General features: G+C 49.5%; 1 protein-coding gene across 1 annotated transcript; it reads right to left on the reverse strand.

Annotated features, from left to right (window-relative positions):
* Positions 1–15757: 15757 nt before the first annotated feature.
* On the reverse strand, positions 15758–59798 carry LOC132387721 (CD209 antigen-like protein C). The gene is made up of 6 exons (XM_059960081.1): positions 59700–59798; positions 48951–49067; positions 47142–47513; positions 24349–24491; positions 22858–22922; positions 15758–19594 (listed from the first exon to the last, which is right to left on the reverse strand). Exons 3-6 carry the CDS (start codon positions 47440–47442, stop codon positions 19411–19413), a joined length of 693 nt encoding a protein of 230 aa, XP_059816064.1. The 5' UTR covers positions 47443–47513; positions 48951–49067; positions 59700–59798; the 3' UTR covers positions 15758–19410.
* Between the last annotated feature and the right edge of the window lie 2753 nt (positions 59799–62551).

Raw genomic sequence — 62551 nt, forward strand, 5'->3', positions numbered from 1 at the left:
ACCAGAATTGAACACAATACTCTCGGTGAGGTCTCACCAGAGATTTGAACTTTATGCTTGTAAGATTTGTGACATCTCGGCAAATATGTTCCTCTAAATATCTTGGGCTTTTGGGTGGGTAGTAACTTAGCCCATTAATATGGTCACACCTTTCTTATTTCTCATTTACACCCGTTTCACACTACAAGAGCTTTTCACTCTGTCCTGACGGAGCTCTGCCATGACAATATCACTGATTAGCAATGCCACACATTCCCCTTTAGTCTCTCACGCTCTGTCACATGAAAAACCACGTAACCTCCGGAAACTGACCCACCTCGCCTGCCCTCCTACTACCAATTCTCGGTCATAGCCACAACGTCACAATTCCAGCTGTTGATCGGGGATCTGAGCTCATTCGCCTTCCCTGCGATAATTCTGCAGGTCACGACACCAGTTACCTCATGCACAACCTTTTGATTCCTGTCGTTGCTTGAGGTCACCAACATCAGTCTCTACAACCGCTCCAGTAACTGTTCCGGCACTCTACTTCCTATCACTCTGCAACTCTCGTTTAGACCCCACCAAGCAGCATTAATTGATGGCATGGATTGAGAATAAGAGGTCAGTTATTTAAAACAGAGTTGAGGAAGAGCTTCTTCTCCCAGAGAGTTGTAGGGGTCTGGAATGCACTGCCTCGGAAGACGGTGGAGGCCAATTCTCTGGATGCTTTCAAGAAGGAGCTGGATAGATATCTGATGGATAGGGGAATCAAGGGATATGGGGACAAGGCAGGGACTGGGTATTGATAGTGAATGATCAGCCATGATCTCAGAATGGCGGTGCAGACTCGAGGGGCCGAATGGTCTACTTCTGCACCTATTGTCTATTGTCTATTAACAAATCATCTATCCAGGATATTAGACCGTTTCCATGTAAAGTGCGAACTGTCTCCTCTGTAAAGATTCCATCTTCACAATGATACAAAAAACATCATACCATCAGCACACACGAACTGCTCAGCCAGGTCGAAACTGAATGATCGTCCTGATCCCGCACTCATTACCTCGGGTCTCATCTACCATTCCCGAGATCACAACCCTGGAGGTCCTGCTCTTTAACATTTGACACCCTGAGGTCCGTTCACAGAACCTCGTCCTGCATCTGATCCACATCGTTAGAGTAATGAAGAACAGAATGAGGGTTTTCAGCCAATTTAATTGCTGTTCAGAACGATTGCTGTTGAAGAACACTCAAGTCAGGGGCCGGACGACGAAAGTATCAATCACTTCAAAGCAGGATCTTATGGTGCTGGAGAACAGTTACACAGGGCAGGTCAGGGGTAAATATATTTTTTAACTGAGAGATTGATGAGTGCATGGAATGGGTTGCCTGCAATGGTGCAGGAGGCAAATATGATAGGGTTTTTCAAGCGACTTCTGGATAGGTACATGGAGGCTGAATCGATAGGGTCCTGGATGGCTACCTGGAGCTTAGAAAATCATATGGCAATTGGACAATCCTAGGTAGTTCTAAGGTAGGGTCGTGTTTGGCAGAGCTTTGTGGGCCGAACTGCCTGTAGTTGGCTGTAGGTTTTCCATGTTTCTGTAACTTTAACAATGGCCTTTCTCCAAATTAGAATCTCAACCCAAGGAGCTGACCTGCTGTTTATTTGCATAAATTCGTGGAGCCGCGCAGCAGGCCCGGACAGGATCTCTGCAGATTAATAAGCAGCTGAAGTTTCGTGCAAAGAACAGTCATCACAACTGAAAAAAAACAGGTCGAAAGTTAGAGTAAGACAATCAGAGAGGGGAGGAAGGAGTACAAAGCGGTGGGTGATAGGTAAATCCAGGAGATGGGGAACGGAGTGTTAAAGAGATAGATGATAGATATGTGATAAAGTGCTGTAGAAGAGAGTATCCGAAAGGAAGGTTAAAAGAGCATGGAACAGCGGGCAGTTGGTGGAAGTCAAGGGGTATCTAATGGCAGGGACACAGATGGGATGAGAGGGAAGAATTGTAATTGTAAAGTGGGAGCAAGTATGGGGAGTTCGAGGGATCGTTGCTCTCAAGTTCTATTTGATCTTTGGTTTCTGGAGATACAGTAATTGCCTCCTTTGGCCTTCACCATGAATTTACCGCATCGGCAGGTTTCACATCGATCCTTTTGCATGAGTACTTTCAAATGAATGGCACTGTGGGCGCTGGATGAAAAGTGTTCCCCTACACCAACTTCAGTCACTTTTCCTGTCTCATTCCCTAATAGCAGATCTACATCATCATCGGGACTTCTGCATTGTCAGAGGTCTTTACCCAGTGCTGAAATGTCTAGTACGAGAGAGCACCGTTTTATTGTGCTTGGAAATAGGTACAGAGTTGTTGTCCGGGGTTTGTTTATTTTTTTTTATAAGAGAGTGATGAGTGCGTGGAATGTGCTGCCTAAGAAATTGCTGGAGGCTGAAACGATAAGGTCTCTTTAAGAGAATCTTGGATGGCTACCTGGAGCTTAGAAAATCATAGGGCAATTGGACAATCCTAGGTAGTTCTAAATTTGGGACATGTTTGGCGCAGCTTTTTGGGCCGAAAGGACTGTATTGTGCTGTAGGCTTTGGATGTTTCTGTAACATTAAAACTGGGATTTCTCAAAATTAGAATCTCAACCCACGGAACAGACCTGTTACGTTTTTGCATTTTTACGTACCCCGTAACTGGGTGTCTTACCAGCAAAAATAAAAGTATGCGTTGGAGTCTGGTACTATTATCAAAATCGTGTTTATTAGTAAAATATACAAATCAATATCAACAATGCAAATATACAGATTATATCGTTAGCAATACAAAACCTAAAAGTGTGGGTATAATAATAATCAATAATAAACAAGCTCTATCGTTGTCCAGAGGATAATGAATTGTCATGTGTGAGTATAATGTTCAGTTCAGTTCATACAGGCTGAGGTAGTTGTTAGATAGCGAGAGGGAGAGGGAGAGGGAGGGAGGGAGGGAGGGAGAGAGAGAGAGAGAGAGAGAGAGAGAGAGAGAGAGAGCAAACAGTGACAGCACGTCAGAACTTCCTTTATGATCCTGATCCGTCGATGTGTTGTTGTGGCCAATCAGGTATGACCCTTCTGTCGTTTAGCTAGACCGTTCTACTATAGTGGACTCGACACACAGGCAAAGGTTGACACACACACAAGTCCCCACCGGCCTCGCTATAAACACTGTGAGTTAAAATTGACCGATCCTTCGTTCGGTCTCCGATGCCCCATACCTTTCTCGAGGGTTTCAACACTTAAACAGTGCTCACTAGTCTGTCTCTTGGTGCGTCTGAGGGGTGTCTCTCCAGACCTAACTTTTATCCTTACTCACGGGGTCTCAGGTGTCAATCAGCTTTGAATTGTTTCGCCAATCAAACCAGCCCACTGCGGCTGTCCACTGAGGAATTTTAATGAACAGAATAGTACCAAGTAAACAGCCCTCTCCGGAGCCATAAGTCTTTCAGGAGTCAGAATATGGTCTCTCTCCCCCGGTGTTATCTCGCCCTTGTCTGAAGCAAATGTTCCAGTCCCAGTATGTTTTGTTCCATCTCTTTCACTCTTATTCACAGCCTGGCAACAGTAATGGTTTGTAATTCTCCCAGGGGAGGTGGTCATGAGCAACCTTGCACCCTTCTGCCCATCACAGCTGGTCATCCTTCGTAACAGTATAAAATGGTGGAGCCGCCCAGCAGGCCGGGACAGGATCTATGCAAATTAGTAAGCAGCTGAAGTTTCGTGCCAAGAACATTCATCATGACTGGAAAAACAGGTCGAAAGTTAGAGCAAGACAATCAGAGGGAGGAGGAAGAAGCTCAAAGCGGTGGGTGATAGGTGAAACCAGGTGATGGTGTAAGCAGAATTAAAGAGATGGAAGATGACAGATTTGGTGAAAAAGTGCTGCAGAAAGGGGTATCTGATCGGAGGGCGTTAAGAAGCATGGAACATGGGGAGTTGGTGGAGGTCCGGGGGTATCTGATGGGCAGGGACACAGAAGGGATGAGAGGGGGAAATGGTAATTGTAAATTGGGAACAATTTCCGGAAGTTCTTATGAAACCGCTGACCGCTTGCCGAATTTGTTCTTCTAAATCACTTGCACTTTTGAGTGTTCAGTAAGTTAGCCACATTAGTATGGTTACACCTGACCTTTTTTCTCAGATACACCCATTTCACCACACTGGATGAGCTCTTCTGTCTGTCCTGATGGAGCTCTCCCCTCATAATATCCATGATCCTCCTTTAATCCGGCAAGCTCTGTCACATCAAAAACAAAGGTACCTCAGAAAAAGGACCTGTCTCTTCAGAAGAAAACAAATATTTAGGCTCTTCCACCATTCATTTTGATTCCCCAAATGCATTAGCCTTCTGATCTTCAGAGGACCAACTTTGTCACTCACTCTTTTTGCTCTTAGCACATCCGCAGAATCTTGAAGGAGATTACGTCACCTAGTCTGATCAAGAAACCTTATGATTCCTTTCTTAAGTGTTATCTTGAATTCCTTATACTCAATAAGTACCTCATTTGCTGCTACCTGTCTGGTCCTGTTAATCATCACATTATATTTCTAAACCAGAGCATGAATGTGTCTTGAAAACAAAGGGTAAATGTAGCTTGCTATCCTAGCTTCTCTCAGGCAAGAACTTTTTTTTCCGATGGAAAGAATCTGACAGCTGAAAGCCTCATTGCTACCAAGAACAGCTTTGCCACGGAAATAGCCGGTCCTCGTCCACACATGCCAGATCATTTCTTATCATCATCATCAATGAGGACAGGAGAGGTTCTGGAGGATTGGAGGGTTGCCGATGTTGTTCACTTCCGCAAGAAAGCGAGTAGGGAGAGCCCAGGAAATTATACGGCAGTGGATGGTAAGTTGATGGAGAAAATCATGAGAGGCAGGATTCATGAGCACTGGGAGAGGCATCATGTGATTAGGAATAGTCAGCGTGCTTTTGTCAAAGGCAGGTTGTGCCTTAGGAACCTGATTCAATTTTTTTGAGAATGGGACAACATATTGATGAAGGTATAGCCGTAATGTAGTGCAGATGCATTTCAGCAAGGTCTTTGATAAGGTAACCCCAAGCAAGGCTTATTGAGAAAAGAAAGACGCATGAGAATCTTGGAAACATTTCTTTGTGGATCCAGAACTGGCTTGCCCACAGTAGGCCAAGTGTGGTTGCAGAAGGGTGATAACCCGAATGGAGGCCTAAGTGATCTGTTCTGGGACCGTTACGCTCTGTGATGGTCGGGCACTGAGGAGTGTTGTAGAACAGAGGGCTCCAGAAAAACAGATACATAATTCCCTAAAGGTGGCTTCACAAGTAGGTGCAGTAGTAAAGAGAGCCTTTGGTACTTCGGCCTTTATAAATCAAAGTATTGATTACAAGAGTCGGAATGTAATGTTGAGGTTGTGTAAGGCTTTGGTGAGTCCGGATTTGGAGTGTCATGTGCTCTTTTGGCACCGGATTACCGGAAGGATATTAATAAGGTTGAAAGAGTGCAGAGAACGTTTTCAAGGATGTTGCTGGGACTTGAGAAACTGAGTTACACAGAAAGGTTGAGTAGGTTAGGACTTTATTCGCTGGAGCGTAAGAGAATGCGGGGCGATTTGATAGAGGTGTATACAATTATGATGGGTCCAGATAGAATGAATGCAAGCAGACTTTTTCTATTGAGGCTCGGGGAGAAAAAGAAACACAGGACATGGGTTAATGGTGAAGGGGGGGAAAGTTTAAATGAAACATGGGTGGGGGGCTTCTTCACACAGAGAGTGTTGGGACTGTGGAATGAACTGCCAGAGGAAGTGGTGACTGCGAGCTCAATTTATCATTTAAGAGAAATTCGGACAGGTACATGGTTGAGAGGAGTATGGAGGGAAATGGGGGAGGTGCAGGTCAGTGGGACCAGGCAGAAAACTCGTTCGGCAGAGCCAAGAAGGGCCAAACGGCCTGTTTCTGTGCTGCAATTTCCTGTAAATCTATGGTTGGAAGAAAGCATCCACCTTGGCTTAGTGCGGGAAGTCAAAGAGCGGTAGCAGACGGCTGTCGCTCTGACCAGTGGTGAACTGCAGCGATCAGTGCCAGGACTGCTGATGTATAGCCAAGTCATGGCACCTCAAGTCAAATCACTTTTATTGTCATTTCGACCATAACTGCTGCTACAGTGCATAGTAAACAAATCTGCCTGCCTGCATCTCAGGTGGGAACCCAGCACCTCGTTAAAACGCTGGTGGCTGATGTTCTGGGCAGTCCGCATCAGCTTAATGATCAGCCCCTCCTCCAGCTGACTGCCCATATTCCTTATCTCGCCCCGCGCTGACACCGCAGCTCCTCGAATCGGACATCACCCACGCTTCACCAACCCTTCGAAACAACAAGCTTGATTCTCAGATACGGTTCCTCCCAAAGAGGGCCGCTCCTCCAGAGAGTGATTGGCTGCTGGCTGCCATTGGTTGTTTGACGGAACACTGGGGAGATTTAAACCCGAGAATCAGCTCTCGCGGCAACTGTTCCTCTGTCAGCTCCTGGACGGAACTCGGCGCTCTAACGAGATGAGTAAAATCATTCTGTACGAAAATCCCGACTTTACAGGGAAGCAGAAGGAATTTGTGAACGATGTTCAAGATCTTGCTGTTGAGAACTTCACGAATGCTGTCCGCTCGATCAGAGTGATTGGCCGGCACTGGGTGGTGTACGACGGCACAAACTTCAAGGGGGATTTCAAGGTGTTTGGTCCAGGAGACCACGGAAAACTGGACTACCTGGATCGTGCGATTAGCTCTTTGCGCCTGGTGAAGGAAAATTTGCTCAACCCGGAGATCGTTCTGTGCGAACACGTCGACTATGGGGGCATGACCCGCAGCATTAAGGAAACGACGGATGATCTGTCGAAATCCGGCTTCGACAACCTCGTCTCTTCCCATAAGGTGAAGGAGGGCGTGTGGATTCTGTACCAGGATCTCAACCAGAAAGGGCCGAGACTCATCACCTTCCAGGGTGACGAATGGACCGACTATCGCCAGTTCGGTTGGAATGACAAGCTGTCCTCAGTCAAGGCCTTGTTGAAAAGCGACTTCGAGGTTTGAGGAGTCTCGTACTGGTGTCCCGCTTTCAGCCGCAGCTCCAAACCCCAGAGTCTTGTTGGATGGATCTGGGCCATCGCTTTCCTGTTGCTGAAGTAAAGAAATAAAATATTCTCTAAATGCTAATAACCTTCTGTGGGTCTCATTGTCCAATTCTTTCTTCATTTAAACTGTCGACATGTCATTGGGGAACGCGGTGCGTGTGTAAGCGAGGGTGGTGTCTTGGAGAGCCGGAAAGGTTGTCAGTCCGTGGCGCTGATGATCAGAGACCATCGCTTCACAAGTGTGGCCAAACCAGGTCGACCCAGGTCGGCCGGTGACGCAGTGAGATCGGCGGCGGGCTCGAGAACGGAGGTTCCCGAGTTCGATCCAGTCTCAGACCGCTCCCGAGGGTGCTCTCCGTCCCTGCCGGGTTGATGTCGAGCTCGTATAAAATAAAACGCTGCCACCTCCAGTTCATATTCCCACGCGGAATATTGTGGAGGATCAAATACCCAAACACAAATCCGCTGCTTATTTTCAGATTTCCTGTATCCGAGCGTTTCTGCTGTTCAAAGGCACTGGTCAAGGGTGGGTGAGGTCGGTGAGTTTCTAGAATGTGGGGGAGGTGGGTGAAATGGGGAAAGCTGAAGTCAGTGGGGGGCATAATTACGATGTTTATAAAATTTCTTTAAATGAATATTAACAATTATATAAATAATGTGCTTTGAGAAGTACATCGGGGCAAAAGATCCAAATAGCCCGCGCCGTCATATGGCAGACTGATGACCAATTAACCTATTAACCCCATAGGTCTTTGCCATTAAGGAAGAAACCGGAGCGTCAGGTAGAAATCCAGATGGTCACCGGGGAAACTTAGAGACATCGGCGGGAATTGAACCGGGGGCGCTGGCCATAAAGCAGTGTTACACTGACTGCTAAGCTACCCTGCCGTCCCCATCGTTGTCGGGCAATGCTGTATCTGCTGCCCCCACGACCCATTTCATCCGAGACTGTTATCTCCCTTCACTCAGGAATCCCTTTACTGATTCACTTCCTGAGACTTAGAGTAATTGAAAAGTATTGCCCACATCTCCGTGCCCCTTGTAGGGGAAGCGAGTCATTGCTTCCACGGTGGGCCTGCTACCGAAGCTGCTGACGATTGAAATCAATGGGCGTGACCCTCTGATGATGACGTCAGGCTGGTATGCGACTTGAAGAACATTGACTGTCCGTGTTCCTGCTGCGGACAGCGCAGGTAGAACACCGATGTGTGCAGGATCGGGCCCGGGACGTTGTGCCAGACTAATACAGAATCGGAATCAGATGCATTATCACTGATATAGATGTCTTGAGATTTGTTCCAGCAGTGGAATTTGAGGTCTCAGTTTGAAAGCCCAAGCTCATTTTCTTTCATTGTGTCTTAGTGTCCTGCAGTGAGAATGGTCCCGTGGTCAGCGGTGTGTCCGTCATAAACTGGAGACCTCCAGTTCCCATAATAACTGCATCTGCGTGAGATGCATCGGACTGCATCACCACGCATGCCATATGATGAAACTGGAGTTACAAATCGATCAGCTGCGGCTCACACGGGAGAACGGGGAACGATATTGATAAGATGGGCAGGGAGGTAGACACCCCTATCTTTCAGGAAACGGGTAACTGAGTGACTGTCAGGAAAGAAATCGATTACCCCAGTCCATTCGATAACAATTGCTTAGAAAGGATTCCACATGGAGGCAAAATGGAAAAGATGGTAACCACAGGACTGAACGTGTTATACCCGAATGCGCGCAGTATACTGTATAAGGCAGAGGACCTGGACGCGCATTTCGAGTTTTACAAGTATGACATTCAAGGCAACACAGAGTTGGGGCTGGAGGAATTTCGCAGTTGGGAATTTAGCTCAAAAGCACGGGCAGGTAGACAGAGCATTCCGGGTGTCCCTAATGTTAAAGACATAACTGAAATCATTCAAGAGATGTGAGATGAGATGGGAACACGGGGAGTCCTTGTGGGTCGAGTTCAGAAACTGGAATGGTAAAAAGACTCCGATGAGCAGCAAACTTCACGTGGACGAGAAGTGACAACTGAAGGTGGAAATGACACTCAGAAAAGGCAATATTATGACTATTGTGTTTTTTTTTTCAATGTAACGCCCGGGTTAAAGGTTTACTGCTAATATTACAGGGCATTTCAGGTAATGGTCTTTCTGTAGGAACAGTGTCTGCATTACCATAAATCAAACAACATTCACACAAACCAGAGTTAGGGTGGGTGAGAGTTCCCAATCTCACCGATTTGTGGGACCACAGTCGTGTACACCGTGGACACATGAAGCCAGTGAAAGGTGGGTCAATCTCCTGGGAGACCAGTGGCTATAGTGAGGGGCAAATGAGCCGCTAACACAGACGCCCAGTAAGAGGGGTTCATCAATTTTCATGTAGATTGGAGAAATCAGGCTGGGGCAGATCGCAAGGGATGACATTTGTAAAATGACAAAGGGAGGGAGACGCCTCAGCGACGGGGTCTCTGTTATTGAGTCCGGCAGTGAGGCTCAGGAGGGAAGGGGGTACAGAGGAGGGCTGTGTTAATAAACGAGTTGTTAGCGGAGTAGACGGGAGATTATTTAGGTGAGAACGAGATTCCCGGATGGTACGTAACCTCCTGAGAGTCAGGATCTGGGACAAGGTGGATTGAGTCCTCAGTATTTATATTGCAGAGTCAACAGCAAACTTCATGCTCTATGTAGATAACAATTACATGGGTAGGGCGAGTGATGACGCATTGCAAAGGGATTTCAGGAGTTAAGCGCGAAATTAAAGGGCAGGACCTCCAGGTCTGTGAACAGCGGCCATTGTCTCCCAACTGTTATCAGCCACTCTATTGACACTGGGGATCTCAACCTTACTGATATTGGGGATCTCCCAGCCACCATGATACGCACCCCGTAACACGTCAACAAAATAGAGAACGTACAGAGGAGATTTGCTAGAATGTTACCTGTACTCAGTGTCCTGACCAGGGAAGACCACCGGGCCAAGTGTCCTGTCCACTCGGATCGGATGTTTTGAAACGGAATCGCTATTTGATTTATTATCTGAGACTCCCACAGCCTGGAGTTTTATTTTCAGCATCATTACGGCACGAAGATGTAAAATTAATGTAAGTTACAGATATTAATAAATACCGGAAAAATGCGGAGTCAGTTCTCGTGCGTTCAGAGATGCGATTGCGCAGTGGAAGAAGATAACCCATTGCATCACTTTGTTCTTGATTTTCTCCCCGTTTAGAAAATACTCCGCACTTTCGTTTCTGCAGCCAATGCGCACGACCAAGCATTTTCCAACATTGTATTCCATTTGCCAATGAACATTCTACTAATATGTCTAAGGTCCTCTGCATCTTGTCTTTTTCCTGAACGCTGCCTGCCCCACAAACAATCTTCGTCTCATCCTGCAGAATTGGACACAATGCCATCATTCTGTCATTTAAATAATTTATATTCAGCATAAAAACACCGATCCTGCGGAACGTCACCAATCGCTGTCAGCCAAACAGAAAAGGTTCCTTTTTATTCCACTCGATGCCTCCCACCAATCAGACAAAACTCTAACCATGTTGGTAACTTTCCTGTAATACCATAGGCTCTCAAATTAATAAACAGAAACATGTGTGGCACCTTGTCAAAGGCTTTCTGAAAGTCAATTTTATCCATCTGACCGGAACTCTTGTCAAATAATTCTCCGTCCCCACCATCCGTTCACACACTCCCGGGGTCAGACACCGAGCGAAACTCCCTCCGCACAGTCCCATCACACACTCCCGGGGTCAGACACAGAGTGAATCTCGCTCCACACCGTCCCATCACACACTCCCGGGGTCAGACACAGAGTGAATCTCCCTACACATCGTCCCATCACACACTCCCGGGGTCAGACACAGAGTGAATCTCCCTCCACACCGTCCCATCACACTCTCCCGGGGTCAGACACAGAGTGAATCTCCCTCCACACCGTCCCATCACACTCTCCCGGGGTCAGACACAGAGTGAATCTCCCTCCACACCGTCCCATCACACACACTCCCGGGATCAGACACAGAGTGAATCACCCTCCACATCGTCCCATCACACACTCCCGGGATCAGACACAGGGTGAATCTCCCTCCACACCGTCCCATCACACACTCCCGGGGTCAGACACAGAGTGAAGCTCCCTCAACATCTTCCCATCACACACTCCCGGGGTCAGACACCGAGCGAAACTCCCTCCACACCATCCCATCACACACTCCCGACCTCAGACACAGGGTGAATCTCCCTCCACACTGTTCCATCACACACTCCCGGGGTCAGACACAGAGTGAATCTCCCTCCACAGCGTCGCATCACACTCCCCTTGGTACGGACAAAGAGTGAAACTTCTTCCCTGTCCCATTACATACTCGCTGTTCAGACATTATTTACAGCTCCCCTCCACCCAGTCATTTCGAGAGCACTAAAATGTAAAAGCAGGGATGCAATTCAAAGAATAATAATGAGCTTTGCTCATCTACGAGTAGGGTTCAATTAGCAGAGGGGCTACAAAAGGGCTGAGACAGAATGCGGAAATGGGCAAAGCTATGGCTGACGGAATACAGTGCCGGGAAGGGTATGGAGTTGCAATTCTGTCGAATAAATGGAAGTGCAGTCTATTTTCGAAATGGAGAGAAAAATCAACTATCTAGGGCCTAAAGGGATTTGAGAGTCCGTGTACAGGTTTTCCTCTAGGTTAATTAATTGGTGGTGTCGGTGATGAGGAAGGCAAATACAACGGTCGCGTTGCTTTCCAGAGGGCTAACATATTAATTTTAAGGCGTTATTCGGAGGCCTACCCTGCGGCATTATGAGCTGTTTCTGGACCCTTATGTAGGAAAGGGTGTGTTGACATGGTAAATGGTGCAATGCAAGTTGTTTCCGGGATTGAAACGCTTACCACTTGAGGAGTGTTTGATGAACCTGGGCCGGTACTCACTGGGATTCAGATGAATGAGTGATGACGTCATTGAGAACTATCAAATGTTGAAGGTTCTCGATGGAGTGAATCGGGAGAGAGATGGCGGGGGAGACTGAGACCTGAGGGGACAGCCTCAGCATGCAAGGATGAGAATTTAGAACGCAGTTTTGTAGGAAATTCTGCCTAAGAGGGGTGAATTTGAGGAATTCCTTGCGGCAAGAAGGAATCCCATCTCTGAGAATACTTTCCTTTAATTTACCCACAACTGACGTAAAAATGTGAGGCCTATAAATATTAGATTTATTCTTAGAACCCTTTTCAAAAAAATATAACCAGATGAGCAATGCGCCAATCCTCCGGCATCATCCCCGGTTCTAGTGACATTTGAAGTGTTTTTCTGTCAGATCCCCTGCTATTTCTACACTAACTTCCCTCAACATGCTGGGAAATATCCTGTCAGGACCCCGAAACTTTTATATTCTTTAAAAGCTCTAGTACTTCCTCCTCTTTAATCATCATAGTTTCCATAACTGCCCAACTTGTTTCCCTTACACAATTCAATAACCTTCTCTTTAGTGAATTGCGATGAAAATAGTGAACACGTGAATACGCATAAGGAAAGAGGGCAAACGAATGGCTGGTGTCTGGAGGTGCGTGGCCATGCAGTTTGTTAGAAGAAATAAAAGTGTAGACTGTTTTCTACATGGAGAGAAAATACAAGGGATTTTGGCTAAAATATATATATATATATATATATATATATATATATATATATATATATATATATATATATAATTCATCCCTTCCTCTTTTGTGAAAGCGTGCCCATCAATTTTGTAATCGCAATTGCACTCACTCCTGCTCCCTGACACGCATGGATCTCTGGCACACAACTACTTTCGTCCACTGTGAAGATATATGAAGCGTTCAGCTGCCATTTTGTTTACTACCTCGACAGCATTATTTCCCAATTACCGAAAATCCATTCTCATCTTATTTACATTTGTATAACTGAAGAATAAATCTCGAGTATCCTGCTTTATATTACTGGCTGTTTTGTCATCATATTCCACTTTTTTTTTCCATTTCAGCGCCTTTTTATTTGCCTTCTGTTTGGCTTTAAAAGCTTTCAAATCATCCATTTCCCACTCACTTTTGTCACCGTTTATGACCTTCCGTTGTCTCACCTGCAGCCCCTAACTTTCCTTTGCCAGCCATGGATGACTTCACTTATCATTTTAGAACTCCTTCTGTGGGACAAATCTATCCTGCTCATTGTGCACAATCAGCAGAAATTACAGCCATCTCTGCTGTGCCTGCATCCCAGCCGTTATCATCATCCATTCTACCCGGGCAAGCTCCTCTCTGATGCCTCTGAAAATTCCATAATTCCATTGCCGAAATGATACATGTGACCTATGCTTCTCCTTCACAAATTGCAGAATGAATTGAATCATATCTCTTCAGTGAACAGACTTGCAAATTTCCACTTACGAATGCTGAGGACGTGGTTTGAGGTATCCCGGACCCTGGCACGCGGGAGACAACATACCATCCGGAATCTCATTCTGGCACAGCGAACTTCCTGTCTGTTCCCATGACTAACGAATCCATTATCACCACAGTGTGTCTCTTCTTTCCCCTTCCCTTTCGAGTCACTCTAAACCCACTGCAAACAGCCGAACCCTGGGACCTCTCTCTATTAGTTCGTTCACACGACTGTATCTGAAGTGTTATACCTGCTACTGATGGGGATGACCACAGGGGTACTCTGCACTGGTTCTTTAACCGCTTTCCCCTTCCTGGCTGTCACCCACTTTCCTGCGTCCTCCACCTTGGGTATAATTGCCTCTCTATAAGTCCTGTCTGTCACCCGGCAAGCCTCTCGAATTATTTGAATATCCCGGATGTTAACATCTCAGAGGATCTACACAGGGCCCAGAACGTTGATCAGCTGCACTTTGTTTCTCTCCACGATAGGTCCACAACGGGTGCAATCTTTTTTACTTTCCACTGGGCCTTGGACCATCTGGACGACTGCAATAGTTACATCACGCGGCGGTTCACTGGCAACAGCTCAGCGTTCGGCATAATCATTTCCTCAGTTGTAATCAACAAGCTCCAAACCCCGGGTCAGGGCATCTCCCTCTGCAGCGGACTATTTGTTTCGTCATCGGGGAATCACATTCAGTGTGAACCATACATGTCAAACTCAAGCCCCACGGGTCAAACCCCGGGACAGGGCATCTCCCTCTGCAGCGGACTATTTGTTTCGTCATCGGGGAATCACATTCAGTGTGAACCATACATGTCAAACTCAAGGCCCACGGGTCAAACCCCGGGACAGGGCATCTCCCTCTGCAGCGGACTATTTGTCTGCGTCATCGGGGAATCACAGTCAGTGTGAACCAGTAATAACATCACCGATCTACAGGTGGTGTTGAGGTGATTGTAATCTACAAGCTCCAGATCCCGGGACAGGGCATCTCCCTCTGCAGCGGACTATTTGTCTTCGTCATCGGGGAATCACATTCAGTGTGAACCATACATGTCAAACTCAAGGCCCACGGGCCAAATCCGGCCCGCGGTGGAATTATCTTTGGCCCGCGAGATAATATCTAAAAACTATTAAAGCTGGCCCCAGTAATCGAAGCGCCTATGGCGTATGATATGGCTAATGCTGAGTTTATTCAGGTACCAGGTTTTCAGGGTTTTTAGTGTTTATTCGGCAGTCTTGCTCGGCAGTCTTCTTCATAAGAAACGGAATTTGTAAAGTGAAACACTTTGTAGTTATAGCAGAGACTATAAGAGAGCAGGCTGAGAAAACGGAGGCAACGAAAGCTGCGACCGCACGCGTCCGGGTGATCCGGCCCGCATGAAGCTGCATTTTGCTCAATCCGGCCCGTGACCTAAACTGTGTTTGACACCCCTGGTGTAGACCAATAATAACATTACCGATCTACAGGTAGTGTTGCGGTAGCAGAGAGGCTACAGAAGGTCTTAAACAGATTCGGCAAATGGACAAAGGTGCAGCAGGTAGATTACAGAGTCGGAGAGTGTATGGTCATACACTTTGGTAGAAAAAAATTGAAGCGCCGACTATTTTCGAAGTTAAGAGGGAACTAAAATATCCAGGGTGTGAAGGATTCGTTTGTGATCAATTTCCAGGTTCAGACCGCACCGAGGGTTGGTACCCCTCAGGTTCAGGTGTAACCTGTCCTCTTTTTACATGTCATCTCTTCCCCTGAAAAGACCCCCATGATCTAGAAATCTGATCCTCTACCACGCACTAGTTCTTCAGACACGCATTCATCTTCCAAATCATCCTCTTTGTACCGTCACTGGCATCTGGCACAGGCAGCAACCCGGAGGTGACTACCCTGGAGGTGCTGCTTCGCAGCTTTCTACCTAACTCCTTATATTCAGGACCTCCTCCCTTTATCGACCTGTGCCAGGGATGGCCAACCTATGGCGCTTGTGCCAGAAGGGGCGCATGGGATGATTACAAGTGGCACATCGCACCCCAGTGATAATAATAAAAAAGTCAGCCTACTCTTGCCAGAAGTATTAACCAAAAACCGATTTGTAGAAACGAAACAGGAATTCAAGAAGCTTAGAGCTAGAAATAGGTTTTGCTGTGAATAAATCTAAAACTTAGCAATTAATTTTAGCGATTTTATTATTTTGTGCACATCTTTTGGTGAATGTGATGATAATTTCATTTCGGAGGGCTGGAATATGTAAACAAGGATGTAATTTTAAGACTCTACAAGGCACTGGTGAGGCCTAACTCGAGGTGTTGTGGAGTTTCGGAACCCTGATCGAGGAAAGTATGAGTTTCCATCAGAGAGGTTTAACAGGAGTTCCACAAGAATTATTCGAGGATTGAAAGTCCTGTCATGCGGAGAAACGTTCACGGCTCGGGCCTGTACTCACTGGAATTCAGAGGATAACGGGTGCCTAAAGGGCACCCTCTCTATTCTGAGATGTATCTTCTGGTCGTTCACTCTGCAACCGGCAGGAAAATCCTTCCCATCTCCTCTTGAGCAAAGCCTTTTCACCGCTCGAGAGGTTTCGATGAGTTGACGCTTTTTTAAAAAAAAATAAACACCTGTGCATCAACCACAGGGTCATCAAACGCTCTTGATGGAATAATTTTTATGAAGCTCCTTTGAAACCTCTTCATCTTCAGCACACCCTCTGCAAGATTAGGGGCCCACAATTGTTCACAATGCTCCACCGGAGGCCTCCCCATTGCTTTGTAAAGTCACAATATTACATCCTTGTGTTTTACTCTCACCCCCTTGAAATACATGCCACCTTGGCATTTACCTTCCACAGCGTGTAAATTGACCTTTAAGTGATCCCATTCAGCCTTAGTTGTTTTATGTTCACATCATTTAGAATATAGCGTACATCCTGACTACTTCCCCAAAATCGCCTGCCCCCTCAGCCAGTCTTCATTTCGTCTGCAATCTTCGCAAAAAGCGCTATGAGTTCCAACTTCCATATGATTGACAGACAAGGTAAGAAGTTCTGGTCCCAACATAGACTACATGTGCAAAGTGATCAGTCATAAATAACAATTGTAGCACGGAAACATGCCATAACGGCTGTTCTCGTCCGTGCGGAACGCTTACTCTCATCCAGTCCCACCGACCTGCACTCAACCCATAGCCCTCCATTCCTTTCCTGTCCATACACCTATCAAATTTTATTTTTTTAATGACAATATGGAACCTGTCTCTACCACTTCTTCTGGAAGCTAGTTCCACACAGCTACCACTCTCTGAGTCAAGAAATTTCCCTTCGGGTTACCCTTAAACTTTTGCGTCCTAAATCTCTTCGCATATCCTCTTGTATGAATCTCCACTACTCTCAATGGAAAAAGCCTAGCCACGTCGTCTATCTATACCCTCATAATTTTAAATACCTCTATCAAGACCCCCCTCAACCGACTACGCTCTGAAGTATAAAGACCTAGCTTGTTTAAACTTACGCTGTAAATTACCCAGGCCAGCATACCAAAATCTTTCTTCACCAACCTATCCACATGATTTTCTACCTTCAGGGAACCATGCACCATTATTCCTATATCACTCTGTTCTACTGCATTCCTCAATGCCTTACCATTTACCATGTATGTCCTATTTGGATTATTCCTATCAAAGTGTAGCACCTCACACTTATCAGCCTTAAACTCCATCTGCCATCTTCAGCCCAACACTTCTAACTGGCCTAAATCTCTCTGCAAGCTTTGAAAACCGTCTCCACTATCCATAACGCCACCTAACCTAGTATCATCTGCATACTTACTGAAGTCCATATAGATAACATCCACTGTTTTACCCTTGTCTACTTTCCCAGTAACCTCTTCAATAAAATTTGTCAAATGTGACCTTCCACGCACAAATTCGTGTTAAGGCCTGCGGGGACAACCTCAGCATGCAGGGATGAGAATTTAGAACGTAAGTTCGGAGGGATTTCTTCTGCCATGAGGGTTGATTGGAGGAATTCCTTGCGGCAGGCGGCGGCGGAAACCAAGTCAATATGTATATGCAACACATCGGTAGATCGAGGTAAACGCTTCTGCTGAGGGAATTCAGCAGCTGGACTAAAAAAAAGCTAAAACAAAAAGGAGGAAATCTCATGATTACAGCCTCAGCCATGTGAAATTGGCTTAAGGTAAAGAAGATTAGAGAGTTAAATGCGTGGGTCAAGGATTGGTGTGGGAGAACTGGGTTTGAATTCATTGGAATCGGCAACAGGAGGGAGCTGTTCAAATGGGACAAGATGCATCTGAACCGGGATGGGACCTGGATAACAGCGAGACGCAGAACGACGTTCTGTTCAGCAGACTGGCGGAGTAAGGATAAAGTAAAAGCGAGAAGTGTGGATAAAGATCCAGTAAAATCAAAAGATAAAAAAGAGAAAAGTAAGAGAGTAGTGAACGGAAACGAAGAAAATTCAAGTGTAAAGAGAGAAAGATGACATGATTTTAAAAGCACAATGAGTGTAAAATCACGTTATCTGAATGCCCTTAGTTTTCAAAATAAGGTCAGTGAACTTGTGGCCCAAATCAGTACAAAGTGGAGTGATTTAGTGGTCATTACAGAGACGTGGTTGCAAAGTGGAAAGGATTGGGAATTCAATATCCAAGGATATCAGTTAATACGAAAGGATGAGCAGGAATGTTAAGGAGGTGGTGTAGCGCTCTTGATTGAGGCTGAGGTCAGGGAGATAGTGGGGGACGATATGGGATATATGGAGCAGAACGTGGAATCCATCAGCGTGGAGATAGCACATTCACTGAAACACGAAGAAGGTGTCACGTTCCCGACGGAACAGCGACAGGCTCCCAGGATTCGGCGCGTCCATTCCCCGGAGTGTGGTGAGCGGTCACCTTCTCCTTAAGGCTCAGAGTGTTAATTATTGCCCGTCAACAACCCTCCCCTCCATCGAGGACATGGTCAAGTAGGAATGCCTCGGGAAGACCGTATCCATCAGCGTGGACCCTCTCCCGCCGGGAAATGCCCTGTGCTCATCGGTACCATCGGGGAGGGGTTACAGGCGCCTGGAAACTCAACAATTTACAAGCAGTTGCCTCCTCTCCGCCATTAGAGTGCGAACCCTCCCTGAACACTTTAACACTTCTTCGGTATTCACCTTCATTGCAGTATTTATTAATTCTCCCAATTTACGTTAATTTTACATCTTTGCACCGTACCGGGGTCACGTTGAAGTTGTACAAGGCGTCGGTGAGGCCGCGCTTGGAGGGGGGTTTCCGGTTCTGGTCGCCCTCCTGTAGGAAAGATGCCACTGAGCTGGAAAGAGTGCGGAGGGAGATTTATGAGGATGTCGCCCGGTCTCGAGGGTCTGAGTTACGGACAGAATGCAAGCAGGAAGGATGTGTCTACATTTCTTGGAGCATGGGTATGAAGCCAGGAGGGGCTCAGAGAGGGTAAATGTGCACAGCCTTTTCCCCTGGGTTGGGGAATTGAGAGCCAGAGTTCACAGAATTGAGGTGAGAGTGTGTGGAGAGAACGGAGAGAGGAAAGGCAGAAAATGGGGTCCGAGGGGGAGAGAGCAAGGGCAGAAGCGGAATGAGCTGGGGAGAAGGGCAAAGAGAGGTGTAGAAAGGGAGATTAAATGGGGGGATCGGGGCGGGAAGGGTGAAAATTGGTCTAGATGGGGAAAGGGAGAGTAGTGGGGGAGAATGAGAATGCGAGTAGAGGAGGAGACTAGGGTAGGAAGGAGGGGAAGAGAGGGTGGGAAGAAGTAAAAAGATGGGAGTTTGAGAGTGGGGTAGATTGAATGGGGAGAAGCGGGATGCATTCATTTGATTTAAGTCTTCCCCACGGGGTGTTGACAGAGACCTCGGATCTCTTCAGGAATATCCCGGCATAAATGTGCCGACTTCTCGCAGATGAATCTGTGTTTATTTTTGCAACTGGTGCTCCAGTCCGCGTTGCATTTACTGCAGCTGAACCATCGATAGGACTTGTACAGAAGATTAGAGTCCACCTTCCTGTGAAAGAGGGTTAGACAGAGAAAAAAACAGATCCAGCAGGCAACCGGAGATCGTCGGAAATAACTATTCCACTGATCTGCGCTCGCCCCCCAGCCCCGGATCCACGGCCGTACGAATCCCACTACACCCCTCTCCCCGACAATCCCGAGTCAGATCCCAAATAAATCCCACTGCACCACCTTCTCCCGGCAACCCTGGGTCAGTCAACAGACTAATCCCACTGACCCACCCTCTCCCAACAAACCTGGGTCAGTCAGCAAACTAATCCCACTGCACCACCTTCTCCCGACAACCCTGGTTCAGTGAACAGACTAATCCCACTGACCCACACCACACACAGCCCGCTGTCATTCTGCAAATCAATCCCACTGACCCACCCTCTCCCGATAACCCTGGGTCAGTGAACAGACTAATCCCACTGACCCACACCACACACAGCCCGCTGTCTATCTGCAAATCAATCCCACTGACCCACCCTCTCCCGACAACCCTGGGTCAGTCAACAGACTAATCCCACTGACCCACACCACACACAGCCCGCTGTCATTCTCCAAATCAATCCCACTGACCCACCCTCTCCCGACAACCCTGGGTCAGTCAACAGACTAATCCCACTGCACCAGCCTCTCCTGACAACCCTGGGTCAGTCAACAGACTAATCACACTGCACCACCCTCTCCCGACAACCCTGGGTCAGTCAACAGTCTAATCACACTGCACCAGCCTCTCCCGACAACCCTGGGTCAGTGGACAGACTAATCCCACTGCACCAGCCTCTCCCGACAACCCTGGGTCAGTCAACAGACTAATCGCACTGCACCACCCTCTCCCTACAACCCTGGGTCAGTCAACAGACTAATCCCACTGACCCACACCACACACAGCCCGCTGTCATTCTGCAAATCAATCCCACTGACCCACCCTCTCCCGACAACCCTGGGTCAGTCAACAGACTAATCCCACTGACCCACACCACACACAGCCCGCTGTCATTCTCCAAATCAATCCCACTGACCCACCCTCTCCCGACAACCCTGGGTCAGTGAACAGACTAATCCCACTGCACCAGCCTCTCCCGACAACCCTGGGTCAGTCAACAGACTAATCACACTGCACCACCCTCTCCCGACAACCCTGGGTCAGTCAACAGTCTAATCACACTGCACCAGCCTCTCCCGACAACCCTGGGTCAGTGAACAGACTAATCCCACTGCACCAGCCTCTCCCGACAACCCTGGGTCAGTCGACAGACTAATCACACTGCACCACCCTCTCCCGACAACCCTGGGTCAGTCAACAGACTAATCCCACTGCACCACCCTCTCCCGACAAACCTGGGTCAGTCAACAGACTAATCACACTGCACCACCCTCTCCCGACAACCCTGGGTCAGTCAACAGACTAATCGCACTGCACCACCCTCTCCCTACAACCCTGGGTCAGTCAACTGACTAATCCCACTGACACACACCACACACCGTCCGCTGTCATTCTCCAAATCAATCCCACTGACCCACACTCCCCCGACAACCCTGGGTCAGTCAACAGACTAATCCCACTGACCCACACCACACACAGCCCGCTGTCATTCTCCAAATCAATCCCACTGACCCCCCCCTCTCCCGACAACTCTGGGTCAGTCAACAGACTAATCACACTGCACCACCCTCTCCCGACAACCTGGGTCAGTCAACAGACTACTCACACTGCACCACCCTCTCCCGACAACCCTGGGTCAGTCAACAGTCTAATCACACTGCACCACCCTCTCCCGACAACCCTGGGTCAGTGAACAGACTAATCCCACTGCACCAGCCTCTCCCGACAACCCTGGGTCAGTCGACAGACTAATCCCACTGCACCAGCCTCTCCCGACAACCCTGGGTCAGTCAACAGACTAATCCCACTGCACCACCCTCTCCCGACAAACCTGGGTCAGTCAACAGACTAATCACACTGCACCACCCTCTCCCGACAACCCTGGGTCAGTCAACAGACTAATCGCACTGCACCACCCTCTCCCTACAACCCTGGGTCAGTCAACAGACTAATCCCACTGACCCACACCACACACCGTCCGCTGTCATTCTCCAAATCAATCCCACTGACCCACCCTCCCCCGACAACCCTGGGTCAGTCAACAGACTAATCCCACTGACCCACACCACACACAGCCCGCTGTCATTCTCCAAATCAATCCCACTGACCCACCCTCTCCCGACAACCCTGGGTCAGTGAACAGACTAATCCCACTGCACCAGCCTCTCCCGACAACCCTGGGTCCGTGAACAGACTAATCCCACTGCACCAGCCTCTTCCGACAACCCTGGGTCAGACAACAGACTAATCACACTGCACCAACCTCTCCCGACAACCCTGGGTCAGTCAACAGACTAATCGCACTGCACCACCCTCTCCCGACAACCCTGGGTCAGTCAACAGACTAATCACACTGCACCACCTCTCCCGACAACCCTGGGTCAGTCAACAGACTAATCGCACTGCACCACCCTCTCCCGACAACCCTGGGTCAGTCAACAGTCTAATCCCACTGACCCACACCACACACCGCCCGCTGTCATTCTCCAAATCAATCCCACTGACCCACCCTCTCCCGACAACCCTGGGTCAGTCAACAGACTAATCCCACTGACCCACACCACACACCGCCCGCTGTCATTCTCCAAATCAATCCCACTGCACCACCCTCTCCCGACAACCCTGGGTCAGTCAACAGACAAATCCCACTGACCCACACCACACACAGCCCGCTGTCATTCTCCAAATCAATCCCACTGACCCACCCTCTCCCGACAACCCTGGGTCAGTGAACAGACTAATCCCACTGCACCAGCCTCTCCCGACAACCCTGGGTCCGTGAACAGACTAATCCCACTGCACCAGCCTCTTCCGACAACCCTGGGTCAGACAACAGTCTAATCACACTGCACCACCCTCTCCCGACAACCCAGGGTCAGTCAACAGACTAATCACACTGCACCACCCTCTCCCGACAACCCTGGGTCAGTCAACAGACTAATCACACTGACCCACACCACACACAGCCCGCTGTCATTCTCCAAATCAATCCCACTGCACCACCCTCTCCTGACAACCCTGGGTCAGTCAACAGACTAATTCCACTGACCCACACCACACACCGCCCGCTGTCATTCTCCAAATTTATTCCACTGACCCACCCTCTCCCCACGGCCTCGTGTCACTCTCACCCCACCGACCTGTAACAGTCCAAACCTCACCCGTCTCTGCATTTTCCGATCCAGTAAGCTCTGTTTCCATTGTCCATAGATGTGGAAATAAAATCCTGTGAAATTAAATCCCTTCGATTAATGTGCATGCAACGCCCTGGGAAATGTTTCACAGCTAATGTAATGGTTTCTCTGTAGCAGCAGTGTGTTTGTGTTATGACGAGAGATAACGGGGGCTTTGGACTGTGTGGCGTCCCATGATGGGAGGGGTTTTCTTTCCTGTGAGCCCGAAAGCGAGGGACTCGCGGGCTTTTGTTTGGCAGAAGATGGAGAGAGAAGATGCCAGATCGGGGTAATCGTAGACTGCAGGCCTGAGCGGACTTGGAATGGGACGGGAGTCGACCACGCCCGGGGGAAATCGATGGAAAACGGACGGACGGGAAAACAGTCAGCTCCAAGGAGCGCATTAGACTGTTTCATTAAAATGGTAAAATTGTTTTCCAGACAAACCCTGCAGTTAAATGAAGAATCATAAAGTTCAATTGTTTAATTGCAAATGGTGTACTGCTCGTTATTTCATGGGATTGATTTATAACCGGGCCAGACGTACACACAAAAAAGCTTTTCTCGGTTTGGCCGACCCGGAGACAGTATCGCCCTCACACACCAGACAAAGCATGCTGGTAGAACCTAACGGTTACATTTAGCGTCTCTCCTTGCCTGACCACGGGAAAATGTGAAGAGACGGCACAGGGATGGAATCCCCAGTGTCAGATCCCAGGAATGGGTGTTGGGACAGGTTTGTGGGAGTTTCACTCTGTGCCTGATCCAGGGAGTGTCTGACGGGACGGCGTGGAGGGACTTCATTCTGTCACAATCAAAAACTTCCATAATTGCACCGTGCAGAGCATTCTGACAGGCTGCATGACTGTTTGGTATGTTGAGGGGGGGGGGGGGGGTGGCTGCTGCACAGGACCGAAAGAAGCTCCGGAAGGTTGTAAATCTAGCCAGCTCCATATTGGGCGCTTGCCTACAAAAGGACATCTTCAGAGAGCGGAGTCTCGGAAAGACAGCGTCTATTATTGAAGACCTCCAGCACCAATGGCTTGCCCTTTACTCACTGTTCCGATCAGGTAGGAGATACAGAAGCCTGAAGGCACACACTAAGTGATTCAGGAACAGCTTCTTCCCCTCTGCCATCCGATTCCGGAACGGACTGGAAACTTTGTACACTACCTCACTTCTTATAACGTAGACTATTTCTGTTTTTTTTACAAAATCTATTCAATGCTTGTGTTTGATTTACTTGTTTATTTTTATTATGTTTTATTTTATTTATTGTTATTTTCTCTCTTTCTGCTAGGTTATGTGTGGCATTGAATTGCTGATGCTAAGCTAACAAATTTCACGTCACGTGCTGGTGATAATAAAACTGATTCTGCTTCTGATCTGGCGGGAGTTCCGCTCTCTGTCTACCGCGGGGGTGTGTGATGGGACGGTGGGGAAAGATTCAAACTATGTCAGACCCCGGAAATCACATACCTCTTCCTGGTTTGAATTTATTTTGAGGAGCCTTGCATCAAAGATTGAACAATGTTCCGTCGCTCCATCGTAAGATTCTTCCAGGTTGGATAGGAAATAACACCGACCTTCATTTTCGATCCATTCCTGAGGACACGCTGGCACTGCAAATCAGGAACAAACAGAAGTGAATCTCCCTCCATAAATCCCATTGCACCGACTGGGATCAGACACAGTCAACTTCCCACCACAACGTCCCAACCCCGATTCAGACAGCAGGTGTCGCTGCTTTCACTCCGACCCATCACACACTCTTCGGGTCAGACACAGAGTGAATCGCCCTCCTCACCGTCCCATCACACTTTCCCGGGTTCAGACACAGAGTGAATCCCCCTCCACACCGTCCCATCACACATTCCCGGGGTCAGACACAGAGTGAATCTCCCTCCACACCGTCCCATCACACACCCCCGGGGTCGGACACAGAGTGAATCTCCCTCCACACCGTCCCATCACACACTCCCGGGGTCGGACACAGAGTGAATCTCCCTCCACACCGTCCCATCACACACTCCCGGGGTCGGACACAGAGTGAATCACCCTCTACACCGTCCCATCACACACTCCCGGGGTCGGACACAGAGTGAATCTCCCTCCACACCGTCCCATCACACACTCCCGGGGTCAGACACAGAGTGAATCTCCCTCCACACTGTCCCGTCACACACTCCCGGGGTTAGACACAGAGTGAATCTCCCTCCACACCGTCCCATCACACACTCCCGGGGTCGGACACAGAGTGGATCTCCCTCCACACCGTCCCATCACACACTCCCGGGATCAGACACAGACTGAATTTTCCTCCGCACCGTCCCATCACACTTTCCAGAGATCAGACATGCAATGAAACTACCACGGCACCGTCCCATCAGTAGTAGAGTGAAAGTCCTTGCGGGCCATTCAAACACACACTTCCTGACTGCTCAGACACAGATTTGGGTTCAGCACACAATGTCCCGGCACACACTCTCGTGGACAGACGAAGCATGAAGCTCTTGTATCACAGTCGCATCATCATCTTCCGGTGTCAGACACAGAGTGACGCTCCTTCCAGACTGGCCCATCACACACGACCCTAACCCTAATCCACACTCTCACACACTCCTTGGGTCAAACACCCAGTGAACCTTCCTCCACACTACCCCAATACAACCTCCCGTGATCAGATAGGAAAGAAAACACTCGCTGCTTCCTCCCGCCGCACACTCCCGTGGTCAACTATAGTGTGGTGCTCCTTCTGCCCAGAGACATCACAGTGTTCAGAAAACGAGAGAAGTTTCCTCCGCACCGTCCTATCACAGAGATATCTGACACAGAGCGGAACATCATCCAGGCCCGCGTTCCCTGTGTCAGACAAACACATACCCCACCCCCCTCACATCCACCAAAGGCATTCACCCACCCTCCCTCCTTCCCGCAGTAGCTCCTCGTCACATACATCTGTATCGAACACAGAGTCCCATCAGACACGCACGGGGTGAGACACAGATTTACGCTCCCTGCACACCGTCCGATCACACACTAACACGGCCAGACTCAGGCTGAAATTCTGAAGGTCACTGGTTCGAGCCTCGGCTGAGGCAGCGTGTTGTGTCCTTGAGAAAGGCACTTAACCACACATTGCTCTGCAATGTCACTGGGGCCAGGCTGCATGGGTCCTAGTGCCCTTTCCTTGGACAACATCGGTGGCGTGGAGAGGGGAGACCTGCAGCTTGGGCAACTTCCGGTCTCCCACACAACCCTGCCCTGGCCTGCGCCCTGGAAACCTTCCCAGGCGAAAGTCCATGGTCTCACTAGAACAACGGGGCCTATAAACCGAAATTTTAAAAAATAAACTTAGAGAGTCCTGCTTTATATTATTGGCTACTTTGCCTTCATAGTCCAGTTTTTTTTTTATTATTTGACAGCCTTTCTAGTTGCCTTTTGCTTGATTTTAAAAGCTTTCAAGTCATCCAATTCCTACTCACTTTTGCCATTTTACATGGGCTTTCCTTGGCTTAACTGCAATCCTTAATTTCCTTTGTCAGCCACGGATGTCTACTCTTATCGTGTGAGAACCTCTTCTTCGTTGGGGCGTATGTATCCTGTTCATTGTGTAAAATTACCAGAAATTTCAGACTGCCGGCATCCCATCCAGTCCCCACCTCCTGTCTACATGGGCAAGCTCCTCTCTGATGCCTCTGTCAGTCCCATTATTCCATTTTGATGCTGATACATGTGACTGACGCTTCCCCCTCGCAAATTACAGAATTAATTTAAACACACCTCCTCAGTGAACAGACTTGTGACTTCTGACCCTCGCACTGAGGAGTGTTGAGGACTCGGTTTGAGAAATCCCGGACCCTGGCAAGCGGGAGACAACACACCATCCGGGAATCTCATTCTGGCACGGCGAACCTCCTGTCTGTTCCCAAAACTCACAAAACCCCCATCACTGCAGCGTGTCTCTTCTTTCCCCCCTTGCCTTCTGAGACAGGAGGCAGACCCACTCCAAACAGCCGACCACAGGGACCTCCCTCTATTAGTCCGTATGCCCGACTGCATCTGAAGTGTTACACCGGGTGCTGACGAGGATGACCACTGAACTGGCTCCTGAACCGCTTTCCCCTTCCTGGCTGTCACCCAGTTTACTGTGTCCACCTTGGATGCAACTGTCTCTCTGTGGATGTCTCCGTTTATTCCCACGCTTGACTTCCTGCCAAAGAAGCGCCGCTTTATCCATTATACTCCACACATTAAAATTCAGCACCTTCAGTCCTGTGTTTGTGCTTTTCGATGCTGTCCACAATTGACCAAGCATCTCAGACGATTGACTGCGACGTTTCCCGTTCAACAGCCCCCTCAGTACACACTAACAGAGAGTAAATCGCCTTCCTCTGTTTGTAAAACCAGTTACCTCATCTTCAGCACTATCTTCAGCCTTTCCTCACATCCTTCTGCATTGAAACGTATGAGCTCAGGGCAGGCGTTTCACTGAACTCAACCATCTGATTACAAACTCTGTGTGAGCTCTCACCATCATCCGCCTCCACAACCTCTCCGCTAACTCATCTGGCACTCTGGTTCCCATCCCGCTGGAACGGGTAGACATCCGTGAGTGTAAACTGTATAATCCCGGCGAGCATGGTGCTCGGGTTCCAATACTGAGATGACTACCCTGGAGATCCTGCCCTTTAACCCTTATCCCTCTACTCCCTCGTCACTCGCCCTAGCCTTGCCATTGGTAGCCAAATGGAACACCATCTGACTTGCTTTCCATTGGGCCTTGGACCATCTGGACAATTACAATACCCACATCGGGCTGCCGTTTATTGACAAATGCTTAGATTGAGGATGATCTCAAAATGGCGGTGCAGGCTCGAAGGGCCTATTGTCTATTGTCTATGATAGATCTGGCCACCACAGACTCGTAGAACATCCTCAATCATTTCCTAAGTTCTTATCAACAATCTCCACATCCGGGACAGTGCGTCTCCCTCTGCGGCAGAATGTTTGACTTCCTTATCGAGTGTAGCTCGGTGATAACATTTCACATCAACTAACAGCACAACACAGACCCTTCGGCCCACAACGCTGTGCCGTAAATGTCGTTACTTTGGAAATTATCTAGGGTTACCTGAGCCTGAGTCTCCAGAGGGTTCCTGTGCTGTGGAGGACGTCCTGCCTCGTCCCTGTGCCGACGATGCCGCGCCCCAGTGGCTCCAATGACTACAGATCGGTGACATTGACCTCCCACATCGTGAAGACCCTGGGGAGTCTTGTTCCAGACCAGGTCCGGCCTATGGTTAGGCCACACTTACACCCGCTCCAGTTCGCATACCACCCCCGACTAGGAGTTGAGGATGCCATTATCTACCTGCTGAACCGTGTCTACGCCCACCTGGACAAGCCGGCGAGCACTGTGAGGATCATGTTTTTTGACTTCTCCAGTTCGTTCAACACCATCCGCCCTGCTCTGCCGGGTGAGAAGCTGACCGTGATGCAGGTGGATGCTTCCCTGGTTTCATGGACTATTGATTAACTGACTGGCAGACCACAGTACGTGCGCTTGCAACACTGTGTGTCAGACAGAGTGGTCAGCAACACTGGGGCTCCACAGGGGACTGTCCTGTCTCCCTTTCTCTTCACCATCTACACCTCAGACGTCAACTACTGCACAGAGTATTGCCATCTTCGGAAGTTTTCTGATGACTCTGCCATAGTTGGATGCATCAGCAAGGGAGATGAGGCTGAGGACAGGAAGACGGTGGGAAACTTTGTCACATGTTGCGAGCAGAATCATCTGCAGCTTAATATGACACCTGAGGGGGGCCAAGGCACCGGTGACCCCTGTTTCCATCCAAGGGGTCAGTGTGGACATGGTGGAGGATTACAAATACCTGGGGATACGAATGGACAATAAACTGGACTGGTCAAAGAACACTGAGGCTGTCTACAAGAAGGGTCAGAGCCATCTCTACTTCCTGAGGAGACGGAGGCCCTTTAACATCTGCCGGACGATGCTGAGGATGTTCCACGAGTCTGTGGTGGCCAGATCTATCATAGACAATAGACAATAGACAATAGGCCCTTCGAGCCTGCACCGCCATTTTGAGATCATGGCTGATCATCTACTATCAATACCCGGTTACTGCCTTGTCCCCATATCCCTTGATTCCCCTATCCATAAGATACCTATCTCGCTCCTTCTTGAAAGCATCCAGAGAATTGGCCTCCACTACCTTCCGAGGCAGTGCATTCCAGACCCCCACAACTCTCTGGGAGAAGACGTTTTTCCTTAACTCTATCCTAAATGACCAACCCCTTATTCTCAAACCACGCCCTCTAGTACTGGACTCTCCCAGCATCTGGAACATATTTCCTGCCTCTATCTTGTCCAATCCCTTAATAATCTTATATGTTTCGATCAGATCCCCTCTCAATCTCCTTAATTCCAGCGTGTGCAAGCCCAGTCTCTCTAACCTTTCTGCGTAAGACAGTCCGGACATCCCAGGAATTAACCTTGTGAATCTATGCTGCACATCCTCTACAGCCAGGATGTCCTTCCTTAACCCTGGAGACCAAAACTGTACCTAATACTCCAGGTGTGGTCTCGCCAGGGCTCTGTACAAATGCAAGAGGATTTCCTTGCTCTTGTACTCAATTCCCTTTGTATTAAAGGCCAACATTCCATTAGCCTTCTTCACTGCCTGCTGTACTTGCTCATTCACCTTCAGTGACCGATGAACAAGGACTCCTAGATCTCTTTGTATTTCACCCTTACCTAACTCTACACCATTCAGATAATAATCTACCTTCCTGTTCTTACTCCCAAAGTGGATAACCTCACATTTATTCACATTAAACGTCATCTGCCAAGTATCTGCCCACTCACCCAGCCAATCCAAGTCACCCTGAATTCTTCTAACATCCTCATCACATGTCACACTGCCCGCCAGCTTAGTATCATCAGAAAACTTGCTGATGTTATTCTCAATGCCTCCATCTAAATCTTTGATGTAAATTGTAAACAGTTGTGGTCCCAATACCGAGCACTGTGGCACCCCACTAGTCACCACCTGCCATTCCGAGAAACACCCATTCACCGCTACCCTTTGCTTTCTATCTGCCAACCAGTTTTCTATCCATTTCAATGCCTCCCCCCCCCACCCCCCCCCCCCCACACCGATGCCCTGAGCTTTGATTTTACCCACCAATCTCCTATGTGGGACCTTATCAAATGCCTTCTGAAAATCGAGGAACACTACATCCACTGGATCTCCCCCGTCTAACTTGCCGGTTACATTCTCGAAAAACACCAATAGGTTAGTCAAGCATGATTTACCATTGGTAATTCCATGCTGGCTTGGCCAAATCCTATCACTGCTCTCTAGATATGCCACTATTTCATCCGTAATAATGGACTAGCATTTTCCCCACTACTGAGGATAGGCTGACAGGTCGATAGTTCTCTGTTTACACCATCCCTCCTTTCTTAAAAAGTGGGATAACATAAGCCATTCTCCAATCCTCAGGAACTGATCATGTTTGCTGTTGTGTACTGGGGAAGCAAGCTGATGGTAGCAGACACCAACAGAATCAACGAACTCATTCCAAAGGTCAGAGAGATAACACTACCCGGGATCACACGTACAGTAAATCTCCCCCCACACCCTACCATCCCACACTCCCGGTGTCAGAGACAAAGTGAATCTCCCTCCACACCGTCCCTTCGCACACTCCCGGGGTCAGACACAGAGTGAATCTCCCTCCTCACCGTCCCATCACACACCCCCGGGGTCGGACACAGAGTGAATCTCCCTCCACACCGTCGCATCACACACTCCCGGGGTCGGACACAGAGTGAATCTCCCTCCTCACCGTCCCATCACACACCCCCGGGGTCGGACACAGAGTGAATCTCCCTCCACACCGTCCCATCACACACTCCCGGGGTCGGACACAGAGTGAATCTCCCTCCACACCGTCCCATCACACACTCCCGGGGTCGGACACAGAGTGAATCTCCCTCCACACCGTCCCATCACACACTCCCGGGATCGGACACAGAGTGAATCTCCCTCCACACCGTCCCATCACACACTCCCGGGGTCGGACACAGAGTGAATCTCCCTCCACACCGTCCCATCACACACTCCCGGGGTCAGACACAGAGTGAATCTCCCTCCACACCGTCTCATCACCCACTCCCGGGGTCAGACACAGAGTGAATCTCCCTCCACACCGTCCCATCACACACTCCCGGGATCAGTCACAGAGTGAATCTCCCTCCACACCGTCCCATCACACACTCCCGGGGTCAGACACAGAGTGAATCTCCCTCCACACTGTCCCGTCACACACTCCCGTGGTTAGACACAGAGTGAATCTCCCTCCTCACCGTCCCATCACACACTCCCGGGGTCGGACACAGAGTGAATCTCCCTCCACACCGTCCCATCACACACTCCCGGGATCAGACACTGAGTGAATCTCCTTCCGCACCGTCCCATCACACATTCTAGAGATCAGTCATGCAATGAAACTACCTCGGCACCGTCCCATCAGTTATAGAGTGAAAGTCCTTGCGGGCCATTCAAACACACACTTCCTGACTGCTCAGACACAAATTTGGGTTCAGCACACAATGTCCCGGCACACACTCTCGTGGACAGACGAAGCATGAAGCTCTTGTATCACGGTCGCATCATCATCTCCCGGTGTCAGACACAGAGTGACGCTCCTTCCAGACTGGCCCATCACACACGACCCTAACCCTAATCCACACTCTCACACACTCCTTGGGTCAAACACCGAGTGAACCTTCCTCCACACTACCCCAATACAACCTCCCGTGGTCAGATATGAAATGAAACACTCGCTGCTTCCTCCCGCCGCACACTCCCGTGGTCAACTATAGTATGATGCTCCTTCCACCCGGAGACATCACAGTGTTCAGTAAACGAGAGAAGTTTCCTCCGCACCGTCCTATCACAGAGATATCTGACACAGAGCGGAATACCATCCAGGCCGGCGTTTCCTGTGTCAGACAAACACATAACCCCCCTCACATCCACCAAAGGCATTCACCCACCCTCCCTCCTTCCCGCAGTAGCTCCTCGTCAAATACATCTGTATCGAACACAGAGTCCCATCAGACACACACGAGGTGAGACACAGATTTACGCTCCCTACACCCCGTCCGATCACACACGAACACGGCGAGACTCAGGCTGAAAATCTGAAGGTCACTGGTTCGAGCCTCGGCTGAGGCAGCGTGTTGTGTCCTTGAGAAAGGCACTTAACCACACATTGCTCTGCAATGTCACTGGGGCCAGGCTGCATGGGTCCTAGTGCCCTTTCCTTGGACAACATCGGTGGCGTGGGCAACATCGGTGGCGTGGGCAACTTGGGCAACTGCCGGTCTCCCACACAACCCTGCCCAGGCCTGCGCCCTGGAAACCTTCCCAGGCGAAAGTCCATGGTCTCACTAGAACAACGGGTGCCTATAAACTGAAATTTTAAAAAATAAACTTAGAGAGTCCTGCTTTATATTATTGGCTACTTTGCCTTCATAGTCCAGTTTTTTTTTTATTATTTGACAGCCTTTCTAGTTGCCTTTTGCTTGATTTTAAAAGCTTTCAAGTCATCCAATTCCTACTCACTTTTGCCATTTTACATGGGCTTTCCTTGGCTTAACTGCAATCCTTAATTTCCTTTGTCAGCCACGGATGTCTACTCTTATCGTGTGAGAACCTCTTCTTCGTTGGGGCGTATGTATCCTGTTCATTGTGTAAAATTACCAGAAATTTCAGACTGCCGGCATCCCATCCAGTCCCCACCTCCTGTCTACATGGGCAAGCTCCTCTCTGATGCCTCTGTCAGTCCCATTATTCCATTTTGATGCTGATACATGTGACTGACGCTTCCCCCTCGCAAATTACAGAATTAATTTAATCACACCTCCTCAGTGAACAGACTTGTGACTTCTGACCCTCGCACTGAGGAGTGTTGAGGACTCGGTTTGAGAAATCCCGGACCCTGGCAAGCGGGAGACAACACACCATCCGGGAATCTCATTCTGGCACGGCGAACCTCCTGTCTGTTCCCAAAACTCACAAATCCCCCATCACTGCAGCGTGTCTCTTCTTTCCCCCCTTGCCTTCTGAGACAGGAGGCAGACCCACTCCAAACAGCCGACCACAGGGACCTCCCTCTATTAGTCCGTATGCCCGACTGCATCTGAAGTGTTACACCGGGTGCTGACGAGGATGACCACTGAACTGGCTCCTGAACCGCTTTCCCCTTCCTGGCTGTCACCCAGTTTACTGTGTCCACCTTGGATGCAACTGTCTCTCTGTGGATGTCTCCGTTTATTCCCACGCTTGACTTCCTGCCAAAGAAGCGCCGCTTTATCCATTATACTCCACACATTAAAATTCAGCACCTTCAGTCCTGTGTTTGTGCTTTTCGATGCTGTCCACAATTGACCAAGCATCTCAGACGATTGACTGCGACGTTTCCCGTTCAACAGCCCCCTCAGTACACACTAACAGAGAGTAAATCGCCTTCCTCTGTTTGTAAAACCAGTTACCTCATCTTCAGCACTATCTTCAGCCTTTCCTCACATCCTTCTGCATTGAAACGTATGAGCTCAGGGCAGGCGTTTCACTGACCTCAACCATCTGATTACAAACTCTCTGTGAGCTCTCACCATCATCCGCCTCCACAACCTCTCCGCTAACTCATCTGGCACTCTGGTTCCCATCCCGCTGGAACGGGTAGACATCCGTGAGTGTAAACTGTATAATCCCGGCGAGCATGGTGCTCGGGTTCCAATACTGAGATGACTACCCTGGAGATCCTGCCCTTTAACCCTTATCCCTCTACTCCCTCGTCACTCGCCCTAGCCTTGCCATTGGTAGCCAAATGGAACACCATCTGACTTGCTTTCCATTGGGCCTTGGACCATCTGGACAATTACAATACCCACATCGGGCTGCCGTTTATTGACAAATGCTTAGATTGAGGATGATCTCAAAATGGCGGTGCAGGCTCGAAGGGCCTATTGTCTATTGTCTATGATAGATCTGGCCACCACAGACTCGTAGAACATCCTCAATCATTTCCTAAGTTCTTATCAACAATCTCCACATCCGGGACAGTGCGTCTCCCTCTGCGGCAGAATGTTTGACTTCCTTATCGAGTGTAGCTCGGTGATAACATTTCACATCAACTAACAGCACAACACAGACCCTTCGGCCCACAACGCTGTGCCGTAAATGTCGTTACTTTGGAAATTATCTAGGGTTACCTGAGCCTGAGTCTCCAGAGGGTTCCTGTGCTGTGGAGGACGTCCTGCCTCGTCCCTGTGCCGACGATGCCGCGCCCCAGTGGCTCCAATGACTACAGATCGGTGACATTGACCTTCCACATCGTGAAGACCCTGGGAAGTCTTGTTCCAGACCAGGTCCGGCCTATGGTTAGGCCACACTTACACCCGCTCCAGTTCGCATACCACCCCCGACTAGGAGTTGAGGATGCCATTATCTACCTGCTGAACCGTGTCTACGCCCACCTGGACAAGCCGGCGAGCACTGTGAGGGTCATGATTTTTTACTTCTCCGGTGCGTTCAACACCATCCGCCCTGCTCTGCCGGGTGAGAAGCTGACAGTGATGTAGGGGGATGCTTCCCTGGTGTCATGGACTATTGATTACCTGACTGGCAGACCACAGTACATGCGCTTGCAACACTGTGTGTCAGACAGAGTGGTCAGCAGCACTGGGGCTCCAAAGGGGACTGTCCTGTCTCCCTTTCTCTTCACCATCTACACCTCAGACGTCAACTACTGCACAGAGTATTGCCATCTTCGGAAGTTCTCTGATGACTCTGCCATAGGGTGCATCAGCAAGCGAGATGAGGTTGAGTACAGGGCTACGGTGGGAAACTTTGTCACATGGTGCGAGCAGAATCATCTGCAGCTTAATATGACACCTGAGGGGGGCTAAGGCACCGGTGACCCCTGTTCCCATCCAAGGGGTCAGTGTGGACATGGTGGAGGATTACAAATACCTGGGGATACGAATTGACAATAAACTGGTCTGGTCGAAGAATACTGAAGCTGTCTATAAGAAGGGTCAGAGCCGTCTCTATTTCCTGAGGAGACGGAGGCCCTTTAACATCTGCCGGACGATGCTGAGGATGTTCTACGAGTCTGTGGTGGCCAGATCTATCATAGACAATAGACAATAGGCCCTTCGAGCCTGCACCGCCATTTTGAGATCATGGCTGATCATCTACTATCAATACCCGGTTCCTGCCTTGTCCCCGTATTCCTTGATTCCCCTATCCATAAGATACCTATCTCGCTCCTTCTTGAAAGCATCCAGAGAATTGGCCTCCACTACCTTCCGAGGCAGTGCATTCCGCACCCCCACAACTCTCTGGGAGAAGACGTTTTTCCTTAACTCTATCCTAAATGACCAACCCCTTATTCTCAAACCACGCCCTCTAGTACTGGACTCTCCCAGCATCTGGAACATATTTCCTGCCTCTATCTTGTCCAATCCCTTAATAATCTTATATGTTTCGATCAGATCCCCTCTCAATCTCCTTAATTCCAGCGTGTGCAAGCCCAGTCTCTCTAACCTTTCTGCGTAAGACAGTCCGGACATCCCAGGAATTAACCTTGTGAATCTATGCTGCACATCCTCTACAGCCAGGATGTCCTTCCTTAACCCTGGAGACCAAAACTGTACCTAATACTCCAGGTGTGGTCTCGCCAGGGCTCTGTACAAATGCAAGAGGATTTCCTTGCTCTTGTACTCAATTCCCTTTGTATTAAAGGCCAACATTCCATTAGCCTTCTTCACTGCCTGCTGTACTTGCTCATTCACCTTCAGTGACCGATGAACAAGGACTCCTAGATCTCTTTGTATTTCACCCTTACCTAACTCTACACCATTCAGATAATAATCTACCTTCCTGTTCTTACTCCCAAAGTGGATAACCTCACATTTATTCACATTAAACGTCATCTGCCAAGTATCTGCCCACTCACCCAGCCAATCCAAGTCACCCTGAATTCTTCTAACATCCTCATCACATGTCACACTGCCCGCCAGCTTAGTATCATCAGAAAACTTGCTGATGTTATTCTCAATGCCTCCATCTAAATCTTTGATGTAAATTGTAAACAGTTGTGGTCCCAATACCGAGCACTGTGGCACCCCACTAGTCACCACCTGCCATTCCGAGAAACACCCATTCACCGCTACCCTTTGCTTTCTATCTGCCAACCAGTTTTCTATCCATTTCAATGCCTCCCCCCCCCACCCCCCCCCCCCACACCGATGCCCTGAGCTTTGATTTTACCCACCAATCTCCTATGTGGGACCTTATCAAATGCCTTCTGAAAATCGAGGAACACTACATCCACTGGATCTCCCCCGTCTAACTTGCCGGTTACATTCTCGAAAAACACCAATAGGTTAGTCAAGCATGATTTACCATTGGTAATTCCATGCTGGCTTGGCCAAATCCTATCACTGCTCTCTAGATATGCCACTATTTCATCCGTAATAATGGACTAGCATTTTCCCCACTACTGAGGATAGGCTGACAGGTCGATAGTTCTCTGTTTACACCATCCCTCCTTTCTTAAAAAGTGGGATAACATAAGCCATTCTCCAATCCTCAGGAACTGATCATGTTTGCTGTTGTGTACTGGGGAAGCAAGCTGATGGTAGCAGACACCAACAGAATCAACGAACTCATTCCAAAGGTCAGAGAGATAACACTACCCGGGATCACACGTACAGTAAATCTCCCCCCACACCCTACCATCCCACACTCCCGGTGTCAGAGACAAAGTGAATCTCCCTCCACACCGTCCCTTCGCACACTCCCGGGGTCAGACACAGAGTGAATCTCCCTCCTCACCGTCCCATCACACACCCCCGGGGTCGGACACAGAGTGAATCTCCCTCCACACCGTCGCATCACACACTCCCGGGGTCGGACACAGAGTGAATCTCCCTCCTCACCGTCCCATCACACACCCCCGGGGTCGGACACAGAGTGAATCTCCCTCCACACCGTCCCATCACACACTCCCGGGGTCGGACACAGAGTGAATCTCCCTCCACACCGTCCCATCACACACTCCCGGGGTCGGACACAGAGTGAATCTCCCTCCACACCGTCCCATCACACACTCCCGGGATCGGACACAGAGTGAATCTCCCTCCACACCGTCCCATCACACACTCCCGGGGTCGGACACAGAGTGAATCTCCCTCCACACCGTCCCATCACACACTCCCGGGGTCAGACACAGAGTGAATCTCCCTCCACACCGTCTCATCACCCACTCCCGGGGTCAGACACAGAGTGAATCTCCCTCCACACCGTCCCATCACACACTCCCGGGATCAGTCACAGAGTGAATCTCCCTCCACACCGTCCCATCACACACTCCCGGGGTCAGACACAGAGTGAATCTCCCTCCACACTGTCCCGTCACACACTCCCGTGGTTAGACACAGAGTGAATCTCCCTCCTCACCGTCCCATCACACACTCCCGGGGTCGGACACAGAGTGAATCTCCCTCCACACCGTCCCATCACACACTCCCGGGATCAGACACTGAGTGAATCTCCTTCCGCACCGTCCCATCACACATTCTAGAGATCAGTCATGCAATGAAACTACCTCGGCACCGTCCCATCAGTTATAGAGTGAAAGTCCTTGCGGGCCATTCAAACACACACTTCCTGACTGCTCAGACACAAATTTGGGTTCAGCACACAATGTCCCGGCACACACTCTCGTGGACAGACGAAGCATGAAGCTCTTGTATCACGGTCGCATCATCATCTCCCGGTGTCAGACACAGAGTGACGCTCCTTCCAGACTGGCCCATCACACACGACCCTAACCCTAATCCACACTCTCACACACTCCTTGGGTCAAACACCGAGTGAACCTTCCTCCACACTACCCCAATACAACCTCCCGTGGTCAGATATGAAATGAAACACTCGCTGCTTCCTCCCGCCGCACACTCCCGTGGTCAACTATAGTATGATGCTCCTTCCACCCGGAGACATCACAGTGTTCAGTAAACGAGAGAAGTTTCCTCCGCACCGTCCTATCACAGAGATATCTGACACAGAGCGGAATACCATCCAGGCCGGCGTTTCCTGTGTCAGACAAACACATAACCCCCCTCACATCCACCAAAGGCATTCACCCACCCTCCCTCCTTCCCGCAGTAGCTCCTCGTCAAATACATCTGTATCGAACACAGAGTCCCATCAGACACACACGAGGTGAGACACAGATTTACGCTCCCTACACCCCGTCCGATCACACACGAACACGGCGAGACTCAGGCTGAAAATCTGAAGGTCACTGGTTCGAGCCTCGGCTGAGGCAGCGTGTTGTGTCCTTGAGAAAGGCACTTAACCACACATTGCTCTGCAATGTCACTGGGGCCAGGCTGCATGGGTCCTAGTGCCCTTTCCTTGGACAACATCGGTGGCGTGGGCAACTTGGGCAACTGCCGGTCTCCCACACAACCCTGCCCAGGCCTGCGCCCTGGAAACCTTCCCAGGCGAAAGTCCATGGTCTCACTAGAACAACGGGTGCCTATAAACTGAAATTTTAAAAAATAAACTTAGAGAGTCCTGCTTTATATTATTGGCTACTTTGCCTTCATAGTCCAGTTTTTTTTTTATTATTTGACAGCCTTTCTAGTTGCCTTTTGCTTGATTTTAAAAGCTTTCAAGTCATCCAATTCCTACTCACTTTTGCCATTTTACATGGGCTTTCCTTGGCTTAACTGCAATCCTTAATTTCCTTTGTCAGCCACGGATGTCTACTCTTATCGTGTGAGAACCTCTTCTTCGTTGGGGCGTATGTATCCTGTTCATTGTGTAAAATTACCAGAAATTTCAGACTGCCGGCATCCCATCCAGTCCCCACCTCCTGTCTACATGGGCAAGCTCCTCTCTGATGCCTCTGTCAGTCCCATTATTCCATTTTGATGCTGATACATGTGACTGACGCTTCCCCCTCGCAAATTACAGAATTAATTTAATCACACCTCCTCAGTGAACAGACTTGTGACTTCTGACCCTCGCACTGAGGAGTGTTGAGGACTCGGTTTGAGAAATCCCGGACCCTGGCAAGCGGGAGACAACACACCATCCGGGAATCTCATTCTGGCACGGCGAACCTCCTGTCTGTTCCCAAAACTCACAAATCCCCCATCACTGCAGCGTGTCTCTTCTTTCCCCCCTTGCCTTCTGAGACAGGAGGCAGACCCACTCCAAACAGCCGACCACAGGGACCTCCCTCTATTAGTCCGTATGCCCGACTGCATCTGAAGTGTTACACCGGGTGCTGACGAGGATGACCACTGAACTGGCTCCTGAACCGCTTTCCCCTTCCTGGCTGTCACCCAGTTTACTGTGTCCACCTTGGATGCAACTGTCTCTCTGTGGATGTCTCCGTTTATTCCCACGCTTGACTTCCTGCCAAAGAAGCGCCGCTTTATCCATTATACTCCACACATTAAAATTCAGCACCTTCAGTCCTGTGTTTGTGCTTTTCGATGCTGTCCACAATTGACCAAGCATCTCAGACGATTGACTGCGACGTTTCCCGTTCAACAGCCCCCTCAGTACACACTAACAGAGAGTAAATCGCCTTCCTCTGTTTGTAAAACCAGTTACCTCATCTTCAGCACTATCTTCAGCCTTTCCTCACATCCTTCTGCATTGAAACGTATGAGCTCAGGGCAGGCGTTTCACTGACCTCAACCATCTGATTACAAACTCTCTGTGAGCTCTCACCATCATCCGCCTCCACAACCTCTCCGCTAACTCATCTGGCACTCTGGTTCCCATCCCGCTGGAACGGGTAGACATCCGTGAGTGTAAACTGTATAATCCCGGCGAGCATGGTGCTCGGGTTCCAATACTGAGATGACTACCCTGGAGATCCTGCCCTTTAACCCTTATCCCTCTACTCCCTCGTCACTCGCCCTAGCCTTGCCATTGGTAGCCAAATGGAACACCATCTGACTTGCTTTCCATTGGGCCTTGGACCATCTGGACAATTACAATACCCACATCGGGCTGCCGTTTATTGACAAATGCTTAGATTGAGGATGATCTCAAAATGGCGGTGCAGGCTCGAAGGGCCTATTGTCTATTGTCTATGATAGATCTGGCCACCACAGACTCGTAGAACATCCTCAATCATTTCCTAAGTTCTTATCAACAATCTCCACATCCGGGACAGTGCGTCTCCCTCTGCGGCAGAATGTTTGACTTCCTTATCGAGTGTAGCTCGGTGATAACATTTCACATCAACTAACAGCACAACACAGACCCTTCGGCCCACAACGCTGTGCCGTAAATGTCGTTACTTTGGAAATTATCTAGGGTTACCTGAGCCTGAGTCTCCAGAGGGTTCCTGTGCTGTGGAGGACGTCCTGCCTCGTCCCTGTGCCGACGATGCCGCGCCCCAGTGGCTCCAATGACTACAGATCGGTGACATTGACCTCCCACATCGTGAAGACCCTGGGAAGTCTTGTTCCAGACCAGGTCCGGCCTATGGTTAGGCCACACTTACACCCGCTCCAGTTCGCATACCACCCCCGACTAGGAGTTGAGGATGCCATTATCTACCTGCTGAACCGTGTCTACGCCCACCTGGACAAGCCGGCGAGCACTGTGAGGGTCATGATTTTTTACTTCTCCGGTGCGTTCAACACCATCCGCCCTGCTCTGCCGGGTGAGAAGCTGACAGTGATGTAGGGGGATGCTTCCCTGGTGTCATGGACTATTGATTACCTGACTGGCAGACCACAGTACATGCGCTTGCAACACTGTGTGTCAGACAGAGTGGTCAGCAGCACTGGGGCTCCAAAGGGGACTGTCCTGTCTCCCTTTCTCTTCACCATCTACACCTCAGACGTCAACTACTGCACAGAGTATTGCCATCTTCGGAAGTTCTCTGATGACTCTGCCATAGGGTGCATCAGCAAGCGAGATGAGGTTGAGTACAGGGCTACGGTGGGAAACTTTGTCACATGGTGCGAGCAGAATCATCTGCAGCTTAATATGACACCTGAGGGGGGCTAAGGCACCGGTGACCCCTGTTCCCATCCAAGGGGTCAGTGTGGACATGGTGGAGGATTACAAATACCTGGGGATACGAATTGACAATAAACTGGTCTGGTCGAAGAATACTGAAGCTGTCTATAAGAAGGGTCAGAGCCGTCTCTATTTCCTGAGGAGACGGAGGCCCTTTAACATCTGCCGGACGATGCTGAGGATGTTCCACGAGTCTGTGGTGGCCAGATCTATCATAGACAATAGACAATAGACAATAGGCCCTTCGAGCCTGCACCGCCATTTTGAGATCATGGCTGATCATCTACTATCAATACCCGGTTACTGCCTTGTCCCCATATCCCTTGATTCCCCTATCCATAAGATACCTATCTCGCTCCTTCTTGAAAGCATCCAGAGAATTGGCCTCCACTACCTTCCGAGGCAGTGCATTCCAGACCCCCACAACTCTCTGGGAGAAGACGTTTTTCCTTAACTCTATCCTAAATGACCAACCCCTTATTCTCAAACCACGCCCTCTAGTACTGGACTCTCCCAGCATCTGGAACATATTTCCTGCCTCTATCTTGTCCAATCCCTTAATAATCTTATATGTTTCGATCAGATCCCCTCTCAATCTCCTTAATTCCAGCGTGTGCAAGCCCAGTCTCTCTAACCTTTCTGCTGCGTAAGACAGTCCGGACATCCCAGGAATTAACCTTGTGAATCTATGCTGCACATCCTCTACAGCCAGGATGTCCTTCCTTAACCCTGGAGACCAAAACTGTACACAATACTCCAGGTGTGGTCTCGACAGGGCTCTGTACAAATGCAAGAGGATTTCCTTGCTCTTGTACTCAATTCCCTTTGTAATAAAGGCCAACATTCCATTAGCCTTCTTCACTGCCTGCTGTACTTGCTCATTCACCTTCAGTGACCGATGATCTCTTTGAGATCATCTCCTAGATCTCTTTGTATTTCTCCCTTACCTAACTCTACACCATTCAGATAATAATCTGCCTTCCTGTTCTTACTCCCAAAGTGGATAACCTCACACTTATTCACATTAAACGTCATCTGCCAAGTATCTGCCCACTCACCCAGCCAATCCAAGTCACCCTGAATTCTTCTAACATCCTCATCACATGTCACACTGCCCGCCAGCTTAGTATCATCAGAAAACTTGCTGATGTTATTCTCAATGCCTCCATCTAAATCTTTGATGTAAATTGTAAACAGTTGTGGTCCCAATACCGAGCACTGTGGCACCCCACTAGTCACCACCTGCCATTCCGAGAAACACCCATTCACCGCTACCCTTTGCTTTCTACCTGCCAACCAGTTTTCTATCCATTTCAATGCCTCCCCCCCACCCCCCCCCCCCACACCGATGCCCTGAGCTTTGATTTTACACACCAATCTCCTATGTGGGACCTTATCAAATGCCTTCTGAAAATCGAGGAACACTACATCCACTGGATCTCCCCCGTCTAACTTGCTGGTTACATTCTCGAAAAACACCAATAGGTTAGTGAAGCATGATTTACCATTGGTAATTCCATGCTGGCTTGGCCAAATCCTATCACTGCTCTCTAGATATGCCACTATTTCATCCGTAATAATGGACTAGCATTTTCCCCACTACTGAGGATAGGCTGACAGGTCGATAGTTCTCTGTTTACACCATCCCTCCTTTCTTAAAAAGTGGGATAACATAAGCCATTCTCCAATCCTCAGGAACTGATCATGTTTGCTGTTGTGTACTGGGGAAGCAAGCTGATGGTAGCAGACACCAACAGAATCAACGAACTCATTCCAAAGGTCAGAGAGATAACACTACCCGGGATCACACGAACAGTAAATCTCCCCCCACACCCTACCATCCCACACTCCCGGTGTCAGAGACAGAGTGAATCTCCCTCCACACCGTCCCATCACACACTCCCGGGGTCAGACACAGAGTGAATCTCCCTCCTCACCGTCCCAACACACACTCCCGGGGTCAGACACAGAGTGAATCTCCCTCCACACCGTCCCGTCACACACTCCCGGGGTCAGACACAGAGTGAACCTCCCTCCACACCGCCCCATCACAGACTCCCGGGTTCAGACACAGAGTGAATCTCGCTCCACACCGTCCCATCACACACTCCCGGGGTCAGACAGAGGGTGAATCTCCCTCCACACCGTCCCATCACACACTCCCGGGGTCAGGCACAGACTGAATCTTCATCCACACCGTCCCATCACACACTCCGGGGATCGTTGTGAACCTCTCTCCATACCGTCCCATCATTGACTTCTGGGATCAGACCAGAGCGAACCTCACTCCACACAGTCAGAACACTCATTCTAATGGTAGGACAGCGATGCCCGCTTCCTCCGAGCTATCACAGTGATGTCAACGGCAGAGAGAGACTCTTCATGCATCAGCTCTTCGTACAGTCGGTGTTAGACACAGAGTGATGTTATAAAGTAACCGTCCGGACGATTCACGCACTGCCGGAATCAGACGCTAGGTGGCGATGTTTCCTCACTGTCCCTTCACGCATTCCAGGGTCCGACACAGAACGAAACTCCCTTGAATTTTCCACCTTCCGGTAATTCCCTCACATCCTTTCCCCCATCCAGGTTTCACTTTGCCTATTCCTCCAGATGGCTATCACCTCCCTCATGGTTCCGCCTGATTCTGCTGCCCACAGAGCTTTCCCCATACATTCCATCTTCTCCTTTCCTGCCTATCTCCTCTCAGCTTCCCCTCTCCAACCCCTTGATCTTTTCCCTTACTGATTTTCACCTGGGACCAATCAGTCGTCTCCTTCCCAGCGTCCAACCACGTTCTCTATAGGCTCCCTTAGGTTCCACCCCCACTTCACGCCCCTCACCCCCCCCCCCATCGGTCCTGACGAAGGGTCCCGGCCTTAAAACGTTGTCTCCTCGTTTGCACGAAGGCTTCCCGACCTGCTGAGTTCCTCAAGAGCTTTCTGCGTGTTCATGTGACCCCAGCATCTGCTGAGTATTTTGTGTTGAATCTCGCTCCGCACCGTCCCATCACACACTCCCGGGGTCAGACACAGAGTGAATCTCCCTCCGCAACGTCCTATCACACACTCCCAGGGTCAGGCACAGAGTGAATCTCACTCCACTCCGTCCAATCACACATTCCTGGGGTCAGACACAGAGTGAATCTCCCTCCACACCGTCTCATCACATATTCCCGGGGTCAGACACAGAGTGAAACTGCCTCCACACCGTCCCATCACCCACTCCCGGGGTCAGGCACAGAATGAAACTCCCTCCACACCGTCCCATCACACACTGGCGGGGTCAGACACAGAGAGAATCTCCCTCCACACCGTCCCATCACACACTCCCGGGGTCAGACATAGAGAGAATCTCCCTCCACACCGTCCCATCACACACTCCCGGGGTCAGACACATGGTGAATCTCCTCTGCACCGTCCCATCACACACTCCCGGGATCAGACACAGAGTGAATCTCCCTCCACACCGTCCCATCACACATTCCCGGGGTCAGACACAGAGTTCATCTCCCTCCACACCGTCCCATCCCAGTCTCCCGGGGTAAGACACAGAGTGAATCTCCTTGCACACCGTCCCATCACAGTCTCCCGGGGTCAGACACAGAGGGAAACTCCCTCCATACTGTTCCATCACACTCTCCCGGTGTCAGACACAGAGTGAATCTCCCTCCACACCGTCCCATTACACACTCCCGTGTCAGGCGGAGAGTAAATATCCCTCCACACCGTCCCATCACACTCTCCCGTGGTCAGACACAGAGAGAATCTCCCTCCACACCGTCCCATTACACACTCCCGGGTCAGGCGGAGAGTAAATATCCCTCCACACCGTCCCATCTCACTCTCCCGTGGTCAGACACAGAGAGAATCTCCCTCCACACCGTCCCATCCCACTCTCCCGGGGTAAGACACAGAGTGAATCTCCCTGCACACCGTCCCATCACAGTCTCCCGGGGTCAGACACAGAGGGAAACTCCCTCCATACTGTTCCATCACACTCTCCCGGTGTCAGACACAGAGTGAATCTCCCTCCACACCGTCCCATTACACACTCCCGGGTCAGGCGGAGAGTAAATATCCCTCCACACCGTCCCATCACACTCTCCCGTGGTCAGACACAGAGAGAATCTCCCTCCACACCGTCCCATCACACACTCCCGGGGTCAGACACATGGTGAATCTCCTCTGCACCGTCCCATCACACACTCCCGGGATCAGACACAGAGTGAATCTCCCTCCACACCGTCCCATTACACACTCCCGGGTCAGGCGGAGAGTAAATATCCCTCCACACCGTCCCATCACACACTCCCGGGGTCAGACACAGAGAGAATCTCCCTCCACACCGTCCCATCACACACTCCCGGGGTCAGACACATGGTGAATCTCCTCTGCACCGTCCCATCACACACTCCCGGGATCAGACACAGAGTGAATCTCCCTCCACACCGTCCCATCACACATTCCCGGGGTCAGACACAGAGTGAATCTCCCTCCACACCGTCCCATCCCAGTCTCCCGGGGTAAGACACAGAGTGAATCTCCCTGCACACCGTCCCATCACAGTCTGCCGGGGTCAGACACAGAGTGAATCTCCCTCCACACCGTCCCATCACAGTCTCCAGGGGTCAGACACAGAGTGAATCTCCCTCCACACCGTCCCATCACAGTCTCCCGGGGTCAGACCCAGAGTGAATCTCCCTCCACACTGTCCCATCACACACTCCGGGGATCGTTGTGAACCTCTCTCCATACCGTCCCATCATGGACTTCTGGGATCAGACCAGAGCGAACCTCACTCCACACAGTCAGAACACTCATTCTCATGGTCAGAGAGCGATGCCCGCTTCCTCCGAGCTATCACGGAGATGTCAACCGCAGAGAGAAACTCTTTATGCATCAGCTCTACACACAGTCGGTGTTGGACACACAGTGATGTTATAAAGTACCCGTCCGGGCAGATCACGCACTGCCGGAAGCAGACGCTAGGTGGCGCTGTTTCCTCACCTTCCCTTCACACATTCCAGGGTCCGACACAGAACGAAACTCCCTTGAATTTTCCAGCTTCCGGTAATTCCCTCACATCCCTTCCCCAATCCAGGTTTCACTCTGCCTCCTCCTCCAGATGGCTATCACCTCCCACATGGTTCTAGCTGGTTCTTCCGGCCATAGTGCTTTCCCCTTACATTCCTTCTTCTCCTTTCCTGCCTATCTACTCTCATCTTACCCTCTCCAACCCCTTGATCTTTTCCCTTACTGATTTTCACCTGGGACCAATCTGTCTTCTCCTTCCCAGCTTCCAACCACGTTCTCTATAGGGTCCCTTAGGTTCCACCCCCACATCACGCCCCCCACCCCCCCCTCCCCATCAGTCCTGACGAAGGGTCCCGGCCTTAAAACGTTGTCTCTTCGTTTGCACGAAGGCTTCCCGACCTGCTGAGTTCCTCAAGAGTTTTGTGCGTGTTCATTTGACCCCAGCATCTGCAGAGTATTTTGTGTTGAAACTCCCTCCATACCATCCTATCACACACTCCAGAGGTCAGACACAGAGTGCATCTCCCTCCGCACCGTCCCATCACACACTCCCGGGGTCAGACACAGAGTGCATCTCCCTCCGCACCGTCCCATCACACACTCCCGGGGTCAGACACAGAGTGAATCTCCCTCCACACCGTCCCATCACACACTCCCGGGTCAGACACAGAGTGAGTCTCCCTCCACACCGTCCCATCACATACTCCCGGGGTCAGACACAGAGTGAGTCTCCCTCCACACCGTCCCATCACACACTCCCGGGGTCAGACGCAGAGTGAATCTCCCTCCACACCGTCCCATCACACACTCCCGGGGTCAGACACAGAGTGAATCTCCCTCCACACCGTCCAATCACACAGTCCCGGGTCAGACACAGAGTGAAATTGCATCTACACATTCCATCGCACACTCCCGGCGTCAGACACTGAGTTAATCTCCCTCCACTCCGTCCTATCACATACTTCCGGGTTAAGGGATGTAGTGTAACTCTTCACCTCCTCCCTCCCCGTCTCTCACCCCTCCCACCCGCAGTTATGTGGAGCAGTTGAAACGGGGGATGTCGTCTCACCTCTTTTGCTGGTAAGGTATTGGCAAATCTGAGCTTTGTTTTCGTTGATGATTCTGTACGTCATTTCGTGCTGATTCAGCTGATGACGGAGATCGCTCTGCGTTCGTTTCTGCTCCGAGAGCTCCGAGCTGAGGGTAGTAATGTTGTTTTCGAGCATAGTGAGGTTGTTGTTGAGGGCGGAAAGATTATTCAGACAGATTCTCTGAGAGAGAACCAGGTGGGAATACTCTGATGTCCGGGTTTCAAGGGTTGTGTTCAACTCATGGACTTGCTGTTGATATTGGCGTTGGGTCCTGTTCATCTCCTGATGTTGTTCCCAAAGTCTCCGGTAGTTTCGCTCGGAGGTGATCAGAGACTGACGAGTCTGCGATACTGAGAGCGATAGTAAAGTGTGTGTCGGTGTGAGGTGTGAGGTGAGTCGGTGTCAGATAAGGGGAGTGTCTGTGTCACAGTGAGAACTCTGTCTGTGACGAGGTCTGAGGAGTATCGATGCCGCGGTGTGGGGAGTGTCGGTGTCACAGTGAGAACTCTGTCTGTGACGAGGTCTGAGGAGTATCGATGCCGCGGTGTGGGGAGTGTCTGTGTCACAGTGAGAACTCTGTCTGTGACGAGGTCTGAGGAGTGTCGATGCCGCGGTGTGGGGAGTGTCTGTGTCACAGTGAGAACTCTGTCTGTGACGAGGTCTGAGGAGTATCGATGCCGCGGTGTGGGGAGTGTCTGTGTCACAGTGAGAACTCTGTCTGTGACGAGGTCTGAGGAGTATCGATGCCGCGGTGTGGGGAGTGTCTGTGTCACAGTGAGAACTCTGTCTGTGACGAGGTCTGAGGAGTGTCGATGCCGCGGTGTGGGGAGTGTCTGTGTCACAGTGAGAACTCTGTCTGTGACGAGGTCTGAGGAGTGTCGATGCCGCGGTGTGGGGAGTGTCGGTGTCGCGCTGAGGTGCGTGTCTGTGTAAAAGGGAGGGTTGTGTGAGTGTTACAGTGAGGGGCCTGTCTGTGTCACAGAGAAGGGAGAGTCGGAGTCACTGTTCGCAGTCTCGGTGTCACGTTCAGGGGAGTATCGGCGTCACAGTGTGGAGAGTGTGCTGGTCACTGTGCTGGGAGTGTCGGTGTCACAGTCATGGGTGTGTTGGTGTCACGGAGAGGGGTTTGTCCGTGTCGGACAGAGGGATGTGTTAGTGTTACAGTGAAGAGTGTGTCGGTGTCACAGTGAACAGAGTGTCAGTGTTATGGTGTAGGGTGTGTAAGTGTCACGGAGAGGGTAGTGTCGCTGTCACAGTGCAGGGACTGTCCATGACACGGTGAGGGGCGTGACGATGTCCCGGTGTGGGGCCTGTCTGTGTCACGGTGAGGACTGTGTAAGTGTCACGGTTAAGGGAGTGTTGGTGTAATGGTGTGGGCTGGACGGTTTCACGGTGTTGGGAGTGTCGGTGGCGCAGTGTGGGGAATCTTGGCGTCACGGAAAGGGGAGTGTCGATGACACGGAGAAGGGTGTGTATTTCTCACGGTGAAGGCTGTGTCAGCGTCACGGTGAGAGGTGTGTCGGTGTCACGGTGAATGTACTGTCGTGCACGGTGTGACGGTACTGTCATAATAATGGTGAGGGTCTTCTCTATGCTGAGACGCCTGTCGCTGTCACTGTGACGGTCGTGTCACTGTCACGGTGAGGAGCGTGTCCCTGTCACTGTGAGGGGCGTTTCCACGCCACGGTGAATGGCGTGTCGGTGTCAGGGTGAGCTTTTTTGCGCTAACATTTCATTCCACTCTGTTAGTTTACGGTCTGACTCCAGCCGGTGCCCGTTCCACTCACCATGGATCGAGAGCCCGACCACTATCGCGACGAGGGCGGACGCAACTAGGCAGAGTAGGCAGATCCGACGGTCCGGTCTATTTCCGATGTTCTGTTCCGGCTCCTGTTTCTGCGCACCTGTCGAGAGACCATTCAGTGTGTGCGTGAAATCAGCCGTGTCCCCACTGGGACTCCCTCCCTCCCACCCTCCGCTCCAGGGAAGCGACCCAGTTGTCCGACCTCTCGCTGTAACACAAGCCATCGAATCCCGGCTGAGTCCTGTTAAACCTCTCCGGAGGCTCCCCAACGCCCTGACATCCTTCCGATAATGGGGTGACCAGAACTGTATACAATACGCCTGATTCAGCCTGACTAGTGATTTTTATAAAGTTGCAACATAACTCCCTGACATTTGTACTCAATGCCCCGACCAATGAATACAAGAATGCCATAGGACTTCTTAACCATCCCATCAAAATGTGCAGCCACTTTCAGGGAGCATTGAACATGGAGCCCAATATCCTCCGCCCATTTGAAGTAAGGACATGTTCGGCACAGCATTGTGCTCCAACGTGCCTCTGTTGTGTTATAGGTTTTCTGTGTCCCTATGTTTCAACACTGTGTGACTAGAACTGTATAGAATGAGCCTGATTCGAACTAACTACTGATTTTTATGAAGTTGCAACAGAACTCCCTGACATTTGTACTCAATGCCCCGACTAATCAAGGGAAGAACATAGAACAACACAACACAGTACAGGCCCTTCGGCGCATAATGTTGGGCAGACCCTCAAACCCTGCCTCCCATGTAACCCCCCCCCCCCCACCTTAATTTCCTCCGTATGCCTGTCTAGTAGTCTCTTAAACTTCTCTAGTGTATCTGCCTCCACCACTGATTCAGGCAGTGCATTCATCTTCCTCTAATATCCGTCTTAATCTTTCCTCCCTTTACCTTAAAGTCATGTCCTCTTGTACTGATCAGTGGTGCCCTGGGAAAGAGGCGCTGACAGTCCACTCTATCTATTCCTGTTAATATCTTGTGCAACTCTGTCATGTCTTCTCTCATCCTCCTTCCCGCCAAAGAATAAAGCCCTAGCTCCCTTAATCTCTGATGATAATCCATACTCTCCAAACAAGGCAGCATCCTGGTAAATCTCCTCTGTCCCCTTTCCAGTGCGTCCACATCCTTCCTCTACTGAGGCGACCAGAACTGGACACAGTACGCCAGGTGTGGCCAAAGCAGTGTTTTATACAGCTGCATCATTAACTCGTGACTCTTAAAGTTTATCCCTCGATTTATGAAAGCTAACACAGATGAGCTTTCTTAACAGCCCTATCTACCTGTGAGGCTAATTTCGTTCGGGGGGTATGAACATGGACCCCACGATCCTCTGCCCATCTATACCAAGGACATGTCCGGCACATCTTTATCACCCGAAGGGCTTCTGTTGTGCTGTAGGTTTTCTATGTTTCTATCTTTCAACACTGTTAAGGGTCTTGGCTCTGATAGAGTGACATTTCTTTCATTTGACCTATCAAGGGGCAACATTTTAGTTTTGACCGGGTTAAATTCCATCTGCCCCGTCTCCAAACCATATCTGTAACTGATCTACATCCCACTGAATTCTTGGCCAGTCTTCTCCGCTCTCCACAGCACCACCTCTCGCCGTATCGTCAGCAAACCATCTAACGCACCCATCTACAATTTCATCCAGATCATTTTATATACATTTAAGAGCAAAGAGGTAATGTTGCAGTTATAAGGGACCCTGGTCAGACCCCACTTGGAGTATTGTGCTTAGTTCTGGTCGCCTCACTACAAGAAGGACGTGGAAACCATAGAAAGGGTACAGAGGAGATTTACAAGGATGTTGCCTGGATTGAGTTTAGGAGCCGAGAGGTAATGTTACAGCTCTATAGGACCCTGGTCAGACCCCACTTGGAGTACTGTGCTCAGTTCTGGTCGCCTCACTACAGGAAGGATCTGGAAACCATAGAAAGGGTGCAGAGGAGATTTACAAAGATGTTGCCCGGATTGGGGAGGATGGTTTATGAGAATAGGTTAAGTAAACTCGGCGTTTTCACCTTGGTGCAACGGAAGATGAGAGGTGACCTGATAGAGGTGTATAAGATGATGAGAGAATTGATCGTGTGGATATTCCGAGGCTTTTCATCCAGGGCTGAAATGGCTAGCACGAGAAGGCGCGGTTTTAAGTAGCTTGGATTTTTTTTACGGAGAGAGTGGTGAGTGCGCAGAATGGGCTGCGGGCGCCGGTGGTGGAGGCGGTACCGATTGGGGCTATCTTTGGATTCCTAGATTGGTATATGGAGCTTAGAAAAATAGAGGGCTATATACATACCTCCTAGAGAGTTCTTCACTGCTTTCTGGACCGAAGGAGCGGTGAGAGAGGGAGGGAGAGGGGTAAGTAGAGAGTTAGGTAGAGAGGTTGGAAGATAGAGGAGGGAGGGGGATGCTGGATGGCGCGAGACCCAGGGAGAGATGTCGGGCTAATATGATCGGTAAGGACTGATCAGGCACGGGGAGTAGATGGAATCAACCTAGACTTTAACAAGGTCTCAGATGGTACACTACTCCGGGGTGCCGGGAGACAGAGGGCACAGGATTGAGCTGAGAGAGGATGACGAGGAGGAGAGAGAGAGCTGAGGTAGAGAGAGGGGGTATTAGTGAGAAAGGAAGTAGACTGGGACGAGAGAGGGGGAAGGACAAAAGGAGGGGTGATAATAGAGGAGAAGAACGTGGCGGAGGGGGAAGAGTGGGGGGATGGAAGGTCATAGACGGGGAAAGTTTTTTTAAGGGAGTGTTTGGGGAGAATCAGGAACCGAGTAGAGGAGGAGATTGGTGGAGGAGGAGGATGTATGTAGGGGAGGGGCAGAGAGTGTGGGTTGGGTAATGTGAAAGAGGAAGAGAGCGAAGGAGGAGAACGAGGATGTTGTCTAGTCTCGAGGGACTGATTTGTGCAGAGAGGTCGAGCAGGTTGGGACGTTAATTCTTGGAACACAGTGGTGACCTCACAGAGACGTATAAAACCACGAGCGCTGAATGGGGAGGGTTTAAACTGGATTTGCAGGGGGGTGGGAACTGAAGGGCCAGAACAGCTCATGGAGCGGGGGTGGAAATAAATTGTGTTAAATGTTCATGCAAAGTCAGAAATAGAAGTGTTGTGTGTGGGTGTTACAATCTTCTGAGGTGTGTCTATTTCAATGTGAGGAGTATTGTCCGGAAGGCGGACAAGCTGAGAGCGTGGATTGACACGTAGAATTATCACATTATAGCCATTAGTGAAACTTGGCTACAGGAGGGGCAGGACGGCAGCTTAATGTTCCGGGTTTCCGATGTTTCAGACGTTATACAGAGAGCGGGATGAAGGGTGGGAGTGGGGTTGGTGACATTGCCAGTCAGGGAAAATGTTACAGCAGTGCTCCGGCAGGACAGATTAGAGCGCCTGGCTACTGAGGCCATATGGGTGGAGCTGAGAAACAGGTAAGACATGATGACACATTAATAGGGTTGTATTATAGACCACACAATCGTCAGTGAGAATTGGAGGAGCATATCTGCAGAGAGACATCAGACAACTGCAGGAAACATAAAGTTGTGATAGCAGGGTATTTTAATTTTCCACATATCGATTGGGATTCCTACACTGTTAAAGGTCCAGATGGATTAGAGTTTGTAAAATACCTTCAGCAAAGTCTTCTATATCAATACGTGGAGATCCCAACAAGAGAGGATGCAATTTTAGATCTTCTATTGGGAAACAAGTTAGGACAGGTGACAGAAGTCTGTGAGGGGAAACAGCTAAGGATAGTGATCATACCGCCTTTCGTTTCAACTTGATCATGGATAAAGATAGTTCTGGTCCTCGGGTTGAAGTTCTAAACTGGAAAAAGGCCAAATTTAATGAAATGGTTTAAAAAATGTGCATTGGGAAAGGTTGTTCTCTGGCAAGGATGTGATTGGTAAGTGGGAGGCCTTCAAAGGCGACATCTTGAGAGTGCAGAGTTTGTATGTTGCTGTCAGGATTAAAGGCAAGGTGAATAAGAATAAGGAACCTTGGTTCACGAGGGATATTGGAAATCTGATAAGGAAGAATAAGAGGAAGATGTATGAGAGATATATAGTAAACAAGGAGCAAATGAGATTCTTGAGGAGCATAAAAAGTGCAAGAACATGCTTAAGAAAGAAATCAGAAGGGCTAAAGGAAGATATGATGTTGCTTTGGCTGTCAAGGTGAAGAATAATCCTAAGAGCTTCTACAGGTATAGTAAAAGCAAAAGGACAGTGAGGGATAAAATTGATCCTCTTGAAAAGCAGAGTGGTCGGCTACGTATGGAACCAAATGAAATAGAGAAGAACTTAAATGTGTATTTTTTGTATCTGTATTTACTAAAGAAACTGACAAGCTATCTTTGGAAATTGGGGAAACAAGTTGTGAGGTCATGGAACCTAATGTGATTGAAAAGGAGGAGGTGATTGCTGTCTTGAGGCAAATCAGAGTAGATAAATCCCCAGGCCCTGACAGGGAATTCCCTCGGTACCTGAAGGAGACTCGTTTTGCAATTGCAGGGGCCTAGGCAGAAATATTTAAAATGTACATCTTCACAACCACTGAGGTCAGGCTAACTGGTCTATAATTTCCTTTCTGCAGCCTTCTCCCTTTCTAAAGAGGGCAGTGACATTTTCAATTTTCCAGTCCTCTGGCACCATGCCAGAACCCAATGAATGGATTAAAGAGATGACTTGCAGTGGATTAAACAGCTTAACAATGTAGAAATTAAGAAGGAGGATGTGCTGGAGTTTTTGGAAAGCATCAAGTTGGACAAGTCACCGGGTCAGGACGGGATCTACCCCAGGCTACTGTGGGAAGCGAGGTAGGAGATTGCTGAACCTCTGGCAATGACCTTTACATCATCACTGAGGACGGGAGGGCTTCCAGAGGATTGGAGTGTTGTGAATGTTGTTCCCTTATTCAAGAAATGGAGGAGGGATAGCCCAGGAAATTATAGGCCAGTGAGTCTTACTTTAGTGGTTGCTTAGTTGATGGAGAAGATCCTGAGAGGCAGGATTTATGAACAATCGGAGAAGTTTTACATGAATAGGAATAGGTATCATGGCTTTATCAAGGGCAGGTCGTGCCTCACCAGCCTGATATAACGTTTTGAGGACGTGACTAAGCACATTGATAGAGGTAGAGCCGGAGATGTAAGCATATGAATTTGATATGATACCCCATGCAAGGCTTATCGAGAAATTAAGAAGTCATGGGATCCAAGGGGATATTGCTTTGTGGATCAATTACTGCTTGTCCACAAAAGGCAAAGTATGCTTGTAGATGGGTCATATTTTGCATGGACGCCTGTGACGAGCGTTGTGCCTCAGGGATCTGTTCTGGGCCACCTTCCCTTTGTGATTTTTATAAATGATCTGGATGAAGAAGTGGAGGGATGGGAATAATAAATTTGTTGGTGAAACTAGGGTTGGAGGTGTTGTGGATAGTGTGGAGGGCTGTCAAAAGTTACAGCGGGACATTGATAGGATGCAAAACCGGGCTGAGAGGTGTCCTATGGAGTTCCACCCTGATAACTGTGAGGTGGTTCATTTTGGTAGGTCAAATATGATGGCAGAATATAGTATTAATGGTCAGAGTCTTGTCAGTGTGGAGGGTCAGAGGGATCTTGGGGTCTGAGTCCATAGGACACTCAAAGCAACTACGTAGGTTGACTCGGTGGTTAAAAGGGAATATGCCGCATTGTCCATCATCATCGTGTAATTGAATTTAGCAGTTAAGAGGTAATGTTGCCGTTAGGTAGAACACTGGTCAGACCACACATGGAGTACTGTGCTCAGTTCTTGTTGCCTCACTAAATGAAGGATTTGGAAGCCATAGAGAGGATACAAATGAGATTTTCTAGGATGTTTCCTGGTTTGAGGAGCATGCCTTCTGAGAATAGGTTGAGTGAATTCGGCGTTTTCTCATTGGAGCGACGGAGGATGAGATGTGTCAGAGCTGAAAAGGTTGCCACAAGAGGACACAAGTTTAAGGTGCTGTGGAGTAGATACAGAGGAGATGTCAGGGGTACGTTTTTTACGTAGACAGTGGTGAGTGCGAGGGTTGGACTGCCGGCAACGGTGCTAGAGGCGGATGCGATAGGAACATTTAATTAACTTTAGATAGGCACCGTTGAGAAATAGAGGACTATCGGTAGGCCTAGTAATTTCTAAGGGAGAGACATGTTCGGCACAACTTTGTGAGCCGAAACACCTGTATCGTGCTGTAGGTTTTCAATGTTTTCACTATATGAAGGACCTTGAAACCGTAGAAGATTTACATGGATGGGGCGATGGAGGATGAGAGATGAATTGATAGTGGTGCACAAAATAAGGAGAGGCATTGATCGTATCGATCATGTAGGCTTTTATTCAAGGCTTAAATGTTTAGCAGGAGAGCGAATAGTTTGAATGAGCTTGGAAGTAGGTGGACAAGAGATGTCAGGGGTAAGTTTTTTACACAGAGAGTGGTCAGTGCGTAGAATGGGTTACAGGCGGCGGTGGTGAAGGCGGAAATGATACGGTCTTAATAGGACTCCAGGACAGCTACATCCAGCTGAGAAGATCAGAGGTCTGTGGGTAAAGCCTTGGTAGTTCTGAGGTGGGTCGAAGGGCCTGTATTGAGCTGTATGTTTTCTATGTTTTTATGTGTCTAAAGCAGCCCTCTACAATTTAATCCAGATCATTTATATACAGCACGGACAGGCGAGGTCCCAGTTACATCCAGAGATACAAATCCTTTCATAGTTGTATAGCAGCGTAAAACAATCACAGAATGCAGAATAAAGCGTCACAGTTACAGAGAAAGGGCAGTGCAGGAAGACGACACGGTACGAGGGGCAACTACGAGGTCGATCGTGAGGTCAGGAGTCCATCTGATCGCTCTATGGGGCCGTTCGGTAATCTAATATCTCAATCCCACCCCCACCCCCCACGATATTCTGATATCTCAACACCACCACACACCCACCCCAATGGGAGGGAGTCCGGGTTAGGCGGGGGTCTATGATTAATCTGGCTGCTGCACCGAAACAGCAGGAAGTGCAGACAGTGTCCACGGAGGGAACATGTCAGTTTTCCATCTTTGGAGAGAAGCACCAAGACGGCTGATGAGACAATGTAGTTGACATGATGTGCAGGGCCTTCAATAAGGCATTTGTTGGGTTGCTCTGCATAATGGGGTGAGGTCTCGGGCGATTGGATTGACCGATTTGATTGCGGATGGCTCGCTTGTCCTGATCGGATGATAAACTGTACACTGACATTATCAAGTACAGTCACAAGATCCCAGATGGCAGATCATTCTGGAAGATGGAAGAGAGGAAGGGAAGGAGAGACGGGGAAAGAATTGACTGATGGAAGATGGAGGAGGGAGACAGGTACTGGATGGCGTGAGACCCAGGGAGAGCTGTCGGGCTACTTTGATCTGGAAGGACGGATCAGACACGGGAAGTAGATGTAATCTACCTAGACTTTAACAAGGTCTCAGATGGTACCCTACTCCGGGGTGCCGCGAGCAAGAGGGCGCAGGATTAGGTGAAAATGGATGACGAGGAGAAGAGAGAGCTGAGGGAGGGAGGGAGGGGGTGTTAGTGAGAAAGGAAGTAGACTGGGACGAGAGAGGGGGAATGAGAAAAGGAGGAGAGAGAATACTGGAGGAGAGTGGAGCGGAAGGGGAAGAGTGGGGAGATAGAATGGCATAGACGGGGAAAGTTTTTTTTTAAGAGAGTGGTTCGTGAGTATCGGGAATCGAGTAGAGGAGGAGATTGGTGGAGGAGGAGGATAAGGGTGTACGGGAGGGGCAGAGAGTGTGGGGTGGGTAATGTGAAAGTGGAAGAGAGCGAAGGAGGAGAAAGAGAATGTTGTCTAGTCTCGAGGGACTGATTTGCACAGAGAGGTTGGGAAACGTTGTTCTCTGGCAAGGATGTGATTGGTAAATGGGAGGCCTTTAAAGGAGACATTTGGAGAGTGCAGAGTTTGTATGTTGCTGTCAGGATTAAAGGCAAGGTGAATAAGAATAAGGAACCTTGGTTCACGAGACATATTGGAAATCTGATAAAGAAGAAAAGAAAGATGTATGACAGATATGAGAGTCATGAGGAACATAAAAAGTGCAAGAAAATGTTTAAGAAAGAAATCAGGAGGGCTAAAAGAAGATATGATGTTGCTTTGGCAGGCAAGGTGAAGAATAATCCTAAGAGCTTCTACAGGTATAGTAAAAGAAAAAGGACAGTGAGGGATAAAAATGATCCTCTTGAAAATCTGAGTGGTCGGCTACGTATGGGACCAAAAGAAATGGAGGAGAACTTAAATGTCTTTTTGTATCTGTATTTGCTAATGAAACTGACAAGGTATCTATGGAAATTGAGGAAACAAGTAGTGAGGTCATGGAACCTAAAGGGATTGAAGAGGAGGAGGTAATTGCTGTCTTGAGGAAAGTCAAAGTGGATAAATCCCCGGGCCCTGACAGGTTTTACCCTCGGTCCCTGAAGGAGACTGGTGTTGAAATTGCAGGGGCCCTGGCAGGAATAATTAAAATGTCGGTATCCACGGGTCAGGTGCCGGAGGATTGGAGGAGAGCTGTTCCGTTTTTCCGTTGTTTTAAAAAAAAAGGCTCTAAAAATAATCTAGGAAATTATAGGCCTGTACGTTTACCATCAGGAGTAGGTAAGTTATTGGAAGGAGTACTAAGGAATAGAATCTACAAGAGTTTGGATAGACAGGGATTCATTAGGAAGTGTCAACATGGTTAGTGCGTGGCAGGGCATGTTTAACCAATCTAATACGGTTTTTCGTGGAGGTTACTAGGAAACTGGATGAGGGAAGGTGCTGGATGTTGTCTATATGGGATTCAGTAAGGCCTCTGACAAGGTCCCGCATGGGAGGATGGTTCGGAAGATTTAGTCGCTAGGTATACATGGAGCAGTAGTAAATTGAATTAGATATTGGCTCAATGGGCGAAGCCAGAGAGTGGTAGTGGAGGATTGCTTCTCTGAGTGGAGGCCTGTGACTAGTGGTGTGTCACAAGGATCAGTGCTGGGTCCATTGTTACTTAACATCTATATCAAAGATCTGGATGATAATGTGTTGGATTGGATCAGAAAATTTGCTGATTATACAAAGTTTGGTGGTGTTGAGAACAGTGAGGAAGATTTTCAAAGCTTGCAGAGGGAATTGGACCAGATGGAAAAATAGATTAAAAAATGGCAGATGGAGTTTAATGCAGACAAGTGTGAGGGATTGCACTTTGGGTGGACAAACCAAGGTAATTGATACAAGGTAAATGATACGGCACTGCAGAGTGCAGTAGAAGAGAGGGATCTGGGAATAATGATACAATAATTCCCTAAAAGTGGCGTCACTGGTAGATAGGTTAGGAAAGAGAGCGTTTGGAAGGGTCCGTGTTGTGGCCGCTTCTTTCTACGCTGTATGTCAACGATTTGGATTATGGAATACATGGCTTTGTGGCTATTATTTCTGATGATACAAAGATCGGCGGGGTTCCGGTAGTCCTGAGGAAACATAGAGTCTGCAGAGAGACTTGGCTAGATTGGGGGATGGGCAACGAAGAGGCAAATGAAATACAATGTTGGAAAGAGTACGTTCATGCACTTTAATTGATGAAATAAAAGGGGAGACTATTGTTTAAATGGGTAGATAATTCAAAGTTCTGAGATGCAACGGGACTTGGGAGTCCTCGTGCAGGATACCACTAAGGTTAATCTCCAGATTGAGTCGGTGGTAAAGAAGGGGAATGCAATGTTGGAATTCATTTCTATTGTAATTCAGTTCTAGGAGCAGGGAAATGTTGTTGAGGCTCGATAAGGCACTGGTACACCTCATTTGAAATACTATGTGCAGTTTTGGGCTCCTTATTGAAGGAGTGCTGTGGTGACGTTGGAGAGGGTTCAGAGAATATTCACTGGCATGAATCCGGGAATGAGAGGGTTAACATTTGAGGAACGTTTGACAGCTCTTGTACTGTACTCCTTGGAGTTTAGAAGAATGAGGGGCACCTCATAGAAACAATTCGAACGTTAAAGACATGGACAGAGTGGATGTGGCAAAGTTGTTCCCGTGGTACGAGAGGACATGACTTAGAGATTGAAGGGAACCATTCAGAACAGAGATTCGAAGATTTTTTTTTTGCCGGAGAGCGGCAGTGGAGTTCAGGTCATGGGGTGTATTTAATGCAGAGATTGACAGGTATCTGAGTAGCCAGAGCATCAAAGGTTATGCTGAGAAGGCGGGGGAGTGGGAAGAAATGGGAGAATAGATCAGCTCATGATAAAATGGCGGAGCAAACACTATGGGCCGACTAGCTCTCTTCTGCTCCTTTGTCGTATGGTCTTATTATATTATGATGGGTATACAGAGGGTGAATGCAAGCAGGCTTTTTCCACTGCGGCTAGGGGAGAAAAAAACAGACGACATGGGTTAAGGGTGAAGGGGGAAAAGTATAAAGGAACATGCGGCGGGGCCTTTTCACACAGAGAGCGGTGGGAGTGTGCAATGAGCTGCCAGATGAAGTGATGAATGCAGGATCACTTTTAATATTTAGAAAAACTTGGACGGTTACATGGAATGACGGGTATGGAAGGATATGGTCCAGGTGCAGAAGACAGATGCATTAGAAAGAAGGACTCTTGCGACTATAACATGTGAACCTCCAGACTGATGTCATCGCTATGGACTCTGACCTGTTTGTGCAGTGCTTGGCAGTCCGCCGGGTCCCGAGGAAATGGGAGGATCTTCGTCCTCAACGATGCGCGTTTCCTCTTTCCGAAATTTCAGCTGTGAGTAAGTGAGGTCACACCGTCTGGGAGAGAGAGGGAGAGAGAGAGAACGGTTAAGAAAAAGGCTGAGAGCGGTAAAGATTGGGTGAGGGAGTCGAGGAGAGAGAGAAGAGCGAGGGGTGAAGAAAGAGACAGAGGGGCATAAGAGAGTCGGAGAGAAGGGGTGAGACAGCGAGCGAGAGACATTGAGGGTGGTGGAGAACAGTCAGAGACGTGGAGACAGAGAGAAGGCGATTACGATCGACAAAGATGGGAGACGATGCGGGCATTGGGCAGGAAAATGCGACAGAAAGAACGGGGAGAGAAATTGGAGAGTGTGAGAGAAAGTGGAGAGTGTGAGAGAAAGGGAGTAGAGGGGGAGAGCGGAGTGAGAGATGTGAGAGATGAATGGAGGAGAATGAGAAGGGAGACGGTGGAAGTTGTAACGAGAACAAGTGAGTTTCAACGAGAGGGGAACGAGCGAGGGAGGCAGAGTGTCGGGAGCGGGAGAGAGGGGTGGATAGAGAGGAGGGGACGGTGTGAGGGCAGATGAGCGGGAAACAGCGACAGAGAGAGGTGGGAAGAACAGGCAGAGCTGAAGGAGTTAAAAGAGTGAGCAAAGAGCGAGCGAAAGCGTGCAAGGGGAAGTCCGAGAGTTGTAGAGACGGTGACTGTGATAGAGGAGAGACGGGGGCAATGAGAGAGGGCGAAGAGAAGAGGACAGTGGGAGACAGCAAGGGAAAAAGAGTGAGAAAGAAACAGGGGAGGAAGGCAGAGAGGAGATAGGGTAAGAGAAGGGGAAAGAGGGAACAGACAGTGGTGTTAGAATAGGGAGAGAGGGGTTAAATTTTTATACGGCATTCCCTCTTCACCGTCTCTCCCACTGTGTTCCTTCCTCACCACAACGGCACGACACTAGCTCATTTCCACCACCCCGCTAGACAGAGATCGCTCCATATTGCCCCTTCCTCCACTCGCCCGATACCATGCCATCTTTCCACAGCACTCCCTCCATACTCCATCGGATGGCGCTATCTCTAATCCGCCCATCCATGGCGCAACATCCGGCACTGACACATCAAAGAGAGAACCCCCTTCTTCGCATCTCTCACGCGTTCCCTCCATGTTATTCTCAAACAAGGAATCATTAGATTAAACTGTACGTTTGCCATGAGATCTCCCGACAGGAGTGGACTCGTCACCTAAACAGGGTCAAAAAAAACAAAGATGAAACTGACCTCGATCTGTCCGGATCCGGACGCAGAGGGGGGTCTTGAAATTTACTTCCACGTAAGATACATCAGGTTCATCTGGGGACAGAAGATTGAGGGTCAGACATAGAGTGAAGCTCCCAGCGCACAGTCCCATTCCACACGCTCGGGTTCAGACACGGAGAGAATCTCCCTCCACACCGTCCCATCACACAATCTCGGCATCAGACACAGAGTGAATCTTACTCCACACCGTCCCATCACACACTCCCGGGGTCAGACAGAGTGAATCTCCCTCCACACCGTCCCATCACACACTCCCGGGGTCAGACACAGAGTGAATCTCCCTCCACACCGTCCCATCACACGCTCCAGGGTCAGACACAGAGTGAATGTCCCTCCACACCGTCCCATCACACACTCCCGGTGTTAGATACAGAGTGGACCTCCACCCACACCTTCCAATCACACACTCCCGGGGTCAGCCACAGAGTGAAACTCCCTCCACACCGTCCAATCACACATTCCCGGGGTCGGACACAGAGTGAATCTCCCTCCACACCGTCCCATCACACACTCCCGGGGTCAGACACAGAGTGAATCTCCCTCACACCTTCCCATCACACACTCCCGGGGTCAGACACAGGGTGAATCTCCCTCCACACCGTCCCATCACACACTCCCGGGTCAGACACAGACTGAATCTCCCTCCACACCTTCCCATCACACATTTCCGGGTCGGACACAGAGTGAATCTCCCCCCACACCGTCCCATCACACACTCCCGGGGTCAGACAGAGTGAATCTCCCTCCACTCCGTCCCATCACACGCTCCCGGGTCAGACACAGAGTGAATGTCCCTCCACACCGTCCCATCCACACTCCCGGGGTCAGATACAGAGTGAACCTCCCTCCACACCGTCCCATCACACACTCCCGGGGTCAGACACAGAGTGAATCTCCCTCCACACCGTCCCATCACACGCTCCAGGGTCAGACACAGAGTGAATGTCCCTCCACACCGTCCCATCACACACTCCCGGTGTTAGATACAGAGTGGACCTCCACCCACACCTTCCAATCACACACTCCGGGGTCAGCCACAGAGTGAAACTCCCTCCACACCGTCCAGTCACACATTCCCGGGGTCGGACACAGAGTGAATCTCCCTCCACACCGTTCCATCACACACTCCCGGGGTCAGACACAGACTGAATCTCCCTCCACACCTTCCCATCACACATTTCCGGGGTCGGACACAGAGTGAATCTCCCCCCACACCGTCCCATCACACACTCCCGGGGTCAGACAGAGTGAATCTCCCTCCACTCCGTCCCATCACACGCTCCCGGGTCAGACACAGAGTGAATGTCCCTCCACACCGTCCATCCCACACTCCCGGGGTCAGATACAGAGTGAACCTCCCTCCACACCGTCGCATCACACACTCCCGGGGTCAGACACAGAGTGAATCTCCCTCCACACCGTCCCATCACACGCTCCAGGGTCAGACACAGAGTGAATGTCCCTCCACACCGTCCCATCACACACTCCCGGTGTTAGATA

This window comes from Hypanus sabinus, unplaced genomic scaffold (assembly GCF_030144855.1).
Source record: "Hypanus sabinus isolate sHypSab1 unplaced genomic scaffold, sHypSab1.hap1 scaffold_213, whole genome shotgun sequence".
Lineage (NCBI taxonomy): Eukaryota > Metazoa > Chordata > Chondrichthyes > Myliobatiformes > Dasyatidae > Hypanus > Hypanus sabinus.

Bases quoted from the DNA above. Each gene is read 5' to 3' on its own strand.
- LOC132387721 (XM_059960081.1), bottom strand. From the start codon at position 47,442: ATGAACAGGACCCAACGCCAATATCAACAGCAAGTCCATGAGTTGAAC. The intron at 24,492-47,141 runs GTGAGACGACAT...CCTGATTTGCAG, and splicing joins ATACCTTACCAGCAAAAGAG to TGCCAGCGTGTCCTCAGGAA. The intron at 19,595-22,857 runs GTGAGGTTTGGA...CCTCTTTCACAG, and splicing joins ATCGGAAAATGCAGAGACGG to GAAGGTGGACTCTAATCTTC.